Here is a 72089-nt window from a genome sequence, read left to right on the forward strand (position 1 = left end):
ATGAATGTGACTTAGCGGGATGCATTCTATAAAAAAATATTTTAAATGAGTCAACCAATCCTCAGAATGATTACATTCTAAATAGCATTACAATCTCAAGGAAGAAGAATAAACATGGGAATATCCTTTTGGGTGTCTAATTGAGTTTCCTGAGAAAATCAGCTGCAAATCTCCCAGGATTAATTATTTATTTATTTTAAAGCACTTACATAGAAAGAACTCTAGCTTGCCCAGAGAATAGGTCTTCCTGCAGTGATCTGGGAAAACATCAATACTAAATCCTTGGACAAGCTTTCATTAAAGTATTGCTGAAAAATATATATATTTTAGTCATAACTATGGTACATATTCAGGAAAGAAAAGTCCTCCTTTTTCCATTCAAAGTTTAAATGACTTTACACTTTGTACTAACCCATAATATTTTATTTCAACTCCATCTGGGAAGATAGTTTTTCTGGTTATGGCATTGTGATTTCCTTAACAATTTATTTAATGGGCAATTTAATAAAGCGTTGTTTTTCTGTGAATACTGTACTTACAAATTTAATATTGGAATGTTTAGAAAAGTATGTATCAAACTTTGGTGATTTAAAAGTGATTAATGATAACTTTCCTAACGTGTTATAAGAAATAACTATTCAATTCTCTTCTTATTTTTCAAATAGGTATAATTCTAATGTATCCACATCACTTTTGCAATGTCTTTGGCATGTTATCTTTACTTCTATATCATATTTCTGCAGATGCTTCTTATGGTAAATAAACATTATTATTTTTTTGGTGGGGTGGGGTTCCAAGACCAATTTATTCTAGAAATTAGAATGTGTTATGGATTAAGTAACTAATACAACTTCACCCAGAATGGACATATCTGATTAATCTTCTAAATTACAGTTATTGATAGTATCATGTTGCATTCCAGAAAAGTGATCTAGTTTTAATATTGCTTATATCACCTTGATCACAATTTACAATTCTAAATAGAAGGTATTGTTGGTAAGAGGAAAAGGATGCATGTTTGATACCTTGAGGTATACCACTTCCCACAGTAGACATGAAGAAGAGTTGTTTTATTTTTACACAGCAAATCTGAGATATCCTGCTGTTTATTTGTTTGTATCACATCATTATTATTTTCATGAATAACTAAAGTCAGTGAACATATTCAACACACTTTTCTCCTATTTTCCTCATAACAACAACCCAGTGAGGTGCATTGGGGTGAGAGAGAGAGAGTGAATGGCCCAAGGTTACCCAGATGGCTTTCATGTCTAAGATGGGATTTGAACTCAAAGTCTGTGCTTCCTAGCCTGGGAATTTTCAGTGAGTACATTTTATTTAGTTAGTTAGAGCAGTGTTTCCCAACCTTTTTTGAGCCGCGGCACATTATTCACATTTTCAAAATCCTGGGGAACACTGAAAGGGGGGGGGGGTGGTGGCTAATGAAAAGTTTTGACAAAAAAAAAATCTTCCTCCATTTCGCTCTATTTCTCCCTCACTCTTTCTCTCTCTTCCTTCCTTCCCTTCTTTCTCTTTCTCCATCCCTTTCTTTCTTCCTCTCTCTTTTGCTCTCTTTCTCTCTCCCTCCTTCCCTCCCTATATGTCTTTCTCTCTCCCTTGCTTTCTCTGCCTCTCTTGCTATCTCTCTTTCATTCTCTCTCTTTTTCTCTCTTTCTCTCTCTCTTGCTATCTCTTTCTCTCTCTCTCTGTCTCTCTTTCTTTTTCTCTGTCTCTCTTTCTCTCTCTTGCTAGCTCTTTCTTTCTCTCTCTTTCTCTTTCTCTGTCTCTCTCTCTCTCTCTCTGCCTCTCTTGCTATGTCTCTCTTGCTCTCTCTCTCTCTCTCTCTGCCTTTCTTGCTATGTCTCTCTTGCTCTCTCTCTCTTTCTCTCTCTTCCTTTCTTCTCTGCGGAGGCCGGCGAAGGTTTTTCTTATTTTAAATGTTCCGGGTGGCAGGGGGATGCGGAGCCCGCACGCACACACCCCCGACATTCCAAATCCTGCCTCAGCTGCATGCAAGAGGGGCCGGGCGGGTGTTAGCAGCCCGATGAGGAGGACGAGAAGCCGCTGCAGCCACCCCCAATCCCCCCCTTCCCTGGGTACCTTCCAAAGGCCCCTGGAAAAAGGCAGGAGGTAGCAATGAGGCACGAGGACAAGCAGGCAGCTTGGTGGAGTGGAAGCGCTGACGGGCTCTCCTCCTTCCCCACCCCCGCGCTTCTCTCCCGCCCTGGCTTTTCCTTCGCCCACAGATTTCCCCGCAGTTCAAAAGGAGGCAAGAGGTGGCCTGGATGAAATTGCGGGGAAATCATGGGGCGAAGCAAAAGCCAGGGCGGGAGAGAAGCGCGGGGGTGGGGAAGGAGGAGAGCCCGTCAGCGCTTCCCCTCCACCAAGAGGTTATTGCCGCCGCCTCTGCCTCCACTCAGGCAGCCATCGTGGTTGAGCTGAGCGAGAGGAAAAGGCGCGGTGACCACGGTGGCTCCCTGAGTGGAGGCAGAAGCGGTGGCAATAACCTCTGTGCTTTCTACGGCAGCGTGGCTGAGCTGGACGGAGGGAAGCGGCAGCTCCCACTCGAGGAACCCACGGCAACGGGCGACGGCTTGGTGGGAGGCGACGGCGGGAGACACAGGCGGTGGGAGGAGAGGGAACTAGGAAGCGACTGTGAAGCCCAAGACCATCCACAGGACGACACTCAGGCAGGGGCGCCGGCAGCGCCCCGCCCAGCTGGAGCTTCTCGCGGCACACCTGGCCATGTCTCGCGGCACACTACTGTGCCGCGGCACACCGGTTGGGAAATGCTGAGTTAGAGAATGTATATGACTGCTCACTCACTTTCACTGACTTTAGGCAGTTTACAAAAAATAAAAATTCCAGTATAAAAACAGTAAACTCACCCACCCTCCCCGGTGACAAAAAGCAATCAAACAAGCCACATGATGGACTCTATCCCACTCTGATTCCCCAGGCCTGTTGTCAAAACCAGGTTTTTAGGGCAAAAGAGTGTCAAAATTGCAGACAGTCTAATCTCCAGATGTTCCAAATAGAAGGAGCACTACAGAGAAGGCCCTTCTTGTCCTGCTAGATATACCTTCTTAGGAGAAGGAACTGACAGTATCACCTGCCTCCCTGTTCAGATAGGTCACTTGGATGTAACTAGCAAGATACAGTCCTTCAGATTTCTTGGTTCCAAGCGATGTAGGGCTTTAAAAGTGACAACCAGCACATTGATTTGCAACCAGAAGCAAATTGGCAGCCAATGCAGCTTCAGGAGAAGAGGTAACACATGTGCACAAAACCATGGAGCCACTGCATTTTAGCCAATTAGAGCTTCTAGATGTTTTTCAAGGGCAGTCCCATGTACCATTTTAAATGTTCAAGAAACTGATAAAAGAGCATTTCATTTATCTGCCTTTGAAGCTGTCGACCTCTTGGGTTTGTATTCTAGATATGATTAATATATAACAAATGGAAGAAATTTTTAATTCAGAAAAAGGAAACCAGACAAACATCAAAGAATTTATTCTTCTAGGTTTTGGGAATCTTTCTGAACTGCAGCTTCTCCTTTTCTGTTTTTTCTTGCTGATTTATTTGATGACAATAACTGGAAACCTTCTCATCTTTATTTTAATTGTGACTGATCAACACCTCCACACTCCAATGTATTTATTCCTGGCTAATTTGTCTTGCCTGGACACTTGCTATAGTAGTAATTTGCTACCTAAAATGCTGGCCAGTTTGCTGACTGATAAGAAAACTATTACTGTTATTGGGTGCCTAGCCCAATATCACTTTTTCTGCCTTTGTGGAACCATAGAAACTTATATTTTGACTGCAATGTCTTATGATCGCTATCTGGCAATTTGTAAACCCTTGCACTATGGCTCTATTATGAATACAAAATTTTGTTTCCAGCTTATGGTAGGAGCATTGGTAAGCAGTTTAATATTTAATGTAATTTTTGTTGCTCTTGTGACTCAGTTTTCTTTTTGTGGGCCTAATGTCATAGACCATTACTTTTGTGATTTTCGTCCATTGGTGAAACTGTCCTGTACAGATACTGTTCTAACTGAATACTTCTCTTTTTGTATATCCATTATTTTTGTAGTTATTCCATTCCTCCTTAGTATCATTTCTTATACTTGCATCATAGCTACCATAATCAAAATTCAGTCTACTACTGGAAGGCAAAAGGCCTTTTCAACCTGCTCCTCTCATCTTATGGTGATATCCCTCTTTTATGGCACATTGATTATTGTCTATACATTGCCAGATATCCCTTCTCTAAAACAATTCAACAAAATATTTTCTATTTTCTATACAATGATGACACCTTTGTTCAATCCCCTTATTTATACTTTGAGAAACAAGGAAGTTCACAAAGCCCTAATACGACTTTTTGATAAAATTATAATTCTTGGTCTTTCTTTTCACGTCTTTAGATAAAACTTTACTGGGGAAATAAAAATTTGGTATCAACAATAGGATGATAATGTATTCTGTTTAGCAGTATTACTTAACATTCAAAGTAGATTATCAAGGGGCATGATTGTTCCATGCCAGATTGTTCTCTCCATATTGCTTTGGTAAATCTGCCTTAATTCCTGTTGCCTTTCCATGTATTTACATGTATATTTGTATTTATATATATGTTTGTGTAGATAGATGATAGACAGACAGAGACAAAGATGGACAGACAATGTGAATGCAAACTATGAATTTGTGCATATTTATGTATGAGATTTTAATTACATTAATGAAAACTAATGCAGACTGAACTCTAACAGACAAAGATAACTAAAAAGAGTAAAAGGAAAAAGAATAAAAAAGAAGAATACAAAGAAAAGGAAAAAGTGAAATAAAGAGACAAAAAAGAAATAATGAAGTTACTTACAATCTTTATTACAAGTATAAACAAGTATGACAGCTCTTTACAAACAGAAATCTCTTCTCATAATCTATTTCTTATCTATAAGCAACTTCATAAGATACAGTAGTACTTCGTCTTACGAACCCCTCTTCATACAAACTTTTTGTGATATGAACCCGGTGGTTAAGATTTTTTTGCCTCTTCTTCCGAATCCCTTCATTTTTGCCAGCGCTGCTTTGAATCCCAGCGAGGGGAGCCTCAGGGAAATCCCAGTGCTTCAGCTGGCAACAGAAGTCCAGAGGTGGGGTTTCCCAGCGAGGGGAGCCTCATGGGAATCCTCGCGCTTCGGCTGACAATGGAAGTCTGGAGACGGGGATTCCCAGTGGCTCAAGGCAAAAGGAGTGACTTTTGAAATGAGGTTGCACGCATTATTTGCTTTTACATTGATTCCTATGGGGGAAATTGCTTTGTCTTATGAACTTTTCATCTTACAAACCTGATCACAAAACGAATTAAGTTCATAAGATGAGGTATCACTGCATATAGTTTTAATTCTATTGCCAGCAAAAACAATAATCTGTAAATGATTGCGAGAATGTCATAACAGGTGTCTTATTTTAACCTTGATCAAATAAACTTGTTTTACATTGTTTTTACTTCTAAAAATCTTAATCTTTAGTTCATTAAAATATTCTTGTGGGAATTGATTTCTCTTTAAGACTTTTAAAAAAACCTCTTTTGTAATTCAATAAAAAGGCATTATTCAGGTCTTTCTCTTATTTTATGATTTGTATTTCCCCCTTTATCTGCCTACAGACATGAACTTGATGAGTTTGAGGTTGACTTATACTTCTATCTTTCAGAGATCAATTTATTTATTTATTAGATTTGTATGCCACCCCTCTCCATAGACTCGGGGCGGCTAATAAAATCAATAAAATGAGAACCCAGATTATTGGATGTAAACTCAGAGAGGAGTCCTCAGAGAGGGACAGCATACAAATCCAATTAATAAAGTAAATAAATAAATAAATAAATAAATAAATAAATAAATAAATAAATAAAACTCTTGAAAGAATGCTGTAAAGCATATGGATTGGTAATAATAGTCTAATACTATTATGGCTATTAATTTTTGGTTCTATTCTTCAAAAATCTCTTTTAATACAAATAATAATGAAAACATCAGACACCTGCAATAAGAGCCAGGGCCTCCTGATCAATATGGCCAAAATTCAGTTCGGCCTTAGCCAAGTGTTCGGGGAAAAATGAGATATGCACCTCGGTGCTGTTGGTCAGCTTGTGGCTTAACACTGCACCAACTCTGTATGAGGATGCATCGCATGTAAGATCGAGGGGCAAATGAGGTGAGTATTGAGCTAAAACAGCAGTGGATGTCAGTACACTCTTAAGGGCCATAAAAGTGCCTGCCTCCCATGGGCCCAAACCCACCTGGCATTTTAATCAAGGAGGTGGTGGAGGGGTTCAGCCAAAGACGCTTTGTGGGGAATAAACACAGAGTAAAAATTGAGGAGGCCCAAGAAAGCCTGTAATTCTGCTCTAGACCGGGGTATGGGAGCATTCTGTATGGCAGCCATCTTCTCTGGAGTGGGGTGAATCCCGGCGGCATCAATAATAAAACCCAAGAACTCAACCTGTGGAACCCCAAACTTGCACTTATGAGCCTTAATTTTTAACCCTGCCTCCTTGAATTTGGACAATACCAACTTTTCCCTTGTAGGCATTCTGCCTCAGAGCAGGCGGAGACCAACACATCAGCAAAGCAGGGCACGGTCCCTGTCTCTCCATTAGCGCCTGAAAAATGCCAGGAGCTGTAGACACTCCAAATTGTAAGCGATGGCATCTGAAAAAAACCCTGTGCATTGTAATGGCTTGGACATCCACAGCTTGGGGATCCACAGGCAACTGCTGGTATGCCTGGGATAGCTCCAACTTTGTGAATATGGTGCCGTCACCCAGTGATATGCAACAGATATTGGACCACAGGAACTGGGTATGCATGATGTGCTAAAGCCCGGTGAATCGAACATTTATAGTCCCCACAAATGCAAATCCCGCCACCTGCCTTGATTGCAATGACAATTGGCATCTCCCAAGGGGCTTGATCAATAGTTTCCAGTACCCCTTGGGCTATTAGATGATCCAATTCAGCATCCATCTTTGGGTGAAGAATGAGGGGAACCCACCGGGGTTTGAAGTGGACAGGTGGGACAGACGGGTCTAGGCTACATGTGATGGGGGAGCCCTTGTAGCAACCCAATTTACCATAAAACACTTCAGGAAACTGGTTAGCCAGTTGTGAAAATGATCTGCCTTCCCCCACCATGTTAATGCCGGTAACAGAAAGGCCCAGAGAAGTAAACCAGTCCAACCCAAGTAAACTTGTAAAAGGCCCATCAAGCACAATAAGGGGCAAGCTACCAGAAAATGCCTTATAACGAACTGGAAAATGCCCCTGATCAATGACCGGGATCACGGTCCCTTGATAGTCACAAAGGTTCATAGGGCAGATGAGTAGGTCATGCTTAGACAAGTGAGGAAAACAACGCTTCACTGTGCTCCATGAGACCAGCGAATAAGCTGACCCGGTGTCCACCTGCATCATGCAGGAAGCGGAGCCCAAGAAGATGGCAAGTTCAATCTTCTCTGAAGGCAAGGTCGAAGTCTGGCGGATGACAGTGGCAGTGGGCTTGTTGGTCCAGAAAATGGCATTGCAATCAAAACGATGAGGAACAATGTCACAGGGCAGCCAATGAGAAGACGATGAGGCTCGGTCACATGACAAAAACAAAGAGGATGATGTGGATGACGAAGGAGGTTGATGACAAAATCTGCATACCCGAGCAAGGTGGCCTCGGTTTCCACAATGATGACAAATTGCGTTTTTAAATGGGCAATGGTCACTGCCGCAGCCACGGCATTGAGTAGGAGGAAGACGAGGCCAATCCCCAGGTGGCTCCCTAGTAAGGGCTGTGGAGAGGTGACAGACCTCTTCTTCCAGAGTGAGAGCCCGTTCCAAATTCTGGGGAAGGCGGGAAATTTCAGGGCTGGAACATGATGACATGACATTGACAGGAGAGTCCATGGCCACCAAGGACTGGGCGGATAATTTGAATGCCCGGGCCTCAGTTAAAGCTGACTTAAACATGAGCTTTTTTATAGCTAGTAAACGGCGCTTGAGGCAGCCATCCCACACCCTGAAAACTAGATGATCTAGGAGGTAATTCTCCAAGTTTTCAAACTCACAATAAAGGGCCATGCGGCGCATTGGCGCCACAAATTCATTTATCGTCTCCCCCTCATTCTGGCCACGATGGAAAAACATATAGTGGCGAGCACAGTGGGAGGGGGGGTGGGGCGTAATGATCCTGAAGGGTTGACAAGAACTCTGGCCAAGGGACATCGTGGATGGAGGTGGGAGCAAAAATGGCCTGAGCAGTTTCAAACATTTCAGTCCCACAGAACCACAGGAAATAAGATTGCTTGCGGTCCCCTGAGATCTCTGTATACCCATTCAATATCAAGAAACAATCGAAGTGGGCAACATATGAATCCCAGGTTTCTCCTTACGAGTTGAAAGGGGGAAAAGTCAATTGTGTGGACAACTTGACTTACGAGGAATTCTCTCTCAGGGAGGAGAGGAGAGGAAAAGAAAGGCATTGCGTGGGGAAGTCCAGACCTTCATCACCAGTAATAAGTCAGAAGAACACCCACGAAGACAGGTAACATCAAGAACAGGTTTATTGAGACCGGGCAGCAAAACTGAGCCAAAACTCACTTGACAGGTTATTTATACTAACAACTTGCTGACAGAACAACCAATCATGTAACAATAACATGCCCGTCAAAACTAGGCTTCCCAACAAAAACCAATGGCTTAAGGGGAGAGGTTTTACCCAATCAGATCCTAGGAGGATACATAACAATCCACATCATGGTTGTTGCAGAAGTGCTTTTAAGAAGGCAAATGGATGTTATTTGTTTTTTCTTTGAACACATTTCACAAATTGAATGAGAAATCGGATGAGAAGCAAAATGTCTTCAAGAAAAATGCAAAGAAAGTCCAGTTAATCCGCTGATGAAATAAGTAGGATGTCGCTATTTTCTCTTTCTATAGTTTCTTTCTCAATCTGAGTAGTATAGTTTCTTTCTCAATCTGAGTCTCAATCCTGGGTGAGTGTAAGAGGTGGAAGGCAATCGGCGTCTCAGTTGTTTTTTCCTACAGCCGCCATTCCCGACTCCCAGCTGATCAGCCTGTCAGCCCTCGGTGCCCTCAACACCTCTCTCACCTATCCTGCAACACAACTCACATTTCTTCCGCAGATGGTAGATAGCAGGAGATAGCAGGGATTAGGTATTGAATATCAAAGGGATGACTCTCATAAAAGATAGTTCTCGCGGCAATTAGGCAGATGGCTCAGGCTGTAATTAAGCAAACTACCACTCTATAATGCCCTAGTCAGATCACACCTAGAGTAATGCATTCAATTTTGGTCACCCCACTACAAAAAGGACATTGAAACTCTAGAGAAAATAGAAAAGAGAAACCAGAATGATAAGGGGACTGGAAACCAAGACATACAAAGAGAGGTTGCTGGAACTGGGCATGAATAGTCTACCAAAAAGGAGGGCCAGAAGGGACAGGATAGCAGTGTACAGATATTGGAGGGATTGCCACAAAGAGGAGAGGGACACACTATTTTCCAGGGCAGAAGAGGGCCAGATCCTGAGCAACAGATAGAAACTGACCAAGGAGAGATTCAACCTGGAAATAAGGAAGAATTTTATGATGGTGAGAGCGATCAAGCAGTGGAACGGCCTGCCAGTGGAGGTTGCAAGTGCCAACACATTTAAAAGGAAATTGGATTGCCATCTGGCTGGGGTGGTGTAGGTTTTCCTTCTTGTGCAGGGGTTGGACCCAATGACCTGCAGTGTCTCTTTCAACATAAATAAGTAAGTAAGTAAGTAAGTAAGTAAGTAAGTAAGTAAGTAAGTAAGTAAGTAAGTAAGTGGATGGATGGATGGATGGATGGATGGATGGATGGATGGATGGATGGATGGATGGATGAATGAATGAACTACAGTGGTACCTCAAGATACGAACCCCTCGTCTTACGAACAACTCGAGATACGAACCCGGGGTTCAGAAAAAAATTGCCTCTTCTTACAAACTTTTTTTGTGTGCATATTATAATGATCTGGCCCAATCACATTGCAGTTTACACCCAATGACTCAGCATGAGCATGCTTTACATTCTACATTACCTTATATGGTAATACATTTCAACTTTTACCTTATATGGTCCTTCAATGAAATATCACTAATTCCTAACAAATTCACCATGCTTTTGCCAGATTCTCCTCTTTGAGAAATTTATTTTTGAATATATACTTGATTTGAAATATTTTTCGTCTTTCTTTGTTTCCAAGATATAAATTTATTTCTGCATTGTTTTTCATTGTATTGTATATGTATTTCCTGGTTTTAATGTGTCTGAGGACTTTTAATAATTCTAAAAAAAAAAAAGTGAAATTGTGCTTGATATATATTTTTTTTCAAAATTTCTAAAATTGAACCATCTATCAGTTATAGCACAAACAATATGGTCTATGGGGACTGAGGAAAACAAATGCAAAATGTATGGTCCTTTCCTTTTCCTTGATACAGGATGAATAATGAAAAAGCCAAATTTTCAACATGCTGATGAATGCATGTATTTTATTTTTTTGACTGAATGTGATCCTCTTTGTACTCTCAGGATGATTGCCTGAGCCTTTTCAAATTTCCAAATGCTCAGAAGTAGGAAGCTCTAAATAACATAGAAATCCCAGGGAGAAATCTCCTTTCAGGTGTATAATTGGGTTGTATCAGTAAACCAGATAATCAATATCAAATCTCCTAGGATTAATTAATGACACATTGATAGAAACATGTCTATATTATAGAGCAAAAACTCCAACATGCCCAGAGAACAGCTCCTTCACAAGTTGTTTAGAGAAAAATCAATACTGAATCTTTGGACAATCAATCATTGATATAATGGTGGGAAATTGCAGTGTCAAAGCAATTATGTAATGGAGAAGAATGATTTTGTGGCAGTCTTTTCCATTATAGCTTGAATGGTTTATCTGATCACATTAATTTATAATATGTTTTCTCAGTTTTGTGGTTTATAAACTTTTACCACGTGTGTGTCCTGAAATTCTGTTAAAATATAACATATGTTCATGCAACGTGTAAAACCATCCCAGGGAAAATTATTCCAAATGGATATATGATATATGAATACAGTGATCCCCCGTTTATTGCGTCCCCAACCATTGCGAACAGGGTACTTCGCTATTTTTCAACCCGGAAGTCAAAATACCATCTACGCATGCGTGTATGGGCACGCATGCGTAGATGGCAACCGGGAGATCAGCTGCTGGGCGGCTTCCCTGAGTCTTCCCCCTCTTGCTGGCGTCAGCGAGGAGTTTCCCCACCGCCCACGCAAACTCCTCGCTGCCGCCCGCCCTTCGCCCGCCCACGCCGTTCATTCTCGCCGCTTTTGAGCTGAGTCCGGGAGCGAATTCGCTCCCGGACTCAGCTCAAAACCGCCGATAGCAAGCGGCAAGGAACGGCTTGTCTCAGCGCTTTCGAGCTGAGTCCGGTCAGCTCGAAAGCGCCGAGACAAGCCGTTCCTTGCCGCTTGCTATCGGCGGTTTTGAGCTGAGTCCGGAAGCGAATTCGCTTCCGGACTCAGCTCAAAACCGCCGATAGCAAGCGGCAAGGAACGGCTTGTCTCGGCGCTTTCGAGCTGAGTCCGGTCAGCTCGAAAGCGCCGAGACAAGCCGTTCCTTGCCGCTTGCTATCGGCGGTTTTGAGCTGAGTCCGGAAGCGAATTCGCTTCCGGACTCAGCTCAAAACCGCCGATAGCAAGCGGCAAGGAACAGCTTGTCTCGGCGCTTTCGAGCTGAGTCCGGGAGCGAATTCGCTCCCGGACTCAGCTCGAAAGCGCCGAGAGCCAGCGCCCCCCGGACTCCCAACCCGGGTTTGGGGGGCTGCTAGGAAGCCCTCCATGCCGGCGGCAAACAGCCGCCCCGCCCCCAATCTTCGGCTCCTCGCTAGCGCTGTGGGAGTAAAAACACCATCTGCACATGCGCAGATGGTGTTTTTACTTCCGCAGCGCTACTTCGCGAAAACCCGCTCGTTGCGGGGGGTCCTGGAACGGAACCCTCGCAACGAGCGGGGGTCTACTGTATATGATATTTTTTGTTGGAGAAGATAACTTTCTGGATGCTTGAAAAGATACTTCCATGTGCCACAGGTGATTTTATATATAATTTACTATGCAGTTTCAACACCTGTAAAATTTAATTTAGGAATGGCTGAAGAAAAACATTTGTGTTGTTATATAGCAAAGTATAAGTTTATCTTTTTCTTTCCTGTCTGGAGTTTTATTATTGATAAAAGAATTATAAAATAGTGTCGTTATATAATGCAGATTTTTCCAGCACTATAGTTGAAAAAATAATAGAGTTCTGTAATATTTTTTTATGCTTTTGTTTACTGTTTAGGTGAATTCCTCTTATAAAATTTTATTCAAATATGTGACAAATTATATATTAAAGTTTAGTGTTAAATATTATTTGTGGTAAATACAAGATAATTTGATTAATAATATATTATATACCCTCATTATGTTTTACAGTCTTCCCTCCCCCGTCCCAAATAAACATAATTACAGTGTGTTTAATGTTCCACATATATTTTGCAATGTATTTGGTATTTTATTAAGATCAGTCATCTTTCCTTTGGTACTTTTCTTGGTTAATTATGCTATCTCTCTTTTTTTTAAATTCCAAGATCAAATTACTACAAAAATTAGAAAGGCTGTATGGAGACAAATACTATATACCTATAACCAGAATCATTTTAGACATACTGTATGTATCACAACAAATACTCTAGAAAAATACTCTAGGAAAAAACATTTAAAGAAAGGGATCTAAATGTTATATAATTATTTATTTCAAATTGATCACATTTTAGAATTTCAGGGAGGTATTTGGGACAGCAAAGAAAAATTAATAATAAATAATAATAATAATAATAATAATAATAATAATAATAATAATTTATTAGATTTGTATGCCGCCCCTCTCTGAAGAGGGATTAAATTATATTGCTCTCCATCATAGCCGTGAGATAAAAAGTATGATTTTGCTACTTGTAGTATACAACCTCAGTTAATGTGTTATTTGAATGAAATAATAATTAATAACAGCTCATCAAATTCACAAAGTACATTTAACAAAAATTTTAAAAATCATAAGAAAATTTAGCATAACTCCCTTTGACTATGACTGCTTTTTGACACATATTCTAGATTTGATTGACATTTGATAAATGGAAGAAATTCTGCTGATTGGAAATGGAAACAAGACGAGTGTCACAGAGTTTATCCTTCTGGGTTTTGGCAATTCCCCTCAGCTACAGCCTTTCCTTTTTACATTCTTCTTGGTGATTTATCTGATTACAATAACTGGAAACATCTTCATCTTTCTGCTTGTTCTGGTTGATCAGCAACTTCATACCCCAATGTACTTCTTCCTGGCAAATTTGTCTTTCCTGGACACTTGCTATAGCTGTATCTTGCTGCCTAGAATGTTGGTCAGCTTGTTGACTGGTGAAAGAACCATTGCTGTTCATGGATGCCTAGTGCAATATCATTTTGTGTGTCTTTGTGGAACTACAGAAACATACATTTTGGCTGCAATGTCTTATGACTGTTTTTTGGCAATTTGTAGACCTTTACGGTATGCTTCCATTATGAATAAGAAGCTTTGTTTCCAGCTTATGGCTGGAGCATGGATAAATAGTTTGATATTTGTCATAATTCTGGTGAGTTTTACCACTCAGTTATTCTTCTGCGGACCTAATATCATAGATGATTATTTTTGTGACTTTCGTCCATTGCAGAAATTATCATGTACTGACACAAGTCTCATTGAATTAATTGCTTTTTGTGAAGCTGTTATTTTCATAATTGTTCCATTTCTGTTGACCATTGCTTCTTACATATGCATCATTGGCACAATCCTCAAAATCAAATCCACCACTGGAAGGCAAAAGGCCTTTTCAACCTGCTCATCTCATCTCTTGGTGGTTTCCCTCTTTTATAGCACATTAATAATTGTCTATGTATTGCCAGACACTCTCTCTCTCAGACCCTTGAATAAAATATTTTCCATTTTCTATACAGTTATGACATCCTTGTTCAATCCCCTTATCTATACTTTGAGAAACAAAGAAGTTCACAAAGCTTTAAAAAGGCTTTTAAATAAAATATTAATGTATCACATGAATCATCTAAAATTTTCAACATCTCTTAAATTCATTAGTTTGCCAAAATGTAATTGTAGGTTTTAAAATCTGTTATAAGTAAGTGGAAACTAGTTAAAAGTTACTGTATTTTTTCACCAGGATATAGACATTTCTTTTCAGACTCTTATCCTTAAGATATTATTTATATCTCTATTATGATAATATATGATATCATACTATGATTTATTATATCACATATTTTTATTTAAGTGTATTCCATCATTTAGATTTTTCAGAATTTTTTTGTACATATTTATTAGATAAAGGAATTTGCATTGAGGGCTTGGGACTTTATTTATTTTGTCTTTAGGTCATCCTTTACTGATGCAAACTTGTCTCCATTCTATCACTCTGTTCTGTTAATTTCTGAAAATGAGGCTGACCATTGAGTCTTGACACTATTTTCCTGAAAAAAAGGAGAGACTCTGTCAAATTTTCTTCTAATCAGAATTTATAGTGTGATTTTGTAGTTGGTATTGCTTATCTAAAACAAGCAAACAAACAAAAATCTTCATTAACATTTCAAAACTGAAATTTGAATATTGCTCTCCCAGTAAATTTAATTCAGCCAGATATTAAGAAGATGCATTATGATCTCAAATTAGTAGACTGGTTTTGTGTGAGTGCACATTTTGCAACATAGAGGTCAAAATACCTCCCAATAGCTTTTTGGAAGCTGTTGGTAATTGAAATGTGTGGCTATTGTATAAGAATTATCATTATAAATTTGGTGATATTCTAGGATGCTTAACATAGAACCAAAGAGGGGAGAGAAATTGCAGCAGAGGCGGAGTAACAACATGGACACAGAGAGCTGGGTTTAAAATGGGTCATTTTTATTAATTAAACTTGCATAATTTATTCATTAAATTAGCATAAATTTAACTAAACCCTAACAAGGACCCGCAGGGTCAAACAATTACTTCCGGGGCGGAAAATGACATCAGAAAAACTTACGGGGCAACTTATGGGAGTAGCTCCATGCTGATCCAGGTGAAGGGCCCCGCCCTCACCTGGATCCCAGCCATGCACCTGCATGTGGGAGGTCTCACAGTCTAACCCCTGCAAGGGGATAAAGATGGGCAGGACCCAAAGACGGGTTCCCCCCAATTGGTCAGATCGAGCTAAAGGCACCATGACCTTTGGAGAGAACCTGTCAATCATCCCCAAAGATGCCCAACGGAGAACACGCAGTTGCTAAACACCATCCAATTTTCCGCCCCTAACCTGCCTACCCAAATGACCAAAGGTAAGCCAATTAGACTAATGAAGGTGGCGAAGCACCCCCTAACCCTCATCCGTCACCACAGTGTGGAATAGGCAAAAAAACGGCACAGAAAATGCTGGGACCGCCAAACATTCCTATTTGGCCCCCTAAGGGCGACCCACAGTGGCACACTGAAAGATAGGGAGGGCGGGCGGGTGTTCGCTGCTCGTCATCAGGGACAAAAAGGAGGCCTCGAGCCTGCACAGCCTCTTATATAGGGCTGGCAGGCCCCACCCCCAATGACGTCATTGGCCAAGGCCGATGACCAGAAAATGGCTGGGATCTCACGAAATCTCGCGAGATCCTGGCTCACAAGATGGCAGCTGCGCCGAGGGCCGTGTCTCCCTGGCCCTGCGGCAAATCTGGGCTGGGGTTGACTCACCGGCCGTGCAATATATGAATTGGATGATACCTGTCCTTGGGAGATGGAGGAAGAGCTGCAGTGAGGGCAATGGTCAAATAGTGGGCATGACAAATTATCTCACAAGAGACTCTTCCCAGTTTCTTGGGCTATAAAGATGATAGTGGAGAAATGTAATTTCAGATTTACAAGGGCTTTAAAAAAATAATCTTAAAATACAACTCATAATTCTATGTGTGCTTCCTAGATGGACTACCTTAAAACACTGGCAAAATTTGACATTTCTTTGGCACATGCTATAACTCATTGTTATTATATATCTGAAAACATTATATATCTGACAACGCACCAGCAGACTCTCAAGAATCGTTACCTGAGAAAAGTTTAAGTTACTTTTCAAAGTAATAAGATGTGTACAAGACAGAAGTCTTAAGGGAAATTTATTAATGAAAAAAAATCCCTTTTGGATTTAGGGGACTGGTTGCATTTTATAATTTTACAGAAAACTAGAAGATTAATTTCAAATTCCCCAGCGAATTCATTTGACGTTCTAAGGATGCTTTTTAAAATAGTGGTTACCAAGTGCTATTTTTCAAATGCTGCCATTTAATGATATAGCACTAGTTAGGAGTTAGGATATCTGTGGAACTTACATTAATTCAAGGCAAGTAGGTTCTAATCTCAGACACTTCAAGACTTATTTTTTAATAATTAGAAGACATGAAATTAATTCATGTGTTTGTTAGTATCTTTTTTAACATCATCATTGTTGAAAACAAATGCAAAAACCTGAGTCTCTAAGGTTGCTATAATTTGTTGCAGTTGTTGATGGGACTTACATTAACATTCATTGTTGGTTTGTTTTTTGTAATTCTCAGTTTTCAGGCCTTTTTATATTCAGAAAAAAATATAGATGTACTCTGAAGTAGAAGAACCTTCTGAGGTTAATTATTGGAATAATACCACCAATTGCTAAGAATTTCAAAGCAATTCATTGTAGATGATATCTTTGATTTCACTCACATTTCAGGCTACTTTTGGAAGTGTGAATTAACGGATCCCGTGGAAATCTCTGACTCATGATTTTCTGATTGTACTATACTTTTGAATGTGATGCAGTCAACTAAACAAATGCTGGCTTCAGAGAAATGGAACCAATCGGACATTGTAGAATTCATCCTGTTGGGTTTGGGAAATTCTGTTCAGCTGCAATTTCTGCTTTTCTTGTTATTCCTGTTGATTTACCTTGTGACAATAACTGGAAACCTCCTCATTATTGTGCTAGTTGTGGCTGATCCATGTCTTCATACTCCTATGTACTTTTTTCTCGGAAATTTGTCCTGTCTGGAGACATGCTATACATCAAGTATATTGCCAAAAATGTTGACTAGTTTGCTAACAGGAAAGGCAACTATTACTGTGAGTCAATGTTTAGCGCAATGGTATTTCTTTGGCTCTTTCGCAACTATGGAAACATATCTTCTTGCAGCAATGTCTTATGACCGCTATTTGGCTATATGTAGACCTTTCCTTTATGGTTTGATTATGAGTAGGAAGCTATGTGTTTATCTTATAGCTGGGTCTTGGCTAAATGGATTAATAACTAATGGTATCACTTTGCTCCTCCTTGGTCAGTTATCCTTTTGTGGCCAAAAGGTCATTGACCATTACTTTTGTGACTTAACTCCACTAGAAAAACTATCGTGTACTGATACAAGTTTTCTTGAACTCATTGTCTCTATTCTTTCTTTCATTAATGCTGTCATTCCATTTATGCTGACATTCACATCTTACATATGTATCATCATTGCGATCATAAAAATCAAATCCAGCACTGGAAGACAGAAGGCTTTCTCAAACTGCTCATCTCATCTCATGGTGGTTTGTCTTTTTTTTGGCACCATTATCATTGTCTACATGTTTCCAGATACCCCTACTCTAAGACACCTCAATAAATTTTTCTCCATATTTTATACAATTTTGACTCCATTGGTCAATCCCATCATTTATACTTTAAGAAATAAAGATGTCCACAAAGCTTTAGGAACAGTTCAAAAGAAATTGAGAATTTTTGGACGAAATTATTTCTTTTGTTAATAGACACAACACCTGTAAAAGAGTTGTTAAATGAGAGACATACAGTTTTTGTAATTATTGCCATATAATTTTGTTTTTTTTCTATAGAACATAGGGGTGGGTTGGGAAGCAACATTATTGGAGTGGATGAATTAATTTTGCAAAATTAGTTTTGCAAGGTTTGAAGGGCCTTATAATATAACCATTAAGCTTAATACTGTAAGTTTGCCATAAGTACGAAGAACAGAGAGCAGAAAATTAGCTATTTGGGCTTACAGGTTCTGATTCCTTTTCTTTATCTGAATTCTTTCTTAAGGAAAATACATTAAATTTATTTCTGATTCTGTTGTGATATTTGTTTTTTGTAGGAAGAATTAGTCCAGAAAATAACAGTTAAAGTATTGCATATTTTATTGTATAAAAATATGAATACAATTATCCCTTTATTGTTGTTTTCAATTCCAACACATCTGATCTCTCTCTCCCTGTCTCTCTATGTCTATGTCTCTATCTCTGTCTCTGTCTCTCTGTCTCTCTCCTCCCCCCTCTCTGTCTAATGCAAACAGGAAGAATACCTAAATTAGTATTTAGTAAGATAGTTTCTCAAAGTCTGTAAATCTGGAAAAAAGAAATGAGGGACGTAGAACTGAAGAGGAGAAAATAAAATAGCAGCTGACTGTAGAATAGAGAAGCGCTTGCAATCTATAATCTGACTTCCTGATTTTTCTATTTCTTTAGCTATAAGTAATCAGTGGAATCGCATTGATGTTGTTATAAAATATCATTACTATTCAAAAATTACTTTGGGAAGCTGTAATTTTAGCAATAGCATTTAGACTTATATATCGCTTCATAGTGCTTTTACAGCCCTCTCTAAGTAGTTTACAGAATCAGTGTATTGTCTTCAACAATCTGGGTCCACATTTTACCCACCTTGGAAGGAAGGAAGTCAACCATGAGCGGGTGGTGAGGTATGAACTGCTGAACTACAGCTAACAGTTAGCTGAAGTAGTCTGCACTGCTGTACTCTAACCACTGTGTCATCCCGGCTTGTGTTGTTCTTGATCTTGAAATTAATATCCCGCTCTTATCTTTCAGTCATACTAGGTTTTTTCCCTGAACTATGGCAGATCATTGATGTGATCATACCTCACACAATTATACTTTTATGTAGTTATGCAGATGTATGTCTTAGATTGAATGTTCCCATCATGATTACTAGAGTTATTTACTGCAAAGACGTTACATTCTACTTCAGCCTAGCTTCCCTCTAGTTCAGTTCAGCCAGCCCTTAGGCATTTGTATATCCAAAGTAGCTCCCAACACTCTTTGAATGGGTTTACTGTTTTTTCCCCAATGTATCTATAATATGGGTTGCCTTAGAGTTTTCACTGAAAATATTTATATTGTTAAACATTTTAGTAATCTACTTTATGATTTGTTGTAAAGGAACTTCTAATATTATATAAGTCTACTGATAATTTGTAATAGAAATTTAAAATAAAATGGGAGTTAATAGAAATTTGAAATTTAAAATATATTTTAATAAACATAATAAAATATTCTGATAATAATGTTGTTTCTAATTTTTCTGTTAATGTATGCTTATTATGTTTTATTGTAATATCATTTATTAGATATTTTCTTAGCAGAATATATATTTTAGTTATCATTGATTGTATACATTTGGAAATTACTTTACTATATTGGTAATCCATATGTCTGGCAGAGTACATTTCACAAGGTGATAAGTGAGAATGGGGCATATTTACTTGTAGTGATAAGTCTACATATATCACCACTAGATTAGACATTGCTTACCTATGACCTCTACAAGCCAAACAACTTGAATGTATATATTCATTCATTAATTCATATTTTCATGTATTTTAATAAGAACAAATTTATTTTGAGCCATGTCGATTCAGTGGTTAGACTGCAATATTGCAGGCTATTCTGCTGACTGCTGGATACCTGCAATATGGCAGCTCAAATCGCACCAGGCTCAAGGCTGTCTCAGCCCTCCACCCTTCCAAGCTGGGTAAAATGAGGACCCAGATTGTTTGGGGCAAAATGCTGACTCTGTAAACTATTTAGAGAGGGTTGTAAAGCACTATAAAGTGGTATATCAGTCTAAGTTCTATTGCTATTAAGCTAGTGGATTTTAGTGGAAATTTAAAATGCAAAAATAAATGTCAATGATATACTTTAATAAATATAATAAAATTGTTCTGATAATAGTATTGTCTTCTGGCTGACAATTATAATTGATGCTTATTGTCTACCTGGTATAACATTGTTTATTTCATACTTTCTCAAAAGAATGATAAAGACTTTAATAGTAACTGCTTTTGAATGTTTAAGCGTACTTTATCATATTGGTAATTAATACTCACAGCAAAGGGCCGATCTTATGACAAGTTTGGTCCAATCAGTGCACATTTATACATTATTAGACCCATAGACTACATGTCATGTAGAGATAAGCCACAGATTATCAAAAGTCTTCTGTTATACTTAAGTAATTGTCTATATAGTGCCATTCATTTTGTTTTCAGGGAAGGAATGGAAGATACCCAGTGGTTGCCAGTGCTGGTTCAGATTGGTTTGACTGAACCGGTGGCAGAAATTTGTCCCAGCTCACTGAACCAGCAGCGATGGATAGCTGGCCATACCCCCAAACCAGTTCTTGTGTTGCCACTCCTCAAAAGAGGCTGTAACACAACCCTCTGTGCATGTATAAAGGCTTCTGTAATTTCCTCAATGTGATGTAGAGTTGTGTGCTTGCACAAACATGCACTTGCAATGCGATGCGAACCAAGAGGGAAGATAAGTGGAACCCATCCTTGAAAATAACAGAATAACAGAGTTGGGGCTTTGATTGTCTTCTAGTCCAGCCCCCTGCTCAGACATTTCAAACACTTGGTTGTCCAATCTCTTAAAAACTTCCAGTGTTGGATCACCCACAACTTCTGGAGACAAGTTGTTCCACTGATTAATTGTTCTATCAGGAATTTTTTTCTCAGTTCTAGGTTACTTATGTCCTTGCTTATTTTCCATCTGTTACTTCTTGTCCTATCTTTAGGTGCTTTAGAGAATAAATTGACTTTCTGCTTCTTTTTGGCAGTCATTTAGATATTGAAACACCACTGTCTCCCTTTGTTATGTATTGAGATTTGAATAGTGTGAGACTGGTTACTCCAAGGTCCGCTCTGAAAAGCAGGAAAACCAAGACTGTTGATTGGTTGAACCAACCAGCAGCCCTCTATTTAAAGAGAGAGCTTCCCAGCTGGTTGCTTTGCTGGATCTATGATTTCTGCAATAAAGTGCTGTTAGTTACTCCTTGTCTCCGAGTCTCTTCAGTAGCAGAACTTAACATTGGTGATGAAGGTGGGATATTGAAAGACCTTTTCATTTGGTGCTGAAGATCCAGCCTAGTACAAATTCAAATAACATAGCACACTATGTCAACCTTCCACCCACCAACTCTATTTGATCTGGCCAAAGAAAACTTGGGGTCCTACATGATTTGATTCAGATGCAAACAACTTACAAGGTCTAACCCACTTTCCCTAATAGGAAGTGAGCCTTGTTCCATTGCAGCCACGAGGTCTTTGACATAGATAGGAAGTACTGTTTCATTCCTGACAGGAGGTGCTGACTCATTCATGCCAGAAAATGAAGATAGCTCTGGTTGTACTGACCCTGACCCCTCATCACTTTCACTGTCACTCTCAGGTGCTAAGAATACAGGATGCCTGCCTCCACCCTCCACAGTCTCTGCATCCTCTGAGTCCATGATTATTTATGCAGGACACAAGCGAACCACTACAATCCTCCTCCTAACCCTATGCAGATTAGTCAATGCAATGCAATTATAATTTTCCAATTGCTACTTATAGTTGTAAAACCTGGATTGGGAAAAAGGCAGATAGGAGAAGGAAGGACACTTTTGAATTATGGTACTAGAGATAAGTATCTCATAGATTACAAAAACCACAAAGTCTTAGCTTTATCAAAAATATTACTTGAAGCTAGTGATTACTCGCCAAAACCCTCATACTTTAGCCATGTCATGAAAGTTGACTCATTCAAAAGATCAATCATGCTGGGAGTGATCAGCAGAAACAGAAGGGATTGTCCAATTACTCATTGGCTGAACACTATAAAGGATGATACCAGGATGAATATGACAGATTTGAAGGGGGTGCTGTGAGACAGAGAGATATGGAGTTTGTCCACAGAGTGGCTGAAGGTCGGACACAGCTGAATGGCCTACAATGATAGTATAATTTACCCTTATCATTAAATTCCCAAACAGATTTCTTCCAGAACTCAATACAAACAAATAAAGCTTTCATGAAATGCATAAAGTCAATCCAGGGCACATGAATTCAAAGCCTAGGAACACTTTTTTCCCCCTTTTGAGCTGATTTTATGAAAATATATAGGATCATCAATGGAATTAAAGAATGATCATTTCAATGTGAAAATGATTTAAGTGTAACGTGAGATCCAAAAGGGAAGTAAATCTTATGAAATTCAAACTGTATCTGCAAATACTACAGACCACTTGTGCATAACATTATACAATACAAAATACATTTATTGTAAACATTTTTGATTATTTTCCAAAATAATAAGCTCTAAGCAAAACAGAAATCCCATGGATAATTAATTAGCACAAGAAACATGTTTGGGTTTAAGGAAACTGTTATATTTAAAACTTCTTCTGTAAACCAGAAGATCAACACCCAGTCTCTCTCAGCACTTATTTAAATGCTTGGGAAAAGTTCCAGTGTGTATTGAATGCTGGGTTTTCTGCAATAGTTTAGAGATATAGCAATAATAAGGATTATGACTGCTATGATGTTAATATTCACTTGAGGTAGATAAGTTCCATCCTCAGACACTCGAGGACTATTTTTGAAATTAGAATGTGAAAATATCAAGTGGGCTTATATGATTCATTAAATAATCATATGATTTGTATTGTTTGGTTTATTGTTGTGCATGAATTCAGTCCATTTTCATTTATACTACCTTAATCTCCAAAAATGGAATGAATATATATGATAAAAAACAAGCTTTCCTGGATCCCTATATATATATATATATTGAGATGATATTGAAAACTGGTGTTTTATGTGAATTTAACGATATGGACAAATACTGTTTGCATAAAACCTATGGTTAGGCTAGTGCTTTTCATGTTGCACTAGATTCACTAAGAAGCTCAATTCAAAAGCTGTGTTATAGATCAAAGAGAGTGGGGGAGGGAGGGAGGGAGGGAGAGAGGGAGGAAGAGAGGAAGGAAGAAAGAAAGAAAGAAAGAAAGAAAAGAGAGAGAGAGAGAGAGAGAGAGAGAGAAAAGTATTGACAGAACCCTGTGCCCAAGACATTTAGGTCATTTAATCAACCATTGTGATATTTTATTAAAAATCTAGTAACATTTGAGTACATTTTTTTTAAAAAAATCCTTGTTACGTAATTGGAGCTAAAGTACTTTCTCCTGTTATCACCATTGTCACTATCCATTGCATATGAAGTTCTATTTTATCTTGGAAGAATTTGTGGATGTTATATCATCACAACTAACTCACTGTTAAAATATTTCTTGTAATGTTAATTTTTTTCAGGCCTTTTTAAGACTCACAGGAGAAAATGATGAATAAAGAATACCTTCTAAGGTCAGTCAGTTTTATGATTTCATTTATTACCTAATATTTAAAAAAGGTGGCTGAGAAGATATCATTATTCACTTAGGATGATATTCTGATTTAAATTGCAACCTACATTTTGAAGTAGAATTAACATTATAAATACCTAGCTAAAAAATTAAATTCATGATTTTCTGTTTATATTCCACTTCTGCATTAAATTGGGTAAACTGAAATAATGCTGGGTGTAAAGAAATAATGTAGTCTTTGCAGAATTCATCCTCTTAGGTTTGCGGAAATCTGCCGAACTGCAGCTTCTGAGTTTCTTCCTCTTCAAAGTGATTTGTCTTGTGACAATATTTGGGAATCTTCTAAACATTGTGCTAATTGTGACTAACTCGTGTCTTCATATCTTATTCTTTTCATGTAGAATTTATTCTCCTTAAGAATCCTACCAAAATGTTAGCTAATTTTTTGAATGTAGAATGTAGACAAAACTATTTTTGAGATTCAGTATCTAGTCCAATATTGTTTCCTTGGCACTTCTTTAGATATAGGAACATGGCTTTAAAAGAAAAAGATCCTAGTAGTATATAGAATTACTTATTTCATCTTGAGCAGCATTTATAAATCTATGGAGAAGATAGGAGATGTATTTGGGAGTGGAAAATAAATGGAAATGATTGTTCCTACAACATGTTCTGCATTATTTGCATATTCTGTCTCCTATTTTTCCAAAACAGATACGAGGGGACAGGGTAATTTTGTATCAGCAATATTTCAAGGTAGCTAAAGTCCTGCATGAAATAGGGATACATAAAAGCTAACAATCTTTACAAGATACTACTAAAATTTTATGAAACTAATAAGAAAATAACATTTATCATTTATGTTGTTATCTGCTTCTTGTTATATATTACAGATGTGTTTTATTGCTATACATAATAGATCTGATTGACATTTAATGCATGGAAAACATTTTGGATACAAAAAAAGAAAATCAGACAAGCATCACAGAATTTATCCTTCTGGGTTTTGGGAATCTCCAAGAACAGCAGCCTCTCCTTTTCTGCTTCTTCTTGATGATTTATCTGATAACAATAATTGGAAATATCCTCATCTTCCTGCTTGTTATGGCTGATCAGCTCCTTCATACTCCAATGTACTTTTTCCTGGCAAATTTATCTTTTCTGGATACCTGTTACAGCTCTACCTTGCTGCCAAAAATGTTGGCAAACTTTCTGAGTGCTGAGAAAACAATTACTGTGAATGGATGCCTAGCCCAATATCATTTATTTTGTCTTAGTGGAGCTACAGAAGCATACCTTTTGGCTGTAATGTCATATGATCGCTATTCAGCAATTTGTAGACCTCTGTTCTACCCTTATATTATGAATAAGAATTTTTGTTTACAACTTATTGCTGCAACTTGGATAAGTAGTATGATATTTAATGCTTTTCTTGTAGTTTTTGTGTCTCAGTTATCTTTTTGTGGACCAAATATTATAGACCATTATTTTTGTGATTTACATCCACTGATAAAAATGTCTTGTAGTGACACAGCTTTATTTGAACTCTTTACTTTTTGCATGACCATCATTTTCACAATTCCGCCATTTCTTTTGACCCTCACCTCTTACATTTGCATCATTGTCAGTATCATCAAAATAAATTCCACAATTGGAAGGCAAAAAGCTTTCTCAACCTGCTCCTCTCATCTCTTGGTAGTTTGCCTTTTCTATGGCACATCAGCCATTGTCTATACATTGCCAGATACTTCCTCCCTAAAACACCTCAACAAAATCATCTCTGTTTTTTATACTCTTGTAACTCCTTTGCTCAACCCACTTATCTATTCTTTAAGAAACAAAGACATCCACAAAGCCCTAGGACGACTTTTAAATAAAGTACTAATTTTGGCTTGAATCCCCAAAGTTGTAATTTATTTTCTGTTTGTTAGATAGACATATTTAAATATAAATGTAGTAGAACTCTGGTATTAATATTATCTCATTTGTTCAGCAACAGCACTTATATATAGTGCTTTATAGTCTAGATCCTTATTTTACCAGCCACAGAAGGATGGAAGGCTGAGTCAAGCTTGAGCCAGCAAGATTTGAACTCCTAGAGTGAGCAGCAAGTTAGCCCTGCAGTACTGCATTCTAACCACTGCACCACCATAGCTGCATTGCCTGAGGTTTCAAAGTGGTCATAATCCATACAAAGTTTAGCTGTTTTCCTTCATGCTTCTAAGCTTATTCTATCTTTGTTTGGTTAGATTTCAATAGTGTTCTTTTAAAGCATAGCACTTGCTTGAGGAGTGATTTATATAGAGTGATTGGTTGCTTAGCAACTATTTGATATTATATGGAGCTCCCCAAAATTACTACCTGATTTCAATGGCCCACTCATTGTTCAGGTGATTACATTTTGTGCAATTGGCAACTAGTTCACATTACATCCACTTGCAGCATACATATTATCAATGCTTTTAGCATTTTTTCCTAGTTCCCAACATTTACTTCTAGTTTTCAGGGTTAGGGGGGGAGGCCATTGCAGAAAATGGATTTATTGAACAATCACAGTATTCATTTAACAATCATAGCATTCACTTAATAATTGCATTGTTTACTGAAGAACCACTATAAAAAAGACATTAGGCATGGCTACCTGGTGAACCATTTAAGAACTGCCATGGTTTAGGATTACTATGTATTAGAAAATACACTTCTTTCTGTAATATCTTATCTTGAATATTTATGTGTGCTGTTTTAATATGTTTGACTTTCCCTGAATTTTTCATATAATTCTAAAAATAAATGATTCCTTAAAATTATCCTTAATAAAGCCTTGAAGGTTAAATTTACTATGATGCCAACTATTATCAATCTCTAATAAGCTATAAGTCTTGGAAAGATTTGAAAAAATTCTGTCAGCAATTTTTACTTTTTTATTTGTGTCAAAGCACCTTCAAATTATAACATTCAACACTGAGCGCAGGTAAAACATTAGGTTAAACAAATAGAATTGAACAGCCGGCTGATCTATCGCCTGGCCAAACGTGTCTGGGCCAGAAGAATGCGGCCCTGACACTTGCACCAGCTTTGCAATGGGTGAACTTGCATTGTGGAGTGAGATCACCCATTTCACCCTGCACCCGAGGCACTGGGCTTCTTGCCAGCTGGCAGTGGGCTGGGCGAGTCCTATAAATAGGGCTGTGCCTTGTGCCTTCTTCCTTTTGCTCCTGGCTTTCTGCAGAAGTGAACATGCATGTGTTTGTGACAAGGGAGTCCTCGTGGTGTGGGCCTATATCTAGGCCATGCACAGTTTGAGCTGGGGGGGGGGGGCAAAAGTGGTGCCATATTCTATAGCCTTTGTCCCAGCGATCACCTGGCCCCAGGGCGGGGGGAATAATAAGGGCCTGAAGGCCTTTTTGCCCATTGCCTTGGGCATGGGGAGAGTGTGGGAGCCTGGAGACCTCATCCCTATTTTTCTGTATATATTTGTATCATCTATTGGTTGGTTGGGCCTTGCTCCTTAGAGAGCAGTGGGGCCTAGTAGTTAGTTATAAACATAAATAAAAACATATAATAAAAGTATACATAAGTTGATTTACTTATCTTACTTTTAAGGTGGGGTGCATTTTGGTTTAGCATTATATTGGTTAGGTCCAGATTTCAAAACAAAACAAAACAACAACAAAAAACAAACAAAATACAGTAACACATAAAATAGAAAATGATACATTAAATTAAATTAAATAACTGAAAGTAAATAAAATACTTTAACAAAACATAAGTGAAGAAAGAGGGGGGGGGGTTGTGTGTGGCCTTGGCATAGTCCTGAGCTAACACCACTTCCTTGGTGTTTAGTAATACAATTCCAAAAGCAAACAGCAAGAAGGACATGGCTCCTAAGAAAAAAGTCCACTCGGGCAGTGGTCGAGCCTGCTACCCATCCAAGGAGGGTGGTTGTCCCTTTGGCTAGGGCTAGGCAGGCCGAGAGTGCCAGGCAGGCGGAGGGTGCCAGAATATAATGCCGGCCAAAAAGGATTGGCAGACATGAACCCAATATACCAGCATGTTCTTTATCCATGATTTTAGATCATTTCGATGTGATGGATGTGCGATGGCACTCGGTCTATGCGCAGGGGCCTGAACAATATTCGTCTGGCCCATCTTCAACAGCAGTAGGGCTTTCGGATAAACGCAGTCCCCGGCCAGGGCCCAGTACCATAAGTGCTGCTTCTACCAGGGCCATTGCATGGGAAATGTCACCTAATACATTGGGGAGTGTGCATCTCCCTACAAGTGAGTATTCTACACTTCACACTAGCTCACAATCACCAGTTTCTGTGTCCAGCCAGTCACGATGCCTGGGGGAGCAGGGTCACAGGATCTTCCCTCACAAGAGTCAGGGTCATCAGCCATGTGTACCCAGATTTGGGCAGCCACTGCCACAGCTAATTCAACAGCCTCAGGCATAGTGTCAGGGAGTCACGCTATCCTACCAGCTTTAGGAATAGCATCAGGGGGTCAGTCTATGACTGCAGGTATCACAGATCCCTTAGCAGCCATAAGGCCTGGGGCTATACCATGGGGCTTACCCACCACCCCATTGGGGTTTATCACCTTCAACCCTCCATTAAGCACAGGATATGGAGGGTTGAATATGTAGAGTTGTTTTCCCTCCTCAACAGGGAAGTACCGAAGAAGGATAAGGATGATGAGGTATGCACTGAGCACACCAAAAAAGTGAAGGTAGACAAATGTTTTAGATCCTGATTTTATGCCGATCTAAACTATTTATCGGTGGTTATTGAGAAGGAGCCGGCACGAGCCCCATCCATGATCAAGTTCATGGATAAGATAGCCTGGGCTCATTATGAGTTCAGAGGAAAAGCCTGGCTCCAATATGATGAGGCCTTTCACATGCAGGTAATGCTCGAAAGATCCCTTCCCTGGGATGTCACCATCCCTGATCTGTGGTTCCATGCTACACAACTCTCACAGGCTGCTGGTGGGGAGCACACATATAGTGGCCACTACATGCAGGCAAGAGCCTCTTCAACATCCACTCCCCATGCTGGAGTGGGGCAGGGGGTTTGATCGAGCCTTCCCTGAATTTAGCATGAAGGGAACTTGTTTCCATGTATTTTGTTTCCGCCACGCCTGCAGGAGTTGTGGGGACATGCATGCCATACACACGTGCTCCTGTGCTAAGGTGGCAAAAACTAACAAGGACAACTCTGCTTAACCAAAGCAACACCCTTTGCCTCAAGGAAAAGGGCCCCAATCCGATTAAACTGGACAGGTTGGAAGTCTTGCTTATGGACTACTGCCACCTTGAATGCGCGGCTGTGCTTCTTCGGGGTTTTAAGGAGGGCTCCTGGATCCCCTATTTGGGCCCCTGGAAAGCCTTCACCTCCAACAACCTGAAATCGGTCGTGGGACATGAAGACATAGTGAGGTGCAAGATTGAGAAGGAGGTGGAGGCTAGGATGTTGACCCTTTCTGTCACCACCTATTCCCACTCTCAGGATTTCCCACTTGGGTGTGGTCATATAATTCACCATTTGTCCTTCCCCTGGGTGAGTCAGTGAACGACTTCATCTCTGAGGCTGCCTGCTCGGTTCAGTACGCTTCTTTCGATTTGGCCATATCCATGGTCAGGGCATGCGGGATTGGGGCACCTATGGGCAAGTGCAACATTGAGTTGGCTTTCAGATTATTGCCCATCCACTCAGTTCGAGGGGGAATTCTATGTCGACCCGACATTGCCTATGGGCTGCTTCATGTCTTGCACACTTTTTGAGTGCTTTAGCTCCTTCCTTGAGTGGGCCCTCAGGAGGCAAATGGGTTCTAAGTCTGTCATTCACTACCTGGATGATTTCCTGGTGGTGAACCCTACCTGTTTGGGCCAGTGCCTCGCACTTATGTCGGCCTTTTGACATTTATGCGCTTATTTAGGGGTCCTTGTGGCCACTGAGAAGAGTGAGGGTCCATCCTCCAGGATTACTTTTCTAGCTATTGAACTCGATTCTACCAGCCAATCCTGCAGCCTGCCCAATGATAAATTGGCCAAGTTGTGAGCTAGGATTGTGGAAGCCTTGGATAGCCACAAGGTTACACTGAGGCAGTTTCAGAAGCCAGGGCTTCTGGCTTTGGAGTCGTCCTTGGTGACAAATGGTGTCATTCTCCCTGGCCACCTGAGTGGATGGTGACTGACATCTGAAGGGACCTCGCCTTCCTAGAATTTTTCCCCTCGTAGTAACTTTGGAGTAACTTTGGAGCTGTGGGGGAAGGAATTTAGGAATAAGACTGTGCACTTTTGGTGTGATAACCTGGCAGTTGTCTCCTTTTTGTCCTCAAAAAGTGAGCATGTTATGTGACTGGTCCACTACTTCGATCCCTGGCACTTAATGCCTTATTCTTGGACCACCATGTCCCCAGCTTGGAGAATGCCCTGGCTGATGTCCTGTTGGCCAGGTTCTAGATGCTGGCAACAGGAGTATAGAAATCACCAGAAGATATGCCCCAGTGGTTATGGACCCTGGGAGGGTGGATCAAGGCAAATAAGGCCTGTCCATAGCCCCGAGTACTCGGACGGCTTACCAGAGATCAGGTAAGGAGTTTTGGGAATTATAACAGTAAAGGAGTTATGGGCAGCTTTGGCCCATTCCAGTGGACTACCTCATGTAATATTGTTTTGGTCAGGACTATTCAAGGTAAGCAAGCGGGCCTGGCTTTCATCCCCAAGGTGGGAGGCTTTAGCAATGCCTTGTCCGATTCTAGGATTAAGAAGATGTTAGAGAGTTGGGCCAGAGAGGAGCCATGTGATATGGCTGATGCTCGAAGGCCGCTGTCACTCCAACAACTCATAGCCATTAGTGAATAATGGGGGAGGTTGTGCATCTCATTATATGGGGCTCACCTCTTCCATGCAGCAGCCACGACACTCTTTTTTTTTGGAGCCTGTAGAGTGAGGGCACTGGGGTATCTATCTGCCTTAAGAGGTCTAAGACAGACCAGTTGGGCAGAGGATCCTTGGTCTGACAAAAGGGTCTGCCCAGTGTCAGCATTGTTGGCCTTCGGCTCCGTCAGGGGACCTGGCCATGGTTTACCTTTTTTGTCACAGTGGTGGTTTCCCGCTCACCAGATATCAATTCTGGGCAGTGATCTCCAGGGCACTTAAAGACATTGGAAGTGACTCTGGGCAATACGGCTCATATTCCTTTTGGATTGGGACTGCCACTGCTGCATCTGCCTCTGGTTTTTCGGATAATAATGACCATCGACCATTGAAGGTCGAGCACTTTCCGGACTTACATTAGGTCACCAGAATGGTGTGGCCTTTTTACTGGCTTTGACTAACTCTTATTGTTCTGCATTCTAGATATGCTGTCAAGAGAGAAGTCTACGGTACTGCTTTGCAGCCACAGTATGATCTTCTGGCCCGGAAGGAGAGCTGCACCATCTTCCAACACAGCTGTCACGGGGCCATTGGGCCAACATGGTCTGGCTGAGCTGAAGAGGTCTACATTGGGAGGGGCTCCTCCCATTGCTGCTAGGTAGACACCACTCTGTGGTTGCTCCCAGGTGGTTGGTCTTGCACTTGGGTGGCAAAGACCTTGGAGTTTTGAAGGGCTTGGCGGTGATCTGTCAAGCCTGCGAAGAACTGTGGGTTCTTTGTGATGTGTGACCAGACACACATTTAATTTGGTCTGAAATCCTTCTGAGGATTGTGTGGTGTAATGCAGTATCCCCAAAGGCAATTAATTAGACTAGGAAGACAGTGAATAGAGCAGTGGGCAGAATAGTAGAGGAATTGGGAGGCAGCATTATTAAACATGCTGAGATTAGGATTTCTAAACCAGATCTCTACAGAGCTGACAGCATTTATCTTTCTGATGAAGGGAATTGCATTTTCCTTGGGGACCTGCAGAAGTACCTGCGTGAGCTGGTGCAGGCTGAGGGGGCAGTTGAGATTTAAGCCCCCTCCATGGCAGGTAAGAGGCAGAAATGGGCAGCAGTAGCAACTGCACATTCTCCTTTAGGGCATCTTTTGAGAGATGATAGGCTGCCCCTTGCCAGGAACTGCGGGCAGTATGACCTGAGCAATTAAAGAGGGGATGCCCTCCCCCAGTACCTGGACAGGGATTGGATGGTGAGCCTCCCCACATGCTTTGTGGGCATGGCCTGGAAGAAGGTGAAGGTATGGTCCCCTCACCTTGATCAGGAAAGAGCTATACCCATAGTTGTCAAGGAAGATTATTGATAGGAATTTCCACCCCATTGTTCTTATGGCCTCTGCAGGTCCTGGTTATTTGTTGATAATCAATTAAAGTTGATTAAATCAGTTACTAAAATGACCCATTAATCCCAGCTCTTTAGTGTCCGTGTTCTTATTTTTGCATCCGACACAATTAAAACTGAGTGGCATTTGCCCAGTATCCACCCATATCAATAGACTTTTACCTCACTACCATGAGCCCTTCCTCCATTTATGTTGAAGGATCCAGAATAATTCTTTGATCAGCAATCACTGATGATATACATAAGATATTCCCCTAACTTTTGCTTCTGCCCTTATAATTGTTATAATACATTGATACATTTTCTGATTTACCAAAAATTTAAAGAAAGATTAAAGGAATATTTGAGAGAAATGTAAGAAAATTTGAGGAGAAAAATAAAGTAACACTATTTAGCAATCATAATGGTAGCATAGAATGATTGGTCTCTAAGGACAGCTTATTTATTTTCTGAGGCGAATGCAAGATTATCTTTTTTCTGGGATTAATAACTAATAAAAAGCCCACAATTTTCTAAATCTCTGGACTTTAGGATGAATGGGTAAAAATACTGCTAACAATTAATTAATCGTTAGCATTAGTCATGTCTAGAATATAATCAATCCCAAAGAGGAAGAATTAACATGGTGGTGTCCTGTAGGGTTTATAAGGTAGAACAACACATTAAAAAAAACAAAAATAAATTTCACCTGATTAATTATTATAGTATTTAAAAAGCTATTTTAGAAATGCTTCTATTTTATATCCCAAAAAAGCTCCAACTTTTCCAAAGTGCAGATTCTCTATAAGTAATTTGGAGGTAAAACATTACTAAATTCTTGGGAAATATAGAATAAATAATTTTCTGCAAACAAATTCCCATTTGAGACAGCATTATCTATTCTGAACATTGAGGTCCTCTTTCATGGTATTATTTTTCTTTAGAACATTGAATGGCTTCATATTCTGCCTTATAATTGGAATATTTTTCCAGAATTGACATTTGATTAATGGAAGAAAATCTGGATATAGAAAGAGAGAACCTGACAAATATTAAAGAATTCATTCTTCTGGGTTTTGGAAATCTCCCAGAGCTGCGACCTTTCCTTTTCTGGCTCATCTTGGTGATTTACCTGATGACAATAACTGGAAATCTCCTTATCTTTCTTCTTGTTGTAGTTGATCAGCAACTTCATACCCCAATGTACTTCTTCCTTGCAAATTTGTCTTTCTTGGACACTTGTTATAGTTCTATCTTATTGCCCAAAATATTGGCTAATTTACTGACTGGTGAAGGAACTATTACTGTAAGTGGATGCCTAACCCAATACCATCTCTTTAGCTTTTTTGGAAGTACAGAAACGTATCTTTTAGCTGCCATGTCTTATGATCGCTATTTAGCAATTTGTAGGCCTTTGCTCTATGCTTGTATTATGAATAGGAAATTATGTTTCCAGCTTATGGCTGTGGGATGGATAAGTAGTTTGATATTTAATGTTATTCTGGCAGCTTTTATGGATCAGCTGTCCTTCTGTGGTCCTAATTTCATAGATCATTACTTTTGTGACTTTCATCCATTGGATAAATTGTTATGTACTGATACAAGTGTCTTTGAACTCTTTGTTTTTTGTATGACAATCCTATTTACAATTCCTCCATTTCTGTTGACCCTCATTTCTTATATTTGTATCATTGTCACTATCATCAAAATCAAATCCACCATTGGAAGGCAAAAGGCTTTTTCAACCTGCTCCTCTCATCTCATTGTAGTTTGTCTTTATTATGGCACATTAATAATTGTCTATGTATTTCCAGATACCCTCTCCCTCAGACATCTCAATAAAATATTATCTGTTTTCTATACAGTCATGACTCCTTTGGTCAATCCTCTAATTTATACATTAAGAAACAAAGATGTTCACAAAGCACTAAGACGGCTTAGTATTAAAATAATAATTTTAGGTATATTCTCTGAAACTGATAATTATTAGGCAGTTCACTAAGTAATCACATCTGGAATGTAAGTGTGATAATGAGGGGTCAACAACAGGCTGCTCTTCTGATCATAATATTAGTTGAGGATTTGGACTGAGTCCCAATGAGAATAAATTTAATACTTTTGTTTCATATCAGGTCCAGCTTCAACTAACCCCTATTCTTCCTCAGTTGTTTTGGAGATCATTCTGTTATTTCTTTTTAGAACAATTTCATTTAATAATTTCACTTGGAAATCAGGATGCATGCATTTCTGTCCTATTGTTTATTAGTTGCTGTATAATATCTATTTCTGCTATTTCTTTTTAATATGTTTTCATGATCATTGTCTATATTCATTATATTAGCTAAAAATAAATGATTCACTGAGATTATCATTAATAATTTCCCCAAATGTTATGATTTTTAAATTTTAAAATATCTCTTTCTGGGACATTTGTTTTGACTATTTATTACTGCTTTTAAAATAATTGTATTTGCTTAAAATTGCTTGAATCTGAACCTGTTGGAAAGTTCACCCGATAAATCTCTTCATTTAAATAATCATTTAAATGAACATTTTGGAGATATTTTCAGGATGGTTATTCATTTCCTTAATTGCCATGTCTCAAGTCTACAATTCAATAATATTCTGTAAATAGGAGGACCTTGCATTGAACCAAATGATAAAACATTTCTGACAATATTATTCTTGTTATTTTAATTAAACTAAATTAGCTGATTGACATATCCCAATGCTCTTTTATGCTGATGAGATGCTGGTTCACTTTCTACTGCAGAAATTAAGGCAGTTCTTAAATCCTTTTGACCATACTGCAACAATGAAAAATTGTTGATGAACTGATAAGCAATAGATATAGATAAATGGCACCAACTTTGGGACGAAACTACAAAATGACAATGGTGACAGCATATAAAGAAAATATGTATAAGATATTTTATATATGGTATATGATACCAGAGAGGCTGGCAAAAATGTTTAAAAATAGATCAATGAAATGCTGGAAATATTATCAGATGCCTGGTTCTTTTTACCATAGGTAGTGGACCTGCACAGAGGCACAAAAATTTTGGAAAGAGATTCATCATTGAATACAGATGATGTTGAAAAAGACTATTGAATTCAAACCTGAAACATTTCTTTTAGGTATTCGACCAGAGAATTTTAATAAAGAAGAAGTATATTTGATTGTACATATTGTGACTGCAGCTAGAATTGCATGTGCTCAAAAGTGGAAGTTGAAGAAGATACCAAATGAAAGGGAAATTTTAAAGAAAATTTTAGAATGTGCAGAAATGAATAGGCATAATTTGAGACTTAAGAATAAAGAAGAGGGTGATTATTATAAAGTCTGTGGAAGATTTTATGAATGGAGGGAAATTAAAAACAATTAAAATGTAAAGCTATTTTTGAAGGAATATGTGTTAATTAGAGTTTAAAGAGGAAAAAAACTAGATGACGATAAAAGGAAGAGTGGCAGAACTAGTTAAATGATGTAACACAGAGGTGAATATTTAAGTATAGAGAAGTGATAATTCTAGGCAATGAATTTGTGTTTAGAATAAAATTAAATAGAAGACAGAAGTAAGCGAATTTTAACGGATTTTAAGATACAGGCATATTATTTATATAAGAGGATAGATATTTAATTTTAGCTTGTGCTCTTATAAATGAAAGTTCTGGAATTGAGTTAAATTTAAAAGGTTTAGAAATAGAAGAGAGGATGATATGTGAGGAAAATTGTTGTCTGACATAAGAAAGCAACGTTATATATTAATATCTTTAGGCATGGATGCTGTGTTTCTTTTATATTATGTATATTTTATTTCAAGTTGGAGAAAAAAATAAAAATGTATACCCCCCCCAATTGCTGATGAACTATCAGAAAACAAATCCACGACTTTTATTTAAAAATCTAAAATAAAAGTTTGAGTTATTAATGAAAACAAAATAAAATTCATTAAGTGTTTTAATTATTTGGAAATTTGTTTTCATTCATTTTGAAAGACCCACATCTGATGCATGTATCATAATGGCTCATATGAGTGTCATGGCTATTTTGATTTTCTATTTCTCTAATGAAAAATATTACATTCCAACTGCCTTAAAAATATTTGAAGCAAAAATAATGTAATATATATTGTTTTAAGCTTAATTATGTAATTCCCTAAATTTAAATCCAACACAATTGTATGATTAATATTGGATGGTTAATCCAGACCAATATTCAACATCATGATTTTTTCCTGGATTAGCAGCAACAAATATTGTCAGTGAAATTTATTTACTAGTTATTACTCCAAATGAATCTGGGCAGCTGTCAGTACATCAAAATAGTATAACAGAACCATACTCAGGCATACTCAGGGTTTCATCCCACCAAGTTTCTGTATCTACCCCCAGCATGGCTGGCTGGTGAATTGTGGAAGTTGAAGTCTACAAATCTTAAAGTTGCCAAGTTTGGGGACCCTTGGTGTATAGGCATTTGAGATTTTTGTGCCTGACTCTGGATGTGCTTCCTGTGTCTCCTGTTTTGTGTTTGGGTTTGTCTTCCTTCCTATCCTCTTTAGTTCATTATTTGCCTTGCTTAGTAGATGCTTGGAGTTACATCATGGAGTCCTACAGAGTAGACATCCTTCCTCACCAATTTTAGTTTAAGCCCTCATTTAGTTTCTCACCCATACCTTTGTCTCCAGGGAGACGACATACCTGTCTGGATTGATTATCTGGTCCAGGGATGGCAGGTTCTGTTCATTTGAGAATTGAATCTCCTGTCACCAGCAGTTGCTTCTTCTTCTTTTTTTGGATGTTTGGTTTCTTTTTTTTAAATTTATCACGGTAGCATTTGATGGTGCTTCTTTTCTCTGTGTTTGCACTTTATCTTTTATTGAGGCCCTATGGTATCAATTGCTTAGCATCAGTGAGGTTGCATCATTGAGGCTTAGATATAACCATAGTGAATATATCCATATGCCTGTAAAAAGTGATTTTGTACAAATTATGTCTCTATTTTATCCTAAATCACAGCATCTCTTATTTGAAGTGGATAATTGTGAGGTATTGTCAGTATAAGGAACAATTTTTGAGGTAAAATTTCTAAAGAATATGATACTTGCACTCCAAATTGCTTTCCTATTTCAAAACCATGCACTTGATCTATGTAAATTGTAGCTGTAAGTCAAAGACTACTTGTACATTGCCTCCGCAAAAGTGAAGCTATTTATCTGGACCAGGTCCCAAAGGTGTTTTTTCAGGAGCAAATGGACTTTCTTGTTTTTTTATCCTTTTGAAGGTGTTTTGCTTCTCATCCAAGAAGCTTCTTCAGGCCTGGCAGGATAGTGGTAAATGGAAGGATTTAGCACTGGTAGTCTGAATTCTTTTAGAGGATCATTGAAGCTCTTGGAGGTTTATATCTGTGTTCCCAGGGTCACCTGAGTAGCATTCCTGGTTCCTATACTCTGCATTTTTTCTCTAGAAATCCATTCCTACTCCCACACTATTCAAATGGTGTTCATCCCAATCCACCTTTGGAATAACTATGATTTGGATGACTAAGAATCTCTAGACTTTTATTTGAAGCAGGATTTTAGGAAAGGAGATTCAAGTCAATTCAATATAAATATACAGTGACATCTCTACCTAAGAACACCTCTACTTACGAAAATTTTTAGATAAGAACCGGGTGTTCAAGATTTTTTTGCCTCTTCTCAAGAACCATTTTCCACTTACAAACCCGAGCCTCTGAAACTGTAACTGGAAAAGGCAAGGAGAAGCCTCCATGGGGCCTCTCTAGGACTCTCCTGCAAGGAAACAAGCCTGGAAAAGACAAGGAGAAGCCTCTGTGGGGCCTATGTAGGAAGCTCCTGGGAGGAAGCAGGGCCAGAAAAGGTGGGGAGAAGTCTCTGTGGGGCCTCTCTAGGAATCTCCTGGGAGGAAAGAGGGCCGGAAAAGATGAGGAGAAGTCTCTGTGGGGCCTCTCTAGGAATATCCTTGGAGGAAACAGGGCCAGAAAAGGCAGGGAGAAGCCTCCATGGGGCCTTTCTAGGAATATCCTGGAAGGAAACAGGGCCTCCACCCCACCCCACCCTGTGGTTTTCCTGTCATCGTTGGTGCATGGAATTCACTTCCAGAAAAGGTCATGACATCTGTCAGCCTTGATAGCTTCAAGTCAGGGTTAGAAAGATTCATGGATGCCAAGTGTATTGGTGGTTATTGAAATGGATGTCCATGTGCCGCCTCTACGTTGGTTGGGGCAGGCAGAATTCCCTTGAGTACCATTTGTTGGGGATCAGGGGAAAGGGAGGGTCTTGCCTTCTCTTTCTGCTCAAGATCCCCAAGGACAATTGGTGGGCCATTGTGTGACACAGAATGCTGGACTTGATGGGCTTTGGCCTGATTCATCATGGCTTTTCTTATGTTCTTATGTTCCCCAATCTCACACATTATTTGCTTTTACATTGGGAAAGAACCTGCTCATGGAATGAATTAAGTTCATAAATAGAGGTACATTGGAAGATTTTGGGGATTTTTTAAAGGTAGTTACAATAACCTGGGGATAACTTTAAGGTAGAGAGTATGGAACATACACACAGAAAGAAAGACATAAAAACTATAGCTCATAGTATATGTCACTTTGTGTAATCTGTACCTAACTATTATTTTGCAGATTCTAAGGATTTTTTTCTTAGGAAGGGGACATTATTTTTCCAAAGTAATAAATTCTAAACAAAAAAACACCAATTCATGGGGGAATAATTAATGGAGAAATCTTTTTTGAGGCTAGCAATTTGGTTGTAGATTAAAGTTTGGTAGAAAGGTAGATAATCTGCTGCAAGTGATCTCAATGGATGACTTAATTGAAATGCCAGGGGAATAATCTTGAGGGACACACATGTTTATTGAGGAGAATGTTAGTGTTAGGTTTAGTAATGGCTGGACATATATGAGTTTGAAAATCACTTGTTTCATAATGACATCAATCCCTTGTGCATTTATTGGCAGGGTCTTCAAGTGTTTCAGACTTTAAAAGAGATGGATAGAATAATTTTTGGAATCTATTTTTTGTCACCAGATGGAGCTTTGGTACCAAGACTGATATTGGACAAAACCTATTGGAAATATGCTTCCTTCCTATACCAATCACCGTGAAAATTTCATTTGTTAGATTAAAAGAGAGAGATAAAGCAGTCCTGGTGATTCATTTCCAATTAGAATGTTGATTCTAAATGGAGTACGGCCAGTTTGAATAATAAATTAGAAGTTTCTAATTATAACTGATCCAATGGAGAACACAGTTGCATTGTTTCCTGATTTTGGATATTTGCTGAACTGAAAAAAACAATGTTAGTTGCAGAGAAAGAAAATGAGACAGGCATCACAGAATTTATTTTCTTAGGTTTGGGAAATCCTGATGAATTACAGCCTCTTCTTTTCATGCTTTTCTTGATAATTTATCTTGCAACAGTAACTGGGAATCTTCTCATCATTGTGTTAGTTGTAGCGGACCAAAACCTTCACAGCCCCATGTACTTCTTCCTGGGAAATTTGTCTTGCCTTGAAACCTGTTATTCCACAACTATTTTGCCAAAAATGCTAAGTACTCTGTTTACTGGAGACAGAACAATAACTGTAAGTTGTTGTCTAACCCAATATTTTTTCTTTGGTTGTTGCATAGGTACAGAAACATTTCTCCTGGCAGCAATGTCTTATGATCGTTACTTAGCAATTTGCAGACCTTTATTTTATGCTCTTATTATGAACAGGAAGTTTTGTTTCCAGCTTATGGCTGGGGCATGGATAAATGGTTTGATTGTTAATAGCATTGTTGTATTTTTGCTAGCCCAACTTTCTTTCTGTGGATCCAATATAATAGATCATTATATTTGTGATTTAACTCCATTAGAAAGACTGACTTGCAGGGACCCAACATTATTTAAACTCATTGTTCTTCTCTTGTCCTTCATTTTTACCATCCCTCCATTTATACTGACCTTTAGTTCTTACATTTGCATAATTGGCAGCATCATAACAATTCAATCTACTATTGGAAGGCAAAAAGCTTTTTCAACCTGCTCCTCCCATCTCATGGTGGTTTGTCTTTTTTATGGCACATTAATCATTGTCTATATGTTCCGAGATGCCCTCACTATGAAACATCTCAGTAAAATTTTCTCTATTTTTTACACAATACTAACTCCTCTGGTCAATCCTCTCATCTATACTTTAAGAAATAAAGAGGTTCATAAATCCTTAAGACAAATTCTTATGAAATGTTCACTTGCTTTAAGAAAATATCCATAGAATTCTTTCCTTGCCTTTGATGATGAACATACAGTAGCTACTAAAATAGATGCAAGCAAGTTCTTGCAATCAAAGCTGCTAATCTAGATTTGAGGTTTCTTTTTGCTTTAGGACAGCAAGGAGTGCTGTCTGGTGGAGTGCTGCTGGTGGAGTGATATTTACTGTCTATTCTCCCATGAAGTTTTATAATTATTACATTGAACTTTACACATTGACTTTTCTTTTCAGATTGGCAATACATTTCTCAAATATGCAAAAATCAGCAATTTTGTGTGTCAGGATTTTAATATGAATTTGCCTGTATTAGCAAAATATAATGATTAGTTTTGCAACAACAGCAACAAGACAGGATATACACATAAGAAGTTTAACTAAATTTGCAAAAGAATTGTGCCCTGTCTAACAATACATCATGCACTCTCGCAGATATTATCATCGACTCATTGGTTTTTAATGGGGCTAAATGCTTATAAATAGTGCAGATTAACAGACGTTAAAGAGGAGAGACATCAATCAATTTCAATTTATTTTTTAAAAAACAATTTTATACAATATATTTTATTATAATCATTAGAAGTAATCATATTGGCAAAACACAGAACAGGCACATTTCTAAAGTTAGTAAACTATTGTACATATTCTTCAAGTTTGAATTCCAAATGAAGATATTGTTGGAATTAGGTTTTTCTTCCAGTGTTGAATAAAGTTTATTCTCACTACTGTAAGCGTGTAACTAATTTATAATGTTTCTTGTTGATTATTTTAGAGAATATTTCTAATTAAAAATATGATTTCATTTAAATTTAAATTCATACTATGAATATTATACTATGTATAACTTTGCATTATTTTACTTATATACCACATATGATAAAATGTTTATTTCCTGGTGTTTCCAATATCGATTGATATATGATTGACCTATCTTAGATAATATTAGTAGATGGTGGTAGTATACATCAATAAAACATTTTAAACCAATTTTTCTTTAGCTTATAACTGTGTAAATTTTATAGATTTAATCCATCATTCTTCCCACTATTATATAGTAATTATTTCTTTGAAACTTTAATGCATTTTATTGCATGAAGACTAAATAAAAGTTTGCATTTACAACCTAATAAATTGTATTGATTTATTTTAGCATTTCAAAATCATTTTTTTCCTTGATGTCCTTTCTTCCTTTTTGAGATCTGATATTGTTCTTCAGACTAGTAGTAAGTCAACTATATTCCATTTTCCTTTAAATAATTATTTATGAGTTTTAAGTTCAAAGAACCTGACTGTACATGCCTGCATATGCAATTACAGTAAATGTATCCAACATGAAAAACATTTTTATCAACCTTTGTCTAATAATAACATGTTCCTTTACATTTTTATCTTCCTTTGTAGCTCTGTGTCATAAGTCAATTTGTCAAGCTGGCTACCTCCAGAATTGCCATTCTGCTATTGGGAGACTTTATTCATTACAAGTACCATATTTTTCGGAGTATAAGATGCACCAGAGAATGAGACGCACCTTAGTTTTGGAGGAGGAAAATAGGGAAAAGAATCTGCTTACTAGGTATTCATCTGGCTAGTATCTTTAGTCTGATCAGTTTCAGCACATTAATTTCTCCCCCAGTTAAGGGATTAAGAAAAACAGGTGCATCTTATACACCGAAAAATATGGTATCTTATTTTATAGTACAGCTTAAAATGTGGAGGGGCAAGGCCACATCTCCCTTTAGAATCTTGTACAATTAGTTTGTTTTATTGATCGTTTCACTGAAATTTTTTTCAATTAATCATTTTTATCCCTTAAAAAAGGAGTTGTTCAATAGTGAAATGATCAGCATTTAAATTTAATAAATACATACCAGTATTTTTTTGAACAAGAGGTACAGCAGGGCAATGTGGGTTTCTAAAAATGTTTAATTTTGGATACTGCCTTGAAGGTTTAAAGAAAAATATGGGATTTTTCTTTATATATTTGTGCAACTGTCAAAGTTCTATTTTCCAATTTCTTGTACTTGTTAAAGATTATGCCTGACCTGGCATCTCATACTGATTTTGCACTCCAAAAGAGGGGGAAATGTTGTTCCATACTGTTACATATTTGCCTGGGTGACCTACCCAGACAGGGTAAAAGTCAAAAGTTCAGATTTGTTTATTGCATGTTGATTGGTTGCCTTCTTTTGGTGCTTAAAATGTATCTTTGTAAAACTGCTTGTTGCTGGGCTAGATTGTATAAATAGGAGAACTGTCATTGTATAGAGCTCTCAATATTCAATTGCTTCTTGACTGAATTGACTTCCTTGTCCTGTTAGCAAATAAACCTTGCTTGATTCAACCTTGCTTTGAGAGTTATTACATTGGCGACGAGAAGACCGATCCTCCGTGTGCTATCATGGCTAGTCCAGCCACCTGAATTCTTCGACCCAGAAAGAATGACCTGGACAGCCTACATGGCGAAGTTTTAAATATTTTTGGAAGCGGACGGCATGAAAGACGCCAACAGCGGCTGCAAGCGTGCCCTTTTCCTCAATTACTGTGGCACACAGATTTTTGAGCTGGCAGAAACCCTCACTGACCCTGAACCGGTGAACTCAGTTTCCTGGGACGCTCTCTTGTCCAAGCTAGCCGCTCACTTCAAACCTATGAAGCCAGCTAGAGTTTTTCGCCATCAATTCTCCCGGATGTCACAAGCAGAGGGCGAAACGATCAATCAGTTCAATCAGAGTTATTACACATACCAGTTCTGACTATAGAAATATAGAAATGTTTGGATGGCATAGATGCAATTTTATGGTTTAATTGAATTCATTTTACACTATTCTTTAGCTAATCTTTTAAGGTTATAAGTATATTTATTTTATTGATTGATTGATTGATTTTGTCCAATACACAATGAGGGTTTTAGTGGGTATACACATAGTAAAATACATAATGAAGGTTATCGAGGATATACTTATAGTAAAATATATCTAAGAAAGAATAAAAGAGAAGGTATAGGAATAGAACATATCAATGAAGGAATAAAAGAAGATACATAGGAATAGAAGTGTCACGCTGAATATTGCCAGCCCCAGAGAGTTTTAGTAATTAAAGAGCTAACTGTATGTGCTTTATTAAGTTCCTCCTATTATGATGTAATATCCTGCCACATCTAACACTACTTCCTTCTTCTTCATCCTAAAACTCCATTCTTCTATCTATCTACCAACTCCATTCTTCCTAAAACTCCATTCTTCTATCTATCTACCAACTCCATTCTTCTATCTATCTACCAACTCTATCTATCTTCATCCTAAAACTCCATTCTTCTATCTATCTACCAACTCGGTTGTCCACCGAGACAGGTTTTATTTTCTACTTTTATAATAAAAGAAATCTTGTTTTGAACAAATGACTAAAAGCTTCTATCCATCGCCTCCGCGGTAACTAAAGTTCTAACGGACTTTAATCATTTACAGTACCGCGACAAGAAGAAAGGTACAGGAGATATAGGAGAGCAATAGGACAGGGGACGGAAGGCACTCTAGTGCACTTGTATTCACCCCTTACTGACGTCTTAGGAATCTGGATAGGTCAACCGTGGATAATCCAAGGGTAAAGTGTTGCTGTAAATTTTAATTTAATTTTAATTTTTGAATAGGAAAAAGATTTCTAAAAAGAAAATGGGTCCTAGAAGAACAGAACAGAATAGGGCAAGGAAGGACAGAACAGAACAGGACATTATTTAGCAAAGTATGATTAGACACAGAAGGAATTTGTCTTCAATGCAGAAACTCTCAGTATATATGCAAAATACCCCAGAGTAATAATAATCATAATAATTATACTAATAATAGGCTTTACCTCTTGCTTTATATCTGCCCAAAAGCTTATGATCCACATGCAAGCATGGACAGGCACAGCTAGCTAAATCAATTTAGAGTGAAGAATTTTTGGAATGATGGTATTCAATGCCAAGGTGAATATCCCCCTCACATGGAAATTATTCAGGAATGGGAAATTTTCTACTATTACACTGGACAGTCAATGTAATGGAAAATTGTTTTATTGATTCAATTTTACTTTCTGACTCTGCATCTGTACTAATGTCACTTAAAGGGGAGTGGGAGAAGCATAAAACAGATGCAGAAAAAATATCCTGGTTATTTGTTGTTGATAAATTTGAAGCTTGTGGAGAAATAGCATCATCAACAAAAGGCAGATTCCACCCGAAATAACAATAACAATAACAGTAAAGATTGGCCTTTAAAGTTTGAAATATATTGTTATGCATGGTAAAATGAAAAGATCCATGAATTATCACATAGGTCACTTGAATTATTCTATAATGACTCTGTACGCAGCATTTCAAGCAGACTGAATTTACAGTTGATGAAGAAAAAACATTATAGGTGTTGTTTCTGAAACATGTCTAAAGGCATAATTGAAAATAGATCTTGACATTGCCAAAGGAGACACTGGACATTGAAAAAATTCCTGATTGGCAAAACATTGAAATGTTCTTATTTTGTAATAACTGCTTGCAAGAGGCTTTTAAAAATAATAAAAACTGGGTGACTCAACTACTGAAATAGGATTCATCTGAAAGCTGAAAATTTTATCTCCAATTTTAGATCCATGGTTCTAGTGTATATAAAGCAGCTATACTCTTTAAACTAATAAAACTTTCTTTATATTCTCTGGGGAAATGTCCCTATATACATTTATTTCATAAAGCAGATAAAATATGTGGGATACAGTTTGCTTATTATAATTTAATGATGCACAATAAATTTACCAAAAAGCTAATGCTTAATGATGCACATCAAAATTTCAAAAAATAAAGGGACTTTGACCAAATATACATCTCCCGCAGTTCATTTATTTTATACAGATACTGTTGGCAGTACACATTGATGTATCTTATTGAAATCACATCTCATTTATTTTAAAAGTTTTAATTCCAGGTAAGAACTATGATTAGTGATGGGCGAACCCAACGGTGTTCGGGTTTGGCAAGTTCGGATGAACTTTATGCAAAATTCGGCCGAACCCAAACCAAACCTGAACTCGAACCCGAACGGGGAATCCCAGCAAGAGATTCCAGGGGCGGAGATTTGACATCACGTATACCGGCAGGTTGCTAAGGACGCCAAGGTGATCACTTTGTGGATTCCATGGAATCCAGGAAGTGATCACCTTGGCATCCTTAGCAACCTGCCGGTGATGTCAAAGCTCCACCCCCGAATCTCTTGCTGGGAGGGATTCCCCAGCTCCTTCAAAGGGAGGTCTTCATGTAAAAATAAACATTGTTATTTTTACGAAAAAGGACGCTGCAGCGACACTGCAAACAAAGGGTGGCCCTTTCATGTAAAAATAAACATGTTTATTTTTCCGTGAAAGGACTGCCCTTTGCTTGCAGTGCCACTGCAGCGTCCTTTTATTTAAAAATAAACACCTTGGTGTCCTTAGCAACCTGTGGGTGACATCAAAGCTCCGAACGCTGAACACGACCCTGAACTTTGCCCGAAGTTTCAAATAATTTTGGGTTCGTGTTTGGTATACTGAACAGCGCAAAATTCGGTATGGACCCGAATTGTGCGAGTTCGGTTTGCTCATTACTAAATATGATTCTCAAAATAGGACTATGCAGAGACAATCTAATAGAATGTGGAATGCAGAGGTTATTTATGCAACAAAGTTTTGTAAGCACATACACTATCTTGTTCTATTATTGGATCTACTATTTAATTAAATAAATCATATTTATACTCTTTTTTTCTGAGACATAAGGCTTTGATATTTTGCAAAATCAACATTTAAAGATTCATAGTGATGAACCCCATGATGTGTAAATATAAAATATCATTATTATCACCAGGGCATAGAAGATAGAGATCCTCTCCCTGGTCATCATGCCCCACTGTTGCTATATTCAAGATTTTAGTGAAGATTAAAAGAGAAAATAAGAAAATTTTGAAATACAGTGTATTCTAAGAATAAATATTCTTAGAATATTCTAAGAGAAAAATAAAATAAAATGTTTGGAATGATAGGGAACCTGGATGTAGCAAAGATAATTTTTGCTCCCGATCCTTGAATTAAATTTAATCTCTTCAATTGTTGATTTTTCTAGGGCTAGGGATAAGTAGGACTGTTGAACATGCTAACAATGGAAGGCAGAGAATAGGCTCATTATAAAGCATAAATGTGGCATTATGGATTCTCAGGATACATTGCCCAAGTAGCAACACAAATGAGAGTTAGTCTTCAGAATTAACAAGTTGTTAACAACAGCCTTTGGGAATTTATAAATTAATTGCATCAGAAAACTATAATAAATCTTCTAGGATTAATTATTGCACTAAAAATATTTTAGAAACTTTTCCATCTCATAGCATAAAATGTTCCAACTTACGTAAGATTCTTGAGCTGCAATTAGGAGGAAAACATATTGACTCAATGGATTGTGTTTTAAAGGAACCAATATCTTGCTGAAGATAAATGCCCACTTCAGATATTCTCCCAGATTTCAGAGGAAATGTGTACTTTTTCTGATATTGTTTTATATTAAAATATTGACTAACTTCATAGAGTGTAGTAAATGATATAATTATATCATTTTAGTTCAGATTAATCCAAGATCCTATAGATCACAAATCATCATTTATAGTCTACTCCTAGGTATCAGTAGAGTTGCTATGATTTACTCAAACTGTGAACATCTTAAATGGAAACCAGTCATTTGCATTATACAAAGGGAGTCCAGGGTTTAGCTTGGACCTACTGGGTTAGTTTGACCAAGTGAGTTTGGACCCTTTTTCTTCCAGTTGAATTTTGGTGAAACATTTGGCGTTATCCTTTGGGGAAGATAAACATTTGGATGTTTGTAAAGAGGTATTACATCTAATGACTTAGAATATATTTTAGTGTGCATGCTTGATTTTATTTACTGTAGAGTTTAATTTAGTCCTGTCTAAGGAATACATTTCTTCTTCATGAAATAATATATTTGCTCCGCAAGACCACTGTTTACATGAACTATGAGAAACTGTGAGGATGCAGATGAGATGTTTTAGGAGTAGACTAGGGAAATAAATAGAAGACAATACTTGTGTACTTTTGACTTTTATTTCAAACTCCAGAAGAATATATTGTAATCTAATGACTTCAAAATTATATGCATGACAAAATTTTCAATATAATAATATTCTATATTTTATATTCTGAGATAAAAATATGTGGAAGGTTAAATTATTTCATTTCTGATTTCACAAACTATGACTGTGTTGCACTGGATTTCAAACTTATACAATCAAATAAATATAATTACAGTGTGTTCAATGTTCCAGACCTCCCCTTGTACAAGAATGTGTTAAGATTAAGATTCATCTTTCTTCAAATTACTTTCCTCATTAATTATTTATCTTCTGATTGATTCGAAGAGTAATTTCATTTTTAAAAAAGCTCTATTTAAAACAATGAATGCAGTATGGGATGTTGAGATATAATCAGATATTCAAACATATTCAATTTGTACATAACTAGCTAAAAGTTAATTTTGAAAATTTCACATAGTTTTCAAGGAAAGTGACCTAATATTGTAGATTTACCTGTTTCATTTAAGAAACTCACTTTGGTGTAGTGGTTAAGGTATCAGAGTAGAAGCTGTGAGTATGAATAGATCTTGAGTTCTGGTTCTGCCTTAGGAACAGGCAGACCAAAGAAGAAAGCAATGGCAAACCATTCACAAAAAATTGCGTAAGCAGACCTACTAAGAAAGCAATGGCAAATCGTTCAAAAAAAATTGAAGGCACAGAGTACATATTTCATTTAGAAAAATCATAAAGAAGCATATGGAAAACAAAAGGAAATAGATCAAAGGGAGAAGAAAAGAGAGATGTGCATAATATATATAGTAATATAACTTGAATGCCTCATCTCCAGTACATAGCAGGTATAAGGACAAAGGATAATTTTCTTCCTTTTAAGCACATCATATTAGAGCTGATCTTCCTGTTCTTGGATTAGATGAGAATAATGGTGAGCAACTGCCACCTACAGTATATTCTCAGGGTATTCTCCTTTTCCCATTATTGAATACTTGAATGAAATGGGTGTTTTATACTTTCATATTTGAACTCATCCCTTCTTGTTATATATTCTAGAATCTACGTGATATTTCATTAAATGGAAATGCTGGGGATAGAAAAGGAAAAAAACCAGTCAAGTATCAGAGAATTTATCCTGCTTGGTTTTGGAAATCTCCCTGAGGTGCAACTTTTCCTTTTCTGGTCGTTCTTGGTGATTTATCTGATGACAATATTTGGGAATCTCCTCATATTTCTGCTAGTTGTGGCTGACCAACATCTTCATACTCCAATGTATTTCTTCCTGTCAAATTTGTCTTGTCTGGATACTTGCTACAGCTTTAATTTCTTGCCCAAAATGTTGACCAATTTGCTGACTGGAGAAAGAACTATTAGTGTGAATGGATGCTTAGCCCAATATCATTTCTTTTGCATGTGTGAATCAATAGAAACATATCTTTTAGCTGCAATGTCTTATGATCGCTATTTGGCAATTTGTAGACCCTTAAAGTATGCTTCTGTTATGAACATCAGATTCTGTTTCCAACTCATGGTTGCAATAGGCATACACAGTTTGATATTTAATGTCATTCTTGTAACTGTTATGGCTCAATTAACCTTTTGTGGGCCTAATGTAATAGATCATTACTTTTGTGATTTATATCCTCTGATGAAACTCTCCTGTAGTGACACAAGTCTCTTTGAACGTTTTGCTTTTTGCATGACCATTATTTTTACAATTCCCCCATTCCTGTTGACTCTAACTTCTTACATTTGCATCATCATCACTATCATAAATATAAAATCTATCACAGGAAGGCATAAAGCCTTTTCAACATGTTCATCTCATCTCATGGTAGTTTGCCTCTTTTACGGCATATTATTAATTGCCTATGCATTGCCAGTCACCCCTACCCTAAGATACCTCAATAAAATCATTTCCATTTTCTACACAATCATGACTCCTTTAATTAATCCTCTTATCTACACTTTGAGAAACAAAGAAGTCCATAAAGCATTAAGACGAAATTTAGGGAAAATGATGATTTTTTTGTCATTTGTCACTTGATACTTGCATTTGCTTTTAAATTTTTTGACAATCAAATTTTAACAAAACCATGACAATCAATCGTCAGTTCATTAGAATTTCTTGAAAGTTCGAACTAGGACCATGGTTGAAAGAATTTAATTTGCTTCATGACAGTGTCCAAATGCAACTGACTTTTCATCTTCTCCAGTTTTATCTGACCTTGATAGAACTCTTTCTTATTGTATGGGTAGCACTTTCAATGATGTCTTTTAAAACAGATTTGAAAGTTATTGCTATTCTTTTTAGTAGAATTTGGATATGTCTCTGTATAGTTCACTTTTATCTACAATATTTAAATGTATTCTCTTATCTGGACTTTTTTTAGACTTTTCATATAACCTTAAAATAAATTAATTACTGAAGTTATGTTTAAATTGCATCTGAGAACACGTGTGTGTGTGTGTGTGTGTGTGTGTGTGCTCCCTTTTTTTCTCCCGCCGGCAGCCATCGCTGCAGGTTCCTTGGGTGGGAGCTGCCACTCCCTCTGGGCAGCCCAGCCAGGCACCTGTAGAAAGTGCAGAGATTATTAGAAAGTGGCAGAACCCGCCTGAGGAACTTACGGCAAATGCTGCCACTTGGCTGGAGGCGACGGCGGTGGGTGAAAGAAAGAGCCACGTCCGTGCCTGCCGAGAATGCTGGTGCCAAGCCTCACCGCTCCATTCCAGGTGGGCTGGCTGGTGGATGGAGGCGGGGAGGCCACAACCAAGATGCTCGGCACACGCCCATCTCCGGTGGGGAGAGCAGCTGCGGCTGCAGCTCCCTTTCCTTCTCCCACCTATATCTACTGCTGGTGGCCATCACTGCAGGTTCCTCGGGTGGGAGCTGCCACTCCCCTCTGGGCAGCCCAGCCAGGCGGCCGTAGAAGGTACAGAGATTATTGCACTTTCTATGACCGCCTGGATGGGCTGCCCGGAGGGAAGTGGCAGCTCCCACCCCAGAAACATGCAGCACCAGCCGCCGATTTGGCGGGAGGTGCCGGCGGTAGACATAGGCAGTGGGAGAAGGGAGATATGGCTGCCCCCGCCTCTGCCTGTTGCGGATGTGCCAGTGCCATGCCTCCCCACCCCCGGCCTCTGCAGAGAGGTAAGGGAGAAAGAGAGAACAAGAGAGAGAGAGAAAGAGAGTGTGAAAGAGAGAGATCAACAAACAGAGAGCGAGATAGAAAGAAAGGAGAGAGAAAGTGAGAAAAAGAGCGAGCAAGAGAGGGGGGAGAGAAATAGAGATAGCAAGAGAGAGAAGGAAAGCAAGAGAGAAAGAGTGAGAGAGAGGAAAAAATCAAGTGAGAGGGACAGAGAGAAAGAAAGCAAGAGAGAGAGGGACAGAGAGAGAGAGAGAGAGAAAGAAAGAAAGAAAGAAAGAAAGAAAGGGAGAGATAGAGAGGGAGAGAGGGAGAGAGAGAGATAATGAGTGAGAGAGAGAGAAAATCAAGTGAGAGGGACAGAGAGAGAGAAAGAAAGAAAGAGAGAGAGAAAGAGATAGTGAGAGAGAGAGAGAAAGAAAACAAGAGGAAGAGTGAGAGAGAAAGCAAGCAAGAGAGAGAGGGACAGAGAGAGAGAAAAGGGAGAGATAGAGAGGGAGAGAGGAAGAGTTAGAGATAGAGTGAGTGTGTGAGAGGAAGAAATCAAGAGAGAGAGAGAGAAAGAAAGAGCGAGAGAGAAAGAGGGACAGAGAAAGAAAGCAAGAGAGAGAGAGAAAGAAAAAAGAGGGAGATAGAGAGAGAGAAAGGAAGAGGGAGAGCTAGAAAGAGATTGAGAGAGAAAGAAAGAAAGAGAGAGAAAGAGGGACAGAGAGAAAGAGAGAGAAAGGAATAGAGAGGGAGAGAGAAAGGAAGAGGGAGAGATACAAAGAGAGTGAGAGAGAGAGAAAGAAAGTGAGAGTGAGAGAGAAAGAGAGAGAAAAAAAGGAGAGGAAGGAAGCGAGAGAGAAAGAAAGAGAAAACTCAGCAAGGAGTTGGGGACTTGCTCCACTTCACCTCCTCCTCCTCCCTCAAGGTGGTGGCATTAAGAAAACCGCAGGGTTTTTTTTTATAGTCCGGCCCTCCAACAGTCTGAGGGACAGTGAACTGGCCCCCTGTGTAAAAAGTTTGGGGACCCCTGCTCTAGTGTAATATGAATATATTCTTTATTTATCTGCTTCTTTAGGCAAATTGCATTTGACAGATATATATAGATGTAGATCAAGTGGCTTATATATTGTATAAATTATAAATATATCCCCCAAACTGGATATTTAAATCCATTCAAGGACAGTATATTCTTCTAGACATCAGTACACAAAGAAACTTATTTTTTATTTAATTTGGCCTAATCCGGCTTTATTTAATACATAATTGATTTATTTCTTTTAAAATTATTTAAAATGCAAAATAAATCTAGTGGCTGAGTATAAGAATAAACTATAAACTACTATATAATTTGCAGAGCATAATCCTAGTTCCCCAGATCAAGTGGAATTAAAGTCTTACAATGATGTAAATTTATAATACTTACTAAGATTTATGAAGCCAACAAATATTTTAATGAAAAAGAATATTAGGAAAAGAGTACCATCTTTCCAAAATCCATGCAACTGTCTAAAATTAATTAGCAGCAAGTTACTGCTTCATTTATTAATGTCCCAAAGAATCAATATTGGTTTTCCCTCCTCCAAATTATTTCTCCAAGCAAGCTATAGCAGTTTCTGTTTTGAGATCAAATTATTTCTAAAAAAGAGTATTTGATAAATATTTAAAATAATTAACCCTGGGAGATAAGATGCTTCATTTTCTGCTTCTCTGATGCAATTTGATTATGAACCAAAAAAAAGTGTCTTGGGATTTCTCTTTTATTCAGAGCTTTCTAATTCTGAAGAATGATTAACCCCATTGCAACATTACCGGTAATTAGGCAAGCTATCTTGAGAACCTAGAGGCTCACATTTGTGTACTAGTAATAAAACTAATCTATACCTTTTACTGCTAGCATTCTGAAAAATTTACTTTATCTTTAATCTTAATAAAAAGGCATGACCTTGCAGACTTTGCAAGCACTTCAAAAGTCAGATGGATTGCTTTGAGATATATTTTTAGTGATACCACCAGGTCCTGATTATTAGTTTGCATAACTGCAAGTATTATTGCAGCAGAGGCGGAATAACAATGCAGACACAGAGCTGGATTTAAACTGGGTCATTTTTATTAATTAATTAAAATTAATGTAATTCAACCTAACATGGACCCGCAGAGGTCAACTGAAAACATTTGGGGTGGAAATGACGTAGTAAAAACTTCCTGGGCAACTCGGGGCGTAGCTCCATGCTGATCCAGGTGAAGGGGACCATGCCCTCACCTGGATCCCAGCCATGCAAGGCATGTGGGAGGTCTCGCCGTCCAATCCCTGAAAGGCAATTGAAATGGGCGAGACCCAGAGGCATGTCCTGTAAGAAGATGGCATTCCCCTGTTCTGACAGGTGAACGCCGTTGGCACGATAAAGTCATGGCTGATCAATAGTAATATTGGGGTGGGAAACAACTACCCCACCCAACTCTTTAACCAATTTACCAATGGCCTTATTAACCTTTCGCTTGATCTTGTGAATGGCCCTAGGGGAGATGGCATCCCTCCAGAAAATCCGTGGAAGGATTTCAGACCAGACCACTTGCGTAGCTGGCCAAGCTAGACGAAGAGCCTGCAGGTCTTCGCGGGCCTGACAAATCAATGCCAGGCCACCCAAAACACACAGGTCATTGCCCCCGAGGTGCAAGACCAGCCACCTGGGTGCAACCACATTGCAGCAAGGAGCCCCTCCCACCATAAGCCTCTTCGTCCAACCCAAACGATGTTGACCCAATGGCCCAAAAACAGCTGGGACCCCACGGTGGATCTTGCTGCAGAACGGCCACCCTAAAAGATCATACTGTGGCCACACAGCAGCGCCGTCAGTTTCTCCCCACGAGGGCTATCTAGAAGAGGGCAGAGAAAGGTTACCGTGCATGAAATCCTGCTCAACTGAACCAGCAGGCCAAACGTAAGTTAAATAGGCCGCAGACCTCCAGCAACCAATCTCCCAGATCCTATGACCCAGGAAGCCAGAAACTGCTGTGCTAGTGGCAGCCCCAATATGGAACTAGTGCGTTCCGTACCAGGCAGAGTCAAGGCCAATCACAACCAACGCCCTGGTCATAATCGCCCAAAATTGATAGCGCATGAGCGGGGAGCTATCCTGATGACTAAAAAGGTACCCCTGTCCCATTCCTCTCAAGTTACAAAAGGAGGAAAGGGCGGCCACTGGACAAACAGACTGATCATCAGCGGCCATCAAAAATATCCTGGACCCCCTACCTAACTGGTCAGTTTTAGACTGTCTCACCAAAGAGAGACGCCGGTGCCCTCAAACTGCAGGTCCGAGAACTGTAAGGCTCAAAGTGACCCGTCTCCGCGAGAGGAGGCCAAAGCCTCACTAACCCGAAGAGCCCCAAAAAACATCACACTGGCCACTGCCTGGAAAAGGCGGGCTTCATAGACAGAGGCACACAGACTGCTCCATGTATTATTAATGTTGGACAGCTGTTGTAAATTCAGTGCCAATCTGCAGTCCATAGAGGGCACCGATTGCTCCCTAACCCACCCCTCTAGCATTTTCCGAATGCAGAAATCCCCAGAGGAATCCGAGAATCCACTGGTCTTGGAAAGAAAAGCCAGGCCTGCCAGTCTAGTCCTAATAGTTTTAACTGATAGGCGGTGCTGCTTAAGCAGAATGCGAAACTCTATCAGGTGGTCGACAGGGATGGGCCAGATGTGTAAGTAGCCCACGGATTGGCAAAATTCCCAAAACTCCTTACCTGAGTTTTGGTATGACCTCAGGGTACTGGGCACTATTGAGAGGGCCATGGCCCTGCCTGCCTCGATCCTCCACTGCTTGTGAGCCCGCCCAGGCTCCACAGATGGCAAGGGAAGGCTTCCGGTGATCCACGAGCCCACGGAGCCAGCATCTGGAACCTGGACAACTGACCACAGGACAAGGCATCAGGCATCTCGGTTTCGAGCCTGGGAACATGATGGGCCAAAAACAAGGCATTTAGGGACAAAGACCTGCACACAAAATGGCAGACAAGCTGCATAACCCTGTCATTCTTAGAAGACAGGGCATTCACAACATGGACAATGGCCAGGTTGTCACACCAAAAGTGCACAGTCTTATTCCTAAATTGCTCCCCCCCATAGCTCTAAAGCCACCACTAGGGGAAAGAGTTCCAAAAATGTCAGATCCTTAACAATAGAAGAGGCCCTCCATTCCGGAGGCCACATAGAATAGCACCACTGGTTGCCCAAAATAACTCCGAACCCATGGGTCCCCACAGCGTCCGAACACAATTGCAACTCAGCTTCCAAAAGAAGCTCGTGCCTCCAAAAGGACAGAGCATTAAAGTGGGCTAAGAAGCTTTGCCATATGCTCAGGTCATTCCTGACCCCAGCACGCAAGCGCATCCAATGGCGGAGCAAACGAAGCCCCATCATTGCCGTATACAAATGACGTGAAAAGGCCCTGCCGGGGGCCACCACCTGGCAGGCAAAATTGAGTAACCCAGCCAACTCCTGAAGTTGGCAAAGGGTGACTTTACATCTCACTAAAACCTGATCCAATCTATCTTGAACCTTAAGGATCTTCTCAGATGGCAATCTGCAAGACTGCACAATGGAGTCCAATTCAATACCAAGTAAGGTAATCCTGGTGTCTGGGCCTTCGGACTTTTTGGGGGCCAAAGGAACCCCCAGATGAGCACAAAGAGCTTCAAAGGCCGACATCAGAGCCAAACACTGCTCTGAATGCGCAGGCCCGGCCATCAGGAAATCATCAAGGTAATGAATCACTGAACCCGAACTAGATCGCCTCCTGAGGGCCCACTCTAAGAAGGTGCTAAAGCTCTCAAACAGGGAGCAAGATATAGAGCAGCCCATGGGCAATGCTCTGTCCACATAATAGCCACCCTCAAAATGGAAACCCAGGAGCTCGAAATCATCCAGGTGCATGGGAAGGAGCTGGAATGCAGACTTAATGTCACATTTACCCATTAGGGCTCCTACACCACACTTCCTAACCATGGCCACTGCCGCATCAAAAGACGCGTAGCGAACTGAACAGAGCTCATCAGGAATGTAACCATTCACTGATTCCCCTTTAGGGAAGGACAAGTGGTGAATCAATCTAAATTCACCACTGGCCTTCTTGGGGACTATCCCAAAAGGTGAAACCCAGAGAGCGGGCGAGGGCAGGCATGCATAGGGGCCCAAGACCCTGCCCTCGGCCACCGCCACCTGCGGGTCCATGTTAGGTTGAATTCCATTAATTTTAATTAATTAATAAAAATGACCCAGTTTAAATCCAGCTCTGTGTCCGCGTTGTTATTCCGCCTCTGCTGCAATAATACTTGCAGTTATACAAACTAATAATCAGGACCTGGTGGTATCACTAAAAATATCTCTCAAAGCAATCCATCTGACTTTTGAAGTGCTTGCAAAGTCTGCAAAGTCATGCCTTTTATTGAGATTAAAGATAAAGTATTTTTTTCAGAATGCTAGCAGTAAAAGGTATAGATTACTTTTATTACTAGTACACAAATGTGAGTCTCTGGGTTCTCAAGATAGCTTGCTTAATTACCAGTAATGTTGCAATAGGGTTAATCATTCTTCAGAATTAGAAAGCTCTGAATAAAAGAGAAATCCCAAGACACTTTTTGGTTCATAATCAAATTGCATCAGAGAAGCAGAAAAAGAAGCATCTTATCTCCCAGGGTTAATTATTTTAAATATTTATCAAACAGTATTTTAGAAATAATTTGATCTCAAAACAGAAACTGCTATAGCTTGCTTGGAAAAATAATTTGGAGGAGGGAAAACCAATATTGATTCTTTGGGACATCAATAAATGAAGCAGTAACTTGCTGCTAATTAATTTTAGACAGTTGCATGGATTTTGGAAAGATGGTACTCTTTTCCTAATATTCTTTTTCATTAAAATATTTGTTGGCTTCATAAATCTTAGTAAGTATTATAAATTTATATCATTGTATGACTTTAATTCCACTTGATCTGGGGAACTAGGATTATGCTCTGCAAATGATATAGTAGTTTATAGTTAATTCTTGTATAGGAGCTCAGCCACTACGTTTATTTTGCATTTTAAATAATTTTAAAAGAATTAAATCAATTATGTATTAAATAAAGCCGGATTAGGCCAAATTAAATAAAAAATAAGTTTCTTTCTATACTGATGTCTAGAAGAATATACTGTCCTTGAATGGATTTAAATATCCAGTTTGGGGGATATATTTATAATTTATACAATATATAAGCCACCTGATCTACAGCTATATATATCTGTCAAATGCAATTTGCCTAAAGAAGCAGATAAATCAAGAATATATTCATGTTACACTAGAGTAATTAAACCTTAGAAAACATCATCCTAAGAAAAGAAATGACTATTTGGAATATTAACAGGAAAGATCACTCTGTTGAAATTAATGTTTTAATATTTAGTTCAGTCTGAGCTGCTATTAATAGTTATGTGCAGGAATGGATTCTATTTCTCATATGTAGCAATACGTTTTACAAGAAGGCTAACAACAGGAAGACAGGACTCTTGTCAATAATTATGTAACCAATTAGAACTATTTTGCACATATGTTTATATATATATATATATATATATATATATATATATATATATATATACATATATATATATATATATATATATATATACATATATATATATATATATATATATATATATATATATATATATAGTATAATTCATTCAACTTTTTAATAAGCAGAATCATTGTAGTGTTAAGTGAGCACCCTTAAACTCAAATCATTGCTGGTTGTGTCAATATTTATAGTACTAAAGCACTCAATTCAGGTTTATTAATTTTTCAGAAAAAAATAGAATTGATGATATCCTCTGTAACTGATTATTCTACCTTCAGTGTCCACTATTTGAACCGTTCTTGTAAAGTGTTTCTATCAAGTAGTGTTTTCCTCAGATGGAACCCTTGTATATGTTGTATAAAGCTAAGTACTCTTTAATAATATCAATATTTAGTTTTTATTTAATTCTAAATTTGTTGCTTGGTTCTTCCACCAATACAGAAGATTCCTAACTGGTTTCTCTTTCAATTATAAGGTTCCCGTCCCCAGTTTTTACTAAAAAATGATATTCTTTTCATCCTTATTCAAGAAGCATGATAAAAAAGACTTATGAAGATTCAAGCTGGATTGCTGTATATTGTCAAGCAGCGAATCAGGGATGTACATGAACTCTAAATGCTAGATCAACTTCAAATGTAAGATGCTTCAGTAGTGTCCTCCAGACCTGAAACTGAAATTTATGATGTTTATTTTCAATAATCAAAACTCTACAATCAGCCGCTATTAATAATTTTATCCTTTATCTTAAATTGGTGATCATCATCCACTCATAAATTTGATTTCTATTGGTTGTTTATTTTGTGTGAAAATGTATTTTCAGTACAGAAATAGCTCAACTATTACAATTTTGTGCAAATTTTTAAATATGATGATTTATATGATGGTGAAGGGGGGAAAAATGTCACCATAATGATTGGTTTGGCAAAAACATTTTTGCTAATTATACTTTCATTATGAACAATATCAGTTTGGTCAAATAGCATCTTATTCTAAGTTCTGTATATGTTTCTTTGTCATATAATTATTTGCCATATTTTACTTGTGATTAACTTTGTTAAAATATTTATTAGTCAAAAGAAATGTTGGATATAGACAACAGAAATGAGACAGGCATCACAAAATTCCTACTGTTTGGACTGGGGAATCCTGTCAAACTACAGCCTTTTCTTTTCTCACTTTTCCTGGTGATTTATCTTGTCACATCAATTGGAAACATCACCATCATTATATTAGTTGCAGCTAACCAACAGCTTCATATACCAATGTACTTCTTCCTTGGGAATCTATCCTGTGTGGAACTTGTTTATTCTTCAACTATCATACCAAAAATGTTATCTGATTTATTAGGTGGAGATAGAACTATTACTGTGGGAAACTGTCTAGTTCAATATTATTTATTTGGCTCTTGCGTAGGTGTAGAAACATTTATTCTTGCAGCAATGTCTTATGACCGTTATTTGGCAATATGTAGACCGTTATTCTATACTTCTCTAATGAATAAGGAGATTTGTTTCCAGTTTGTAGCTGTAGCATGGATAAATGGTTTTATGGCTAATAGTATTATTGTCTTTCTGATGGCTCAGTTTTCGTTCTGTGGAACTAATGTGATAGATCATTATTTTTGTGATTTAAGTCCTCTGAAAAAACTGTCTTGCAGTGACCTTACCTTGTTTGAACTCATTGTTCTTCTCTTGTCTTTCATTTTTACTATTGCTCCATTTTTCCTCACCTTCACTTCTTACATTTGTATCATTAGTAGTATCATAAAAATCCAATCTACTATTGGAAGGCGGAAAGCTTTTTCAACCTGCTCATCTCATCTGATGGTGGTTTGCCTTTTTTACAGCACCTTAATCATTGTTTATATATTGCCAGACACTCCAACTCTGAGACACCTCAATAAAATCTTCTCCATTTTTTATACAATCCTGACTCCTTTGGCTAATCCCCTCATCTATACTTTAAGAAATAAAGAAGTTCACCAGGCTTTAAGAAGAACTGTTGATAAGTTGATAACTTTTTTTGAAGACAGTTAGGCAGAAGATAAGAACACAAATAATGTCCAGCTGGATCAGATGCCCAGTTCATCTAGTTCAACAATCTGTTTTACTAACCAGATACACAGGGAAACCTGCAACTCTCCCAGATGGCCTTCATAGACAACCACACTGCCATCAAGATTTCCATGACTTCCATTGAGCACTCATGAAAGGGTAGTCCTAACTGATTTTTATCTTTAACAGGTGAAAATGTTGAACATATTTGATAAACTAGCGATAATTACTGTCTTTGCAGCCACAACTATTTGTCTCTGGGGGTTTTTTGGTTGTCAAGGAAGTACAACTGTGATGAAGTGGTGAAAATGACTTTTATTGTATATTTTGCACTTTCCCCATTTTATAAAGAATATCAATATGTTAAACTTAGTTCATGTTATTTTTTTTTACAAAATGAATAAATTGAGAAAATACAATAACTTAATCATGAATGTAATTGCATTTTTACTTCTGATTAATCATTGTAACTTGATTCTAATTCTAAATTTATCTGTCATATAGCTGTGACCTTATATGCAGTAGTTTAGAATGGAGAAGGAGGAATGGGATGGATTATATGAAATCAAAGCTGTATGTTAATTTCCTATCATAACAACTGTGATTAAAAACAACATAAAATTAAACTTTCTTACTAATTTCCTTGGCTATAATTATTTTCAAATATTGGGAAACATTAATCAATAGAACATTGTTTGAAAGTCTAATTTTTTGAAGTTTCCAAGAGAAAAATAAATTAAACATTGTATAAAACAGGAAGATTTCCTTTTTATGCCAATCATTTCAACAATTTAATTCATTGGCTAAAAAAGATTCTAAAATATGGTAATTGATTTTTGTTAAGGCATTGGATTCTGTGTGGATTACTTTCTTTAATAAAATTGGGATTTATCATTGAAATATCTAGTGGAGGATACAGATAAATCATTTCTTCATTATATTTTGAAGGATAAAAAGAGGGATTTGAAGTTAGTTTTGCTATTATGCTTACCTGTTAATTATTTTTATTTCATACTAAGTCAATGAGAGGTGAGATTGCTTGGGAAAACAGAGTTGTAGGAGCTTATGTATACTTGAATATTTCTGTTTTAGACTACAGAAATGTTGAAGTATATTCAAAAGTATTCATGTGGGACAGAGGTGGGTTCTGGGTTTTTTTTGCTACCAGTATGCTCAGGCACGCGCTGTGAAGGAGGGTGTGCTTTGCACATGCAAACATATGTGGTATTTTTTAAAAAAGTTTCTGCATATGTGCAGAAGAAAAAAACCCAAGATGGTGTCACATACAGTGTCACCGAGAAGACTGGTTCAATGCATAGTAGGCCTGGCTCGCTGCTGGTTCCAGCAATCCAGGCAAGTTACTACTGGTTCAATAGTACTGGTTCAAACTGGGGGGGACCTACCGTTGATGGGGGGGTGTTAAATAAATATGTATTTTTGGTTTTTTTATTTTTTCTTTCTTTCTTTTATTTTTATTTTTTCTCTTATTCAGTTTTGTTCAGTTACTCAGAATTACCTTTTTTTGAGTTTGTATTTTAAGTTTTGAATAAAAATATTTTGAATAAAAACATAATATACTGCTGGTTTTATGTTGGTTTGTTGGTTGTGAGACCCCCAGGTTTGGTTTTAAAATGGATAATACAAATCTAATAAATCTAATAAATAAATAATTATACAAAATATTTTAAATAAATGAATGCAATTACCAGAAACAAAAGAACTTCAACAAAACAATTCTCATTCTTAGTGTATTTAGTTTGCAGAGATGGAGTTTGTAATTCATGCCCATATCTATCCATTAGAAAGAGGTCTCCCTACTCCAATAACATTTTCTTTCCCTTAAGAAGATAATCTTAGAAAAAGATGATGTAACCTGCCATCATACTACATGAAGAAGTCCCTTATCGTGCCACTTCCTGAACCTCCCACAGGATGTCCTATGCCCCAACTGAATTGAAAATTCCTATTGCATTACTAGTTATGAAAGAATCTTGTGCTAGCTAATTTTTGTACAAGAAGGAAAAACGTATTTTCTTCAAATCTCATTGTTTTGTTTTGTTTTTTTATCTTTTGGGAAGACAAAAAGACTTCCTTAATTTTTAAGGATTTATAGCAATCAATCTCAAGAAGAATTCAATTTAGGCGGAATGCAATAATACATCTCAGAAATTGCAGTGTAAAATGTCTCATTATCAATCACCCTAACCCACTGCTACTGACAGATGCTTTTCACTTAATTTAAATGAAGATTCCAAGGAAAAAAAGAATGATTTCAGATTTCCAAAAATTCTGGAGAAAATACAATATAATGTATAGAATGATGGAACTGACAGTCAACATCAGCTGGTAGCACAAAATATATGAGTTTCTGTAGGCCACCCATCTTTTCTTTGAAGCAGATTCAGCATTGGCAGTTTTTGCCTTTTTCCAGCATTAAACAAAAATGTTCAACTTGCTAATATATTGTTATAGATTAATTTTATTCTTGGCACATGAATGTGACCTTATGGATTCTCATGATTAATTGCACAAATAATATTGTAAAAGGGTCAATCTTTCTCAGAATTATGACAACCAGCTTGCCATAGTATTTAGACTCAAAGGCAAAAAATTCCAAACACACGATAAAAATAAAGATAAAAACGTACAGGATTAGTAGCTTTGGGCAATAAGTAATCTCAAGATAAAACAACAACAACATTAAATTTCCTTTGGGGTTCATATTGAAATTATATCAGAAAAGCAGCAATGAATCTCTTAGGTATAATTATTTTAATTTTTTAATGAAAACTTATTTTGAAATATTTTCAACTCACATTCTAAATTCTCTTTAGAATACAAATTATTGAGTGGTAATTTGAAAAACCCCCAGTATCTTATAACCTTTAACTTGCTACAAATACATTACACAGATAAATTTTGTAAGAATATTTTTTAATATTTTTTCCATTAAAATATTGATTGGTCTTATAAATCTTGGTAAGGTATATCATGATTTCATTTTAGTTCATTTGGCCAACTTGTATGGTTTGTAAGTAATGGGATGTAGCTGACATTTACTTTAAAGCTGTGATTTATCCAGCAGATAATTTTAAAACAAATCATATGTTGTGTGTTGGGCAAAGTCATTTCAGTTCTTATGCTTCCAACAGGTTTGGACTTTTTCATCTGAGCTGATTTTGGCAAAAACATTTGGTGTTGTTCTTTGAGGAAGATATATTGCCTTTATAATTATGAAGACAATATTTTTATCAATAAATATGAACTGAAACAACTTTAAATATGGTTACATTTACTATTGAATAAATAGTTGATTGAGGATTGCCTTGTGTAGGGAAATGTTTTAATGTGCAAACTGATTTTAATGTAAAAAAATTCAGAACTGCCAGCATGTAATTCCTAATACTTTTATAAAAAAGCAAAACATAATATTGTAGCTGCTATGCTCCTTTGTGCTTAGCAGTATGATCAATGTGTATCTTTCAAGCATCTATATAGAACACTACTTCCCCTCTTCCTCCCCTTCCCCCCTGTCTGCTGCCAATTTGAAGCTTTTCACCTGCTCAGTTCTCTTTCCTTCAATAGTCTAGTTAAATCTAGGTATTTTGACAATGTTTGCTTAAAGTTTCCCCATTCTTTTGTGAAAAGAGAGCCACATCATCAGCATATAAAACAAGTGGATAATTTACCTTGGCAATCTTGGGGAGACAGAAACTTGGAAAGGAGAGTCTGTCTGGTAGGGAGCTTTAACAGAAGTTAAATAAAGTACAAATTAAAATGCAGCCTTATCTAACTCACTTTAGAACAGTTGAGTTTCTAACTTTAACTAAGGTATTCTTATAAAATTACTAAATTAGGAACAGGAACTGCCTATTTTTATTTGTGGGCCAGTTGGAGAAAAATGTAAGGAACATCCCATTGCAATAATAAAAAATATTATATATAATACTGCAGATGCAATTTATATATTATTTATGCTAGCTACTGCTATACTAATGAGTCCCTGTTAAGTATTTTCATTATGACTTTAAAGGTTCATTTGTTTCCTGGTTAGGAACTATCAAACTATCAGCATAGAATGATCCTCATTTTTCTAACTATCATAAAAATTATTCATGATACCAAGCTGATGACTAGATATTGCAGAAGAGACGGAGTAACGACTCGGACACAAGAGCTGGATTTAAACTTGGGTCATTTTTATTATAATAAATTTGCATAATTTATTAATTAAATTAGCATGAATTAGCATAAATTTGCATAAATCAACATACTTAACTATGACCCGGAACCAAATGGACCTGCAGGGTCAAACAAACACTTCCGGGGCGGAAATGACGTAAAAGGTCAACATTCCTGGGCAACTATGGGCGTAATCGATGCTGGTCCAGGTGAGGGACCTCTCCCTCACCTGAGACCCTGCCATACACTCGCATGAGGGGGGTCCCGCCGGCTCACCCCTACCCTGGGACTTCAATAGCGGGACCCAAAGACAGGTTCCCCCCAAGTGCGCAGGTAGCACCCACCATGGTCTTGGAGAGAACCTGTCAATCATCCCCAAAGATGCCCAAGGGAGAACGCGCAGTTGCTGAAACCACCCAGATTTCCGCCCCTAACCTGCCTACCCAATGACCAGAGGTAAGCCAATTAACCTAATTAAATGCAAACACCCCCTAACCGCACATCCATCTCCCCAGTGTGGAATGGGCGAAAAAACAGCCTGGCCTAATGGGCGAGGCTGCAAAAAATTCCCATTCGGCCCCCGCAGGCGACCCCGAGGCACACTGCAAAATAGGGAAGGGCGGGTGGGTGTCTGCTCAGGCAACCAGGTCCGGGCGAAAAGGCTGTTTCCCGGCCTGCTGCCCCTTAAATAGGGCCAGCAGGCCCCGCCCGGACCCGACATCATGCCCAGCCACGTGGGCAGGGCATTCCCGGCCGAAATCTCGTCTCGCGAGATTTCGGCCGAAAACAAGATGGCGGCCGCCATCTGAAGGGTCCGAGTCTGCCCGGCCCTTCAGCAACATCGCCGTGGGGCCGGTGAGTCAGCCGGCATTATTGCAGAAGAGACGGAGTAACGACTCGGACACAAGAGCTGGATTTAAACTTGGGTCATTTTTATTATAATAAATTTGCATAATTTATTAATTAAATTAGCATGAATTAGCATAAATTTGCATAAATCAACATACTTAACTATGACCCGGAACCAAATGGACCTGCAGGGTCAAACAAACACTTCCGGGGCGGAAATGACGTAAAAGGTCAACATTCCTGGGCAACTATGGGCGTAATCGATGCTGGTCCAGGTGAGGGACCTCTCCCTCACCTGAGACCCTGCCATACACTCGCATGAGGGGGGTCCCGCCGGCTCACCCCTACCCTGGGACTTCAATAGCGGGACCCAAAGACAGGTTCCCCCCAAGTGCGCAGGTAGCACCCACCATGGTCTTGGAGAGAACCTGTCAATCATCCCCAAAGATGCCCAAGGGAGAACGCGCAGTTGCTGAAACCACCCAGATTTCCGCCCCTAACCTGCCACGGAGCGGGGGTCAGATCTCTATCTTGGCCCCCCGACTCCCCCCTCTATCTGCGCCAGCTCACGCAGAGACCTCTGCAGGTCCTGTAAGAAAATGGCGTTCCCCTGTTCTGACAGGTGAACGCCATCGGCCCGGTAAAGCCACGGCCGATCTACAGTGATGAGGGGATGGGCAACTACAATCCCCCCTAATTCTTTGACAGTTTTTCCCACGGCCTTATTCACCCTACGTCTAACCCGGTGGATGGCCCTAAGGGAAATGGCGTCCCTCCAAACGATCCGTGGGAGGATCTCTGACCACACCACTTGCGTGGTGGGCCATAACATGCGAAGCCGCCGCAGGTCTTCGCGCGCCTGGACGATCAACGGTAGACCGCCAAGCAGGCATAGGTCATTGCCACCGAGGTGCAAGACCAGCCATCTGGGTGCGGCTATGGGCTGCCGACCACCCAGTCCCATCTGGGCGCGACCCTGGGTAGCCGCCCGCCCAGCAGCGCCGGGTACCGCCCTGAGATGCTGCGTACCCAGCAGTGTCGGTAGGAGGCCCTCCCACCGCATACCCCTCCGGCCCATCCAAACAACATTGACCCACCGTCCCAACGACAGCTGGGTCCCGATGGCACTTCTGGCTGCCGAGCGGCCGGCCCAGAAGACCATGCTGTGGCCACACAGCAGCGCCGTCGGTTTCTGCCTGGACTGGGAACCTGGAAGAGGACACACACAGAGAGGTTACCTAGCCTAAACCCTGCCCCGGATCCTCAGCGGGCCTAACATAACCCAAATATGCCGCTGACAGCCAGCGGCCGATCTCCTGAATCCGTTGGGCCGGGAGACCAGAAAGTGCCGCGCTAGTGGCGGCGCCGATACGGAACGAATGCGTTCCATAGCCGGCGGGATCCATGCCTACCTGAGACATAGCCTTAGACACTATCGCCCAGAATTGATACCGGGTCAGGGGGGAACCATCCTGGTGTATAAAAAGGTACCCACGCCCTGACCCACGCAAGACACAAAATTGCTGCAAAGCAGCCACCGGGCAAACAGACTTATCGGTGGCTGCGCTAAGTTCAAGTCTAACCCCTCTGTGCAACTGATCTGTCTTGGAGTGTCTCACCAAAAGAGAGACACCCCCCTGTCTAAAGGTCAGATCAACGAGCTGGAAGGCGCGGAGCGACAAGTCAGACTGCGAGGAGGCCATTGCCTCGCTGACCCTGAGGGCCCCAAAAAACATAACGCAAGTCGCTGCCCTGAACAGCCGAGCCTCGTAAGGAGAGGCACACAGACTGCCAAATGTCTGATTAATCAGAGACAGCTGCTGAACCGTCAGGGCCCGACGAGTGTCAGAGGGAAACCCCTGTCGCTCCCTCACCCAACCTTCCAGCATCCTCCGGATGCGAAAATCACCCGTAAAATCACCAACCCCCCCCGCCTTGGACAGAAAGGCGAGGCCGGCTAACCTAGCCCTGATAGTCCTCACTGAAAGGCCACGCCCCTTCAGCAGGACACAGAATTCAGCTAGGTGCTCAACCGGGGCAGGCCAGCAATGGGGGTAACCCTTACCCAGCCTGAAATCCCCAAACTCCTTACCTGCACGCTGATAAGCTCGCAGGGTACTAGGAGCTACCGATAAGGCGATCGCCCTGGAGGCCTCGTCTCTCCAGCTCTCGAGAGCCCGCCCAGGCTCCACAGGTGGGCTGGAAACACCTCCGGCGACTCTCGGGCCCACGGGGCCAGGGTCCGAAACCTGGACAACTGACCACGGGACAAGGCGTCAGCCACCCCGTTATCTAAACCAGGGACATGCCTAGCCAAGAACAAGGCGTTCAAAGACAAGGACCTGTGCACAAAATGGCGGACAAGCCGCATCACCCTATCACTCTTAGAGGACAGGGCGTTCACAACATGGACAACCGCTAGATTGTCACACCAAAAATGCACAGTCTTATCCCTGAACTGCTCCCCCCAGAGCTCTAAGGCCACTATTAAGGGGAAAAGCTCCAAAAAAGTTAAGTCCTTAACCAATGAACAGGCACTCCATTCCGGAGGCCACGCCGACCAGCACCACTGGTCACCTAACACTACCCCAAAACCGCAAGTCCCTGCGGCGTCGGAACACAGCTGCAGCTCCGCTTCCAAAAGAAGCTCCTGCCGCCAAAACGACAACCCGTTAAAACGTTCCAAAAACTCCCGCCACACGCAGAGGTCAGCCCTGACCCCTGCACATAAGCGGGTACGATGGTGGGGCAAACTTAGCCCCTTCATCGCATCATACAACCGGCGAGAAAAAGCCCTACCAGGCACCACTACCCGACAGGCAAAATTAAGAATCCCAGCCAACTCCTGGAGCTGCCGAAGAGTAACCTTCCTGCAGCCCAGGACCGTCTCAAGCTTGGACCTGATTTTAACCAACTTATCCAGGGGCAATCTGGAAGATTGCTCCACTGAATCCAATTCAATACCCAGGAAGGTAATCCTGGTGGCAGGGCCTTCGGTCTTCTCGGAGGCTAAAGGCACCCCCAGTTGAGCACAAAGGGCTTCGAAGTCCCGCATCAAAGCAAAGCATTGCTCCGATTGCGCAGGCCCGGCCATCAAGAAATCATCAAGGTAATGAACGACGGACCCCAGGCCACTCCGCCTCCTGAGCACCCACTCGAGGAAGGTACTAAAGCTCTCAAAAAGGGAGCAGGAAATAGAGCAGCCCATCGGCAATGCCCTATCCACGTAAAACCCACCTTCGAAATGGAAGCCCAGCAGCTCGAAGTCGCCTGGGTGAATGGGGAGGAGCCGAAATGCCGACTTAATGTCGCATTTACCCATAAGGGCTCCCACCCCACACTCCCTAACCATAGCCACGGCCGCATCAAAGGATGCGTACCGGACAGAACAAAGCTCGTCAGGAATGAAGTCATTCACTGACTCCCCTTTCGGAAAAGACAAATGGTGAATCAACCGAAATTCACCACTCGCCTTTTTGGGGACCACACCTAAGGGGGACACACGAAGATTCGGAAAGGGCGGCTCCGGGAAGGGCCCAAGGACCCTGCCCTCAGCCACCTCCTTTCGAATCTTAGCCCGTACAATGACTTCATGTCCGACAACCGACCTGAGGTTGTCGGACATGAAGGCCCTCCTAATACCCACATAAGGGATCCTAAATCCCTCGGAGAAGCCCCTCAAGAGCAACTCGGCTCTCGGGCGAGGGTGGTAGTCGATCAACCAACCCTCAAGCACAGAAACATTAATTGGGCTGGGCCCCTTTCCCCCCAGCTGGTGGGGGAGGTTTTCCTGGACCCCCGCCCTTCTTCTCCGCCCCTTTCTTGGGGCGGGGACAGACTGAAGCCGCATGGGACCCCCCACAATTCCCGCAGGCATGCTTGTACTTACAAAAGGGACGAAAACACGCCCCTTTTGCAGCAAACTCATGACAAGCGGGCGAGGCCCCCTTGCCAGCCACACCCGGAGTCGCCTTGGCCGGCGAAGCCGCGCCGGGCTCCTCCTCCATAAAGTGCCCACTATCCGTGCGCTCACACCCTTCCTTCCCGGACATATGCGTGGCCCGGAACCACAGGTCCGGGACCACCATATCCCACGGCAAGTTGGGCTCCACAGCCATCCTCATGCGGAAACCCTTATCATAATGGCGCCAGATGGTGCCCTTATATTCAAAGTGGGCCCTGGCAATTAAGTCTATATACTTAAACATGGCAGAGGCCATAGCCGGCTGCCGTTGGATCACCACCGACCCATAGGTAAGAAAGGCATACAGCCAGGAGCTGAAGCATTTCGTTACCTTGGTCTTCTTTGTTTTCTCCCCCGGGACAATCTCTTTCTCCTGCTTGGGAACCTCACGGTTCAAAAGCGAAAAGAGATCCACGTACTCGCCCCGCCAAATAGCCTCCTTGACCGACGGGTGAAGGTGGCAACCTAGAGGGGTGGACGGCAGCCCGCACGGTATGGCCCCCGCTTTAATACAAGCAAAGGGGTCCCACACCGAGTTGGCCGCCACGCCAAAAACACCCGCCCCATGGGGGTAGGGGAAAACCGGGAGCGGGGGCATGACAGGAGGGGCCGGAGGAACCCACCCCCCTGCCCCTGGCACCGCAGGTGTCCCCGCAGGACCCGTCCCGGACAGCGGAGCAGCGCCGGCCGCCGACTGCCCCGGAGGAGGAACCGGCGGAGCCCACACCTGCCCGCAGGTGCCCGCGAGGGACCCCAAAAGGCTGGACCCACTCCCGACCCCCGCCGGGGGAAAACCCGGGGCGGGGGGAGGAAGAAAAGACAGGGTTGTGGTGTGTGGTGCAGCCTCACCTGCCCCGTACGGGGTTGAAGACATCCACGGGGGGCCCAATGGTGTGGGGCCCGGAAAAGCCGCCATCGGCCCTGCAGGGGCCTGCCGTCCGAACGGAGCCGGCTGCCCAGCCTGGGCCGCCGCCGGCTCCCTCCCCAACGCCGCGGGCACTTGATCGCTGGACGCTCCGGGGACCGCACCGCTCCTCCACTGCTCGAGCTCATCGAGCCTCTCCAACACCCTGGCCCAAGACAAAGCAGGAGAAACATCAGGTTGAGGGGCAGGAGGCAACGAGACCACCCCCCTGTCCAGGGACCACCCCAGCAGTCCCCTCCCTGCTGGCCCGGGCCCGGGCAGAAGGCCTAAGGGCCCTCCTGGGGCGCGCCGCTGGCGGAGCCATAGGAGCAGTGGCAGGCCTTTTCTTGGGAGCCATCACCCTTCTTCCCTTTGTATGCAATAAGCCACTAAAACCTCCTAGGAGAAACCCCCAGCACGAGTGGCAGGCCCAACTCCCCAACCACGGGGCCCTACCTAGGGCCTGGGAGCACCTGCTACCCCTTTAACCCCCTTAAGGGCAAAACTTACAATTATATCTAATTGCACAGTATTTATGTTTATGTATTATTACGATAGCAAGCCTCCCTGCGCAGGCAGGCCTGAAAAGCCTGCAATCCGGTAACACCAACCCTCAAGACCGGGGCCCAGACCCAACACCCCCCACCGCGCCCTCCTCCCAGCCGGGAGGGTTACCAGTCCCCCTCGGGCCCGAGGGGGATCGCTGAAGACCGCTCGAGTGAAAGGAGTGAGGCCTCAACGTTGTCTTGAAGAGAAGTATTAGCAAGCAGAGCACTTTTCGCCCCCTCGGCAGGCCACAAAATGGCGGCCGCAACACGAGGGAGACTCAAAATGGCGGCCGAGCAGCACCAAACAAGTGTCTGCTCAGGCAACCAGGTCCGGGCGAAAAGGCTGTTTCCCGGCCTGCTGCCCCTTAAATAGGGCCAGCAGGCCCCGCCCGGACCCGACGTCATGCCCAGCCATGTGGGCAGGGCATTCCCGGCCGAAATCTCGTCTCGCGAGATTTCGGCCGAAAACAAGATGGCGGCCGCCATCTGAAGGGTCCGAGTCTGCCCGGCCCTTCAGCAACATCGCCGTGGGGCCGGTGAGTCAGCCGGCGTTATTCTGCCACATTTATATAATTTATATAGACAGTTTAAGGATCCTGCAAATTTGCTTCTGGGAAGGGGTAGTAATTATTGTATTTTTATTCACTGTAGTGGCAATTTGGAAGACCATTTTAATTTGAGTTTATTGACATATTTTGATTTGTCCTTCTTGTCATAAAAATATATATAAGTTCAGAGTTCATTTTGAGTTATTCTACCTTTTGCTGAATAAGGAAGGACATCTTATGGTAAAAGTCTAACTTTTCATTTCCAGAATCACATGCCTCTCAATCAAAGTTGGGGCTTGCAGTCTCATGGCCATAGTGGGGCCATGAGGTTATAGTGCCATATTTTGATAAAGGTTGCTGTTATAATTGGGATCTTTTGCACAAAACCTAGCTCTGAATCTTTTGCACAAAACCGAATATTGTGGAAACTAGCCGTCCTTTGGATATCTCTGATTAAGGAGCTCCTGACAGCTTCCAAGAGATTTGGTTGTCATCTTGCTTGGTATGTTTACTTTTTATATTATGCTTTAAAATCTGTTTTCTTTAGCTAATAATAAAGCTTAAAATATATTTATTTATTGGTGTGCTTATTGCCTCTTGATCTAAAAGAACCAGTTGCCTAGGCATCTGTTCACTGCCCTGATATTAGAAAAAAGAACCACTTGGCAATAGAAAACTATACGGCAAATCTTCATTCTCTTTTGTTCTTTGACTGTGAGAAGAAAATTTCTTCTTTGACTGTGAGAAGAACATTTTCACAATTTATTTATTTATTTAATTGGATTTGTATGCCAGTTAAATGCTAGAAAGACAATTTCACTCCTGCCAAAAGTTGGACTATTGCTTTCATTAATTTTGAAATTGTGAAGATGTGATTTAGATTTTGTTAAAAAGATGCATTAGAGAAAAAAATAGAAGACAGTTCTCTGAGCATTTGTTGAATTTTTATTTGAAAGATGTGAAAAAATAGTTATTGGATTCTGTAGACTCCAAAATTATGTCAGTGTTTTACTTGCCAATGCTTTGAATATTAAATTAAAAGATAAACTATGTGTCAAAATATTATGAATTGTAACAATGTTCCACTATTTCATTCTTATGAATAAAATAAAATTTCAATGTGTTCTCTGTACCAGAAAACATCCCGAGTAGAAGGCCTCAAGCAAGTTAATTAAAAACAACTTATCCTCATTTGTTGTTCTTAATCAATAATTTTACCTGGTAGATTCCATGACTAAAATTTCTCTTGTGTCCACCTCCTCATCCCAGCTATAGCTAATGTTTCCACTATTTGAATGGCATAATGGTAAATTCTTCCCTAGCATTGAAGATGTATTCAATGCATTCTCCACTTCTCTCTCTTCTTCCCCATTCCCTTTATTTTGGAAAAGGGGGAATTAGTACTTTATATTTTTGCATTTGAACCTGTGTTCTTGTTATATATTCTAGAATTTATGTCAGATTTCATTAATGGAAAACGATATTGGATATGGAAGAAAGAAACCAGACAAACATCAGAGAATTTATCCTTCTGGGCTTGGGGAATCCTGCTCAACTACAACTTTTCCTTTTCTGGTTCTTCTTGGTGATTTATCTGATGATAATAATTGGAAATCTCCTCATCTTTCTGCTTATTGTGATTGATCAACACCTTCACACACCGATGTACTTCTTTCTGGCAAAATTGTCTTGTTTGGACACTTGTTATAGCTCTATCTTCTTGCCAAAAATGCTGGCCAATATGCTGAATGGAAAAAGAACCATTAGTGTGAAAGAATGCCTAGGACAATATCATTTATTATGCATTTGTGCAGCTCTAGAAACCTATCTTTTGGCTGCTATGTCTTATGATCACTATTCAGCAATTTGTAGACCTTTGGTCTATGCTTCTATAATGACTAAGAAATTCTTTTTCCAGCTCATGGCTGGGACATGGATAAATAGTTTTATATTTAATATAATCCTGATAGCTGTTGTATCTCAGTTAT

General features: G+C 39.7%; 8 protein-coding genes and 1 pseudogene across 8 annotated transcripts in view; all 9 read left to right on the forward strand.

Annotated features, from left to right (window-relative positions):
• Positions 1-3441: 3441 nt before the first annotated feature.
• LOC139153889 (olfactory receptor 1E16-like) lies at positions 3442-4437 on the forward strand (annotated as a pseudogene).
• An 8834-nt stretch (positions 4438-13271) lies between these two features.
• Positions 13272-14294, forward strand: LOC139153890 (olfactory receptor 2AP1-like). The gene has a single exon (XM_070728310.1). It carries the CDS (start codon positions 13272-13274, stop codon positions 14292-14294), a length of 1023 nt encoding a protein of 340 aa, XP_070584411.1.
• A 2714-nt stretch (positions 14295-17008) lies between these two features.
• Positions 17009-17974, forward strand: LOC139153891 (olfactory receptor 1f45-like). Its single transcript, XM_070728311.1, has one exon. The coding sequence runs from the start codon at positions 17009-17011 to the stop codon at positions 17972-17974; it is 966 nt and encodes a 321-aa protein (XP_070584412.1).
• Positions 17975-24581: 6607 nt separating this feature from the next.
• On the forward strand, positions 24582-25538 carry LOC139153892 (olfactory receptor 10A3-like). Its single transcript, XM_070728313.1, has one exon. The coding sequence runs from the start codon at positions 24582-24584 to the stop codon at positions 25536-25538; it is 957 nt and encodes a 318-aa protein (XP_070584414.1).
• A 7378-nt stretch (positions 25539-32916) lies between these two features.
• Positions 32917-33897, forward strand: LOC139153893 (olfactory receptor 10A7-like). The gene has a single exon (XM_070728314.1). It carries the CDS (start codon positions 32917-32919, stop codon positions 33895-33897), a length of 981 nt encoding a protein of 326 aa, XP_070584415.1.
• A 5345-nt stretch (positions 33898-39242) lies between these two features.
• Positions 39243-48360, forward strand: LOC139153894 (olfactory receptor 11A1-like). Its single transcript, XM_070728315.1, has 3 exons — positions 39243-40160; positions 43092-43110; positions 48350-48360. Exons 1-3 carry the CDS (start codon positions 39243-39245, stop codon positions 48358-48360), a joined length of 948 nt encoding a protein of 315 aa, XP_070584416.1.
• Positions 48361-48377: 17 nt separating this feature from the next.
• Positions 48378-49340, forward strand: LOC139153895 (olfactory receptor 6N1-like). The gene has a single exon (XM_070728316.1). It carries the CDS (start codon positions 48378-48380, stop codon positions 49338-49340), a length of 963 nt encoding a protein of 320 aa, XP_070584417.1.
• Positions 49341-58131: 8791 nt separating this feature from the next.
• On the forward strand, positions 58132-59088 carry LOC139153896 (olfactory receptor 5AP2-like). The gene has a single exon (XM_070728317.1). It carries the CDS (start codon positions 58132-58134, stop codon positions 59086-59088), a length of 957 nt encoding a protein of 318 aa, XP_070584418.1.
• Positions 59089-71572: 12484 nt separating this feature from the next.
• LOC139153897 (olfactory receptor 1f45-like) overlaps positions 71573-72089 on the forward strand; it is a gene marked incomplete at its 5' end in the record, with an annotated part of 966 nt that continues 449 nt past the window's right edge. The window contains one exon of the mRNA XM_070728318.1: positions 71573-72089. This exon is cut by the window's right edge and continues 449 nt beyond it. Within this exon, the coding sequence (XP_070584419.1) occupies positions 71573-72089 (517 nt within the window).

Source organism: Erythrolamprus reginae, chromosome Z, assembly GCF_031021105.1.
Source record: "Erythrolamprus reginae isolate rEryReg1 chromosome Z, rEryReg1.hap1, whole genome shotgun sequence".
NCBI classification, from domain to species: Eukaryota; Metazoa; Chordata; class Lepidosauria; order Squamata; family Dipsadidae; genus Erythrolamprus; species Erythrolamprus reginae.

Excerpts from the sequence above, each read along its gene's own strand:
- LOC139153891 (XM_070728311.1), top strand. The coding sequence starts at position 17,009 with ATGCTGGCTTCAGAGAAATGGAACCAATCGGACATTGTAGAATTCATC.
- LOC139153895 (XM_070728316.1), top strand. The coding sequence starts at position 48,378 with ATGCTGGGGATAGAAAAGGAAAAAAACCAGTCAAGTATCAGAGAATTT.
- LOC139153890 (XM_070728310.1), top strand. The coding sequence starts at position 13,272 with ATGGAAGAAATTCTGCTGATTGGAAATGGAAACAAGACGAGTGTCACA.
- LOC139153892 (XM_070728313.1), top strand. The coding sequence starts at position 24,582 with ATGGAAAACATTTTGGATACAAAAAAAGAAAATCAGACAAGCATCACA.
- LOC139153896 (XM_070728317.1), top strand. The coding sequence starts at position 58,132 with ATGTTGGATATAGACAACAGAAATGAGACAGGCATCACAAAATTCCTA.
- LOC139153894 (XM_070728315.1), top strand. The coding sequence starts at position 39,243 with ATGTTAGTTGCAGAGAAAGAAAATGAGACAGGCATCACAGAATTTATT.
- LOC139153893 (XM_070728314.1), top strand. The coding sequence starts at position 32,917 with ATGGAAGAAAATCTGGATATAGAAAGAGAGAACCTGACAAATATTAAA.